Source organism: Mytilus californianus, unplaced genomic scaffold, assembly GCF_021869535.1.
Source record: "Mytilus californianus isolate M0D057914Y unplaced genomic scaffold, xbMytCali1.0.p SCAF_3, whole genome shotgun sequence".
Lineage (NCBI taxonomy): Eukaryota > Metazoa > Mollusca > Bivalvia > Mytilida > Mytilidae > Mytilus > Mytilus californianus.
The window spans coordinates 40,896,500-40,968,588 of record NW_026262679.1 but is presented as its reverse complement, the minus strand read 5'-3'; the positions used below and the strand labels follow the sequence as shown (position 1 = coordinate 40,968,588).

The 72,089-nt window shown below is 31.7% G+C and overlaps 2 protein-coding genes across 2 annotated transcripts in view; one reads left to right on the top strand and one right to left on the bottom strand.

The window, feature by feature from the left end:
* LOC127734582 (temptin-like) overlaps positions 1 to 2,004 on the bottom strand; it is a 3,418-nt gene extending 1,414 nt beyond the window's left edge. Inside the window, exons 1-2 of the mRNA XM_052244531.1 lie at positions 1,807 to 2,004; positions 225 to 375 (exon numbers count right to left, since the gene is read on the bottom strand). Of these exons, the coding sequence (XP_052100491.1) occupies positions 225 to 375; positions 1,807 to 1,989 (334 nt within the window). The 5' untranslated portion in view covers positions 1,990 to 2,004. The remainder of the gene's footprint in view (positions 1 to 224; positions 376 to 1,806) is intronic.
* A 21,486-nt stretch (positions 2,005 to 23,490) lies between these two features.
* On the top strand, positions 23,491 to 36,158 carry LOC127734581 (temptin-like). The gene is made up of 3 exons (XM_052244530.1): positions 23,491 to 23,742; positions 25,916 to 26,063; positions 35,968 to 36,158. The coding sequence occupies exons 1-3, from the start codon at positions 23,554 to 23,556 to the stop codon at positions 36,039 to 36,041; spliced, it is 411 nt and encodes a 136-aa protein (XP_052100490.1). The 5' UTR covers positions 23,491 to 23,553; the 3' UTR covers positions 36,042 to 36,158.
* Positions 36,159 to 72,089: the final 35,931 nt, after the last annotated feature.

Sequence of the window (72,089 nt, the reverse complement as noted above, 5' to 3'; positions counted from 1 at the left end):
TATTTCAATAAAAACATAAAAGATAGAATTATAGCGTCCAAAACTGCTTAATTTTAAAATTGCAATTGAAAGCCTTATCAAAGCAAAATGATTAGAAACATTTTGGAGCTGCCAAATGAAAAATAAAGCTAATTTTTGTTACATGCGCCATGTTAAACTTAATCTCCTTTTATGTGAAGAAAATGGAGCATACGAAGAAAACAAAGAATAATCAAATATAATACCTGGATGACCAATGGCGTTGCCGTCTGGTGTTTGCCCAGGTTGCCAAGTACAATTCGGATCTCCGAGCTCCTCACCATTTGATTTTCCATCTTTATCGGAATCCATCTGACAAAACACTTGATTCCATACATGTCCATTCGCTCTAAATTCCTAAGACAAAATACATTTGTCACTTTAATACCCTAAACTTTGCAGAACAATTTATATGTCATACTATATGCAATTTGAAAAGTGTTTCTGTTTTTTAAATAATTCCTCTCATTTTACTATTCAATAAAAGTGTCTGCATTGATATATATATCCCTAAAGAACATAATCATATAAGTTGATCGGTTTTTGCCCTGGTTTTGCTGATTGCTTTGTGAGACTTATATTTTGCGATGGTACATAACTTAAACGGTACCAATTTTGATGCACCAGATGCGCATTTTGACATATAATGTCTCTTTAATGATGCTCGAGATCAATGTTTATTGGAATATCTAAAATCTACTACAAACTATGAGAAGTTGATTAAACCACAAAGGACCTAAGAATGGACAAATTCGGACAAGGAATCAGAGCTTTGCATGAGGGAGATATATTCCTTAATTCATAACAGCAAATTCTAATCAAACAATATCCGTGTGTTTATGCCAGTACCAAAGTAATGGCTAATGGGATGGTGTCTAGTTCTTTGCTTAAATCTGCAAATTTTGAAACAGATTGGCAATTAATGTGTAAAACTGATTATTTGAATAAAGAAACATAAGTAGTTTATTAAATTAGTTAGACTGAAATTTATGCATACCAAGTATCTGTTTTCGTTTGTATCAATTTTTCAACTTAGCCATTTATGGGGAGATAACTCAAAAATTATAATTTTTATAAAGGAATGTTAAAGAAATATTTACTTGTAGCAAAAAATAAAAACAAGTTCGGTGACGCCATTTTTTCTTTTTATTTTCTTAAAGCATATTATGAAACCTATCTTCTCATATTTTATTTCAAAATTCCAGCTCATATATTTGTTTTTATTCACAATAAAGTGTTTCGTTTATGAATAATCTATGCAAATTTTGACAATTTTGCCCGATTTGTATCTTGAAATATAGCACGGCGACCAATACTTTTTATTATATTTAAAAAAAAACAAAAAAAAAAACATGTTAAAATCTTCATTTTGGTAAAGTATAAGAAAATTCTATCTGAGGAAAATATATATCGATGATTCACCTGAAATAATTACTAAAAAGCATTGTTTTTATTTGCTGATATAATTATTCTGCCTGCTCTTACTGAACTCTGACATATTGGGTTTTATAATGTATTCCATACAGTTGTTTGATTAATAATACACGAAAATATAAGAGCTTTTCAAGGCACACAGCAAATTTATGTAAATAAATAAAAATTGACGAAAATTATGATGGTCCAATTTGAATATCTATTGGAGTTGCAAGTTATTATAAATTTCCTAAATGACACGGCAGGTAGTTAATTGCGTTAATTTATGTTTACTGGCCCGTTTTTGAAATAAGCATGACCTGCATCGATCACGTATTCTAGAAACCTTGAAAATGTATTGTAAATGATACTTACATTACCAAAGATATTTTTCAAGTGTGTGTGGTGAGCTGGATTGAGATGTCCTACAGTATTCCAGTATTGAGATGTTCCACATGGGTTTGGTACGAAGTGACCGTTTGGTATCCTGTCTTGGTAGTAGTTGCGACCAGATATCATACCCACAATAGTAAAGATGATTGCGGATTTAATTATCATCTTTCTGTCGGTCTTTCTTCCTAATTAAAATAATATAACACCATACGTTCATTTTCAAATTATATAGTCCATCAGTTGTACTTTACAACAAATATTGCAAATGAAAAATTTAAAGACGTTAAAACCCATAGATAACACATAAAAAACAGGATAGCAAATTAGATAAAAAAAATATCTTTGTATCGGGAGGATATTAACATTAGAGTTTCCTCCAAAATGTTTCTGTACTGTACTCTATCCAAAGAAAAAAAAGACTGCAAGTACAAAAGTGTCGGTGATACTTGTAGTGGTATCGACTTCGTTATTAGAAGCAATTACACGATAAAAATATTTAATTTCATGCGCATATCCTATGATTATAAAAGAAAATAAATATTTATATAACTACAACAATGCACCTAAAAATGTGAGGATTTTTATGACAAAAATGAACATCAAATAAAAAATAACCAAAACCATCTAAAGTCAACTTTGTCGTAACTTTACATACATGCCTAAGTTTCTGAAATTTTTTTTCTTAAAGTAGTAGCCGAGAATTCAAGAAAACTTTAATTAATTTGTTATAGATTATGTCAATACATTACAGGAGAACTGCCTTCAGATCATAGTTAACGTCTCGTCAGTGGTAATAGAAAAAAAAATACATTCAGAAGTCGCGATTTCGTTACGCAATATTTTTCTTAGTTCTTGTTGTGCAATTACGTCTGGCTAGTATGTTTTCTATGTCATCTGTCATCTGGATTTTAGATCTTTAATTGATGGTTTGTTATTTTCTACCTCCTACTAATACAAACTCAAATGATGCTACAAATTTTTGGAAATACTAAACTTAAGATAAACCTTCGAAAATTAAGAAGTGTTGACCTTATCTTGGTATAATATTATTTCTGCAAAAAATACGTGACACAATTCTATCACAACACATTTATCAAAATTAGTATTCAGCATTCCTCATTCTTTTGATCCCCATCTTAACTGATAAAAACTTCTCAAATAACACGATTCGTGTGCATTCATATTGGTTTGATATATAAGAAATAAGGAGAGTTGATATGATTGTACACGTGAGAACTATCCACCAGAGACCAAAGGAAAAAGATGTAACAATATGTTTATGTTACATCATGACCATCCATACAGTGTGTTAATATATTTCGAGAATTTTATAAAAATCCAATGTCAGATCCCAATGCATTGAATCAAACGGATGTATTAAGGACAAGGGCATAAATTTAACAGCTCAACTTAAATGATATACAATTGTCAGGGAGCATTACATTTACCAATATTTAATCAATTGTATACATTCAATTGTAATCAAATACACCATTTCTTTATCAAGCAAAGGTCAGTTACATTCCTTTGGTACGGTACTACTTGTTATTAACTCGAAGTTAAAAAAATCGCCTTTCTTGATTCACTTTCAGCAGTAAACGCCGTAACTTAAACATTTGGAAGCCATTGATGTGTATATATGTAGAAATGCCAGGAGCTATATTATCAAATGGTTTATACAATAATACCAAATAGTATTAAAGTCACATTGTATGAGGAAGCTGGAATGGTTATTTTGAAAAAGTTTGTTATAAATCATGTAACTATCCAGGCACTGACTACTGAGCTGATGATAGTATTACCCCCCGGAGTCTTTAAGGTAACAAAAACATTTGTATAAAAATAAGGAGAAGTGGTATGATTGCCAATGAGACAACTTTCCACCAAAGTTCAAATGAAGTGGATGTAAGCAATTATATGCAACCGTACGGCCTTCAACAATGAGAAAAACCCATATTTATCTGCAATAAAAGGCACCGACAAGAAAAATATGAAACAATTCAATTGAGAAAACTAACGGCCTAATTTATAACAAAACAATTTACGAAAAACAAATATGACAGACATGAACCAAGTTGAACAACAACCACTGAACTACAGGCTCCTGGCTTGGGACAGGCACATACAGAGTGTGGCGGGGTTAAACATGTTTGTAAGCGCTCAACCCCCCCCCCCCCCCTTTTCCCCCTAACCTGAGACATTGGTGTTACAGCACAACATAAGAACAAACTATACAATTCAGTTGAAAAGGGCTTAACTCATCTGATCGGTACAAAGCAGAAAAAACATCTAACAAAAACAGTCCGGACGTTGCAGGGTTATACATCCCTAACAAAACAGACACAAAGTACAGATCTGAGAGTACTCGCAGATACCGACATCTAGTTCAAAGCCAATAACAACTAATAAAAAAATCATCTTAGACTAAATTTGTAGTTCACTCTATCAACAGCAAATGCTTTGGGGATTTGAATAATTCAAAAAAGAACGTTGTATGATTTAAAGTGCCAAATTGAGTCCATGTGAATATTGTGAGAAACATAAATTAAAACACTGTGGAAGAAAGACTCCTAACATATTAAAATTCAACCACAATAAACAGCTGTGTCTTTAAACTGTTTCGTGTAGATGTGCAACATTTTTCGTGCTGATAAATATTAATACTTTGTTACGTTATTAAATGTACGGACACTTCGGTAACTATCAGTTACTGAAAACATGACAGAATAAATAAATTATGAGCAAACTGAAATGCAAAAAGACAAATATGTGTAATAAAATACCTATATATACTATTTATAAGTAATTTATTTTGAGGACTGTGAAATAAAGTTAAATGTTACGTGTTGGTTTTTCGGACGTGGTATGTCGCAAGAGAATAAACCAATAAAAGACTCAAAGTATTAGAAAGGGCTGTCGTCGTACATCATTTAAATTTGGGTTGGAATGCTTTGTCCCTTTTTTGTGACTTTTGGAAAGGTATGAAACGGAGCAAATCATTTAATAATATATTTTTTCAATATTTTAATTTTTATAAGGTTGCGACAATTTTGTTCTTTCCAATTCTTAAATATGTACAATAATGTATTGTTTTAGGCATGAAAATAGAAAATAGAAATAAACTGTACCTTACGTAACAAGTCTTAATCTCAAAATGAGATGGTTATACAATGGACAGTCGTAATATACCTTTAGTGCCCTAAACTCTCGAGGTAGCACGAAAATCTGATAGTAATAAGTTTAGATAATATTTTATCAGAGGATTTTCTCACAATTGATATTAAAAGGGATAATGTAGGCGTAGTCGTTTTGCCTTTTGATAGTTCATAAAATGCTTTTTTTTTTAATTCTTTTGTACAGAATTTTCAAAACGTCTGTCGGATGCTTATATCAACTGGTATCGAAAACACATTCTATATGAAATCCCTGTTTAGTATAAAGGAATATAATTATTTTTCATGCTGTACGATTGAAATATTTATAATAATTATTATCAAAAAACCTCCATTCTAAATAATTTATGAATATTGTTTTCAATATTGTGAACTATGTTAACACTTGACTTTAAAATGTTTCGAAAGTTAGTGTTAACAATTACACCATAGTATCTGTCATTTTTATCGGGCCATTTTTCGGGTGCAACTACGTACGTTACGATTTACAAACATAATTGAATGTGGATAAACATAATTGTTAGTTTCATAACAGGAAACGCCACAGCTGTCTTATGTGGAACTCTGATATTACTTTATGTTGTTTTATTATTACTTGATGATATCTTGTCTTTACTTAATATGGTTTTGACATTACGTTATGATGTTTTGATATAACTCAATACGTAATAATCATTACTTAATGATATTTCGATATTACACGATATGGTTTCGTATTGACTTGATAAAGTTTTGTCATTACTCAATATAGTTTTGTCATTACTCAATATAGTTTTGTCATTACTCGATGTGGTTTCACCATTATTTAATGTGGTTGTGTCATTAGTCAATGTGGTTTTAACATTACTTGATGTGAATGTGACTTAACGTTATGTAGTTTTTTCATTACATGATGTGGTTTTGTTATTTTGTAATGATGATTTGCCTATTCTTTATATGGTTTTAACATTACGTAATGATGTTTCAAAATTTGACGATTTTACACTACATGATGTGTTTGTTTCATTATTTGATGTGGTCCTGTCATTCTTTGATGTGGTTATCCCATTACTTGATGAGGTAAAATCACGTGACCAATTCGGAAAAACCTGTTCTATTTTTAGATAGATTTCCATGTTGTATGTGCCTTGGATGAGTGTGGCCATCCACTGAATTAGAGTTCAAATTAAAGTTCGGGTTACTGTTTGAGTTAAACTTTGAGTTAGTCTTCGATTTCGAATTCAAGTCATTATTAATATTAAAGTTTTAGTTAGCATTGAGTTTCAAGTTGGACTTCGAGTTTGAGTCACATTTAAAGGTAGAGTTCTAGTTTCAACATTAAATTTGAGTCACTTTTTGAGGTAGAGTGTGAGTAAGATTCGAATTTAAGTCTCATTTAGATTAATTAAGATTTTGAGTTGAAATTCGAGCTATCTTATATGAGTTCGTAATTAAATTTTCTATCGCGGAACACTTGAAGGACTTTTGCTCGGGCTTCCGAAAAGAGGGCTCCGGGGTATGCGTACAAAAGATAAACAATGTTACAGTATACAAAACGCAACATAGAAGTTGAAATAAAGTTAGATGTGGTGTGATTGACAATGAGACAACTATCCACCAGAGTTTAAAATCAGTGGATGTACGAAATCATATATAGGCAACCGTACAGCCTTCAACACACCGTATAGTCAGCTACAAAAGGCCACCATGCACCATGTGAAAAAATTCAAATGAAAAAACAAACGGTCTTATTTATAAATAAACAATCTACATAAAAAAAAGACACACATTTAAACAACGACAACAATTGAACTTCATGCTCCTGACTTGGGGCAGGTACATAAAGAAAGTACACGTGGCGGAGTTTAACATGTATGTGAGCGCTAAATCCTAACCTTACATCGGACTGTTACAGTTGTGTAACAGCACAACACGAGAAAAAAATGTAAACTAGACAAAGTGATGCCCCCGCACTCAACTCATTTAACCGCGTATACCCCAAATTGACAAAAAAAGTTCGATTATCTCCCAAAAGAGCAAAAGATAATAAAAATAAAAACCCTGACCACATGCACACCTTCAATATATGTACAAACAGACAGTAAAGAGAAAACTTCCTAGGATTCAAACTGTAGGAGGAGTTATGCGGAGTAACTATATACCCATAATGGGACGGAGAGACGGACGGACGGACGGACGGACGTACGGACAGGGGTAAAACAATATGCCCCCAACTTTCAGTTGCGGTAGCATACAAAACAGTTTCATTTGGCTGATTCAATAGATCGGTATGACTGGGTAATATAAATCCATCGGGGTGATCACGGATGCTCCAGAAAGGCACCCGTCGTGTTATTCGAGAAAGTACAAACCCAGTGATTTGGTTTTATTTGGTAGTTTACATTAAAGGAGAAGATGACGGTATTATGGTTACGACCACTGGAACATGTCCGTCGTCATATGTGAAACAGATATTCCAAAAGTTTATTTTTCAATTAGTGCGAGGTAGATCAGGGAATTCAATTGATTACAAATAAAAGATTGATATTCGTATAAGTTCAAATGATCATTTACGCTAAAAAAAATTCGGAGAATTCTTATTTTATAGTATTGATGCTTTGTCGCTTAGTCCGAGCCCCCCTCCCCCGTTTCCCTGTAACTTTAGTGTGAGTTGATTTGAAGTGTTTCATTTGTTAACAATAAAGTTCAAGTCTTTTGATTTGTGTCGAGCCTGCGACATCAATGTAGCGGCAGTGAGACACAACAAACCTATATTTCGTCGTCGATAGTGGCGTCGGCGTCTCCATCTCCATTTTTTTAATTTCTATTGAGTTTAACCTTTCATTATACATGTTACTAAACATGTATGCCATCATAATTTTGTACTTTTAGAATATCATACTGTATTTGTTTACCTCGACTATTGTATCTATTTATATTGTATGTTTCTCTGTAAACTTGTCTTTAGTTTTTAGAGAATAAAGTATCTATCTATCTATCTATCTATAGATCGTTAGGTTTCTAGTTTTTTACATTTTTCATTTCGGGACCTTTTATAGCTTACTATAGGGTATGGGTTTTGCTCATTGTTGAAAACCATACAGTTTTGTTTTAGTTAAATAAAACCGATTTAAACTGTTTTGACATGATAAATTTGTAAACCTCCATGAAGTGTTTTAAAACTTGTATAGGAGTTATTCCTCTATTTCAAGAAAAAGCATCTACAGAAAAACATTTTTTTTTAATTTTTTTTTTACCGATAAATGTATAGATAAATGTACAGCCGATCAACATGACGCTTTTACACTTACAGCAGCAATATCAGGCGAGACACAGGGTTCCGTGGAATATTTTACAAATTTATTACAAAAATACTGCTTCCGTTTGAGAACTTAGGATAAAAACAACAGGACCAAGTGGTTTGGGGATATCCCAATGATGTCCGAAATACTGTAAACTTTTTAATACTTTTTTCTTATTATTGTCTGCCGCTCCCCTTTTTCATACCAAATAACTCTGAACAACCACTCGAACTTTAATTTGAACTTTAACTCAATGGATAGCGATACCCATCCAAAGCACATTAAACAAACGATATATTGAAATCTGTTTAAAAATAGAACATATTTTTTTCCGAATTGGTCACGTGGTTTTACCTCATCAAGTAATGGGATAACCACATCAAAGTATGACAGGACCACATCAAATAATGAAACAAACACATCATGTAGTGTAAAATCGTCAAATTTTGAAACATTATTGCGTAATGTTAAAACCATATAAAAATAGGCAAATCATCATTACGAAAATAACAAAACCACATCATGTAATGAAACAACTACATAACGTTAAGTCACATTCACATCAAGTAATGTTAAAACCACATTGACTAATGACACAACCACATTAAATAATGGTGAAACCACATCGAGTAATGACAAAACTATATTGAGTAATGACAAAACTATATCAAGTCAATACGAAACCATATCGTGTAATATCGAAATATCATTAAGTAATGACTATTCCATATTGAGTTATATCAAAACATCATTACGTAATGTCAAAACCATATTAAGTAAAGACAAAATATCATTAAGTAATAATAAAACAACATAAAGTTATATCAGCGTTCCACATAAGACAGCTGTGGCGTTCCATACGTATACCTTGTCGACACACACGGTATCGCTCCGTTTTTAAGAGATTCCATCGGTTTTTTTTTGTATCTTGGTTTTAACATTCGAAACAGACGTTCGAGATTTGAACATAATTAAACTGCGATCGCTTCATATTTACATTGATGCACCAAATGTTAAACAAATGAATATATATCCTCAAAATGTAAATAAAATTGGATAAAACAACTGCACATACGAGCAATCTCTTCGATCTCTCTATTTTGATTTGTATGCAATTACTGTTCCTCCTTTTGCATTCGTTGTTGGTACATTTAAGCGATGGTATCCGTTGTATTAACGTGAATTGCAGCGTATCGTACACTTACAGTCACGCTGTGTATAAGTTATTTACACTCAGATGCAAAATTATTTAGTAGAAAATGGGAATGAAATTACTAGTAGTAAATATGAAAATCAAATGAAAAAAGAAAAATAAATATTAATGAGGAACTATCTACGAAACACCAATGGGTAATGATGTAGACAACTACATGTACATATAACCGTACGGCCTTCAACAATAAAAAAAATTCACACCGTGTATTAAGCTATAAAACATTTTCAACTAATGAATATACCATGTTTTTAAAACTAAAATATCAATCATAACACCTCCTACGGGTTTGTGTAAAGACGTCATAAGCAGTATAAAAAGCATGACATCTTGCGATGAAAAAAACACAAGTGTCGATAGATGCAGGATCATACAAAGTATTAGCTGGAGAGCAATTATTATTTAGTAATGAGATCAAATTTTGAGAATTAATCAATGTTAATACCAATAACCACAATTTTCAAAGATCGAAAAATAGTAAAAAAAATTACTTACCCTTAAGAAAAAGTTTATTTAATACTTGATGGAGCTATTGTTGAATGAAGACTAGATGGGTTTTGGTGTTCTTTACGTTTGGTTGCTGTCTCATTGGCGTAATACCAGTATGTCCTTTTATTACTTAACGCTACCCGATACGCTGTAGACAAACGTCATCACATCTTTTATTAAGCTAGAGACAATACATTCATTTGATAAGGATTTAAAAAGTAGACTGAAGAACTTAAACACTCACCAAACATGTTCAAATTATACTTATAAACATGAATAGTAAGATATTTAGTCCATTTTATATAGACTATTTAGTGGGACAATCTAAATAAGATAATAGTAAGGAAGGAGACCATAGAACTGGGTCAAGCACCGAACTTTCGTGTATATAAATGTTGGTTAAGAATTCGTATGTATTTTAAAGGGGACATTTCAATTACAATTTCTCCTTTCAATTTGATTTTCAAGAGATTATGTTACGTTGGAGGTTAACGTTCTATTCGATAGTACACGAAGTGTAGAAGATAACCAAAAATTACGGTATAGGTTTTTCTCATTGTCGAAGGCCGTACGGTGACCTATAATTGCTAATAATATCTGGTGGATTATTGTCTCATTAGCAATCATACTGTACTATTTTTATAAAGATTAAAAATTTTGAATATTGGTAGGTCACTATTAACATTCAGATATATTCAAAGAAAAAAAGATGATTAATAAGGAAAAACACACCAATAACCTCAAAACTTTGAACAAAGCAATCCAAGAAAATTATCATACAGAAAAATCGAAGGAAACTTTAAGAAAATAGTGATAAACTTATTAAACTATATTCAAGGCCACATAGAGTCAAATAGTAAATAATCATGTTACTTCCACAGCTCAGCTTTAGGTCTCCTCTGAATATCGTCTCCTCTGAATATTTGAAGGTCACTTCTATGTATTTGTTACCTAAACTGCACAAAATAAAAAAAAAAAAACAAACAAAGAAAAAAACAAAAACAAAAAAAGCGTAAAATATCGTTTCATCTCGGCCTCTAGTAAGTGTTCTACTACTCATCTTTCAGTGCTTTTAACGACTGCTGTACCCCTATTTTTGACAGTTTTACCTATTATGTCTGATTGTTTTGTCCACACGTCGTTGTCAATATAATGGAATTTTATGCGACTGTCATACAAGTGAGAGGCTTAGCTAGCTATACAACCAGGTTAAATCCACCATTTTTTACATAAGAAAATGCCTGTACCAAGTTAGGAATATTACAGTTGTTATCGATTCGTTTGATGTGTTTGAGCTTTTGATTTTGCCGTTTGCTTAGAAACTTTCCGTTTAGAATTTTCCTCGGAGTTCGGTATTTTTGTTATTTTACTTTTAACGTGTTCCTTAACTACTATCAAAGAACTTATCATTAATTTTTGTAATAAAACATATGAAAATAGTGGATTTAACTATTTTTGGAGTGAAAAAAAAAATCTATGGCTGTTTTAGATCAATTACGTGCTTTTGGTGGTCCTATTGATTCGGTTGACTGTTTTGACTTTTTCACCCTTTATAATACACTTCCACTTCTTATCAAACAAAAGTTTTCCTATTTAATTAAATGATCGTTTGAAAAATCTGATTGTAAATTAAGTTGCTGCAACTCATATAAGGTTGCACTTTGTAAATACAGCTGATTCACAAACCACGCCTCAAGATATTTAATATTCATAGATATTTTGTTTTGTTTATCTACTGGTTCCCAGATATGATTTCCATGTCTAATATCGTAGGGACACAACTTGGGAATTTTACCAATATAAATACTGTTGGATAGGGGACAAATTGAAATCTCGGAGACTAGTACTAGAGAAGCAAAACGGAAAGTTTAAACTTAATATCATCATAACGAGATGTGGTATGATTGCTAATGAGACAACTATCAACCGAAGTTAAAATGATTTGGATTTAAGCAATTATGGGCAACCATACGGACTTTAACAAAAAACCCATACCGTATAGTCGGCTATAAAAGGCCCCGACATGAAAAATATGAAACAATTCAATTGAGAAGAAAACTAACGGCCTAAGTTTTAACAAAAAAATTTACGAAAAACAAATATGACAGACATGAATCAACGATAACCACTGAACTCCAGGCTCCTGACTTTGGACAGACACATAAAGAATGTGGCGGGGTTAGACATGTTTGAAGGCGCCAACCCTCCCCTTACCTTGGACAGTGGTGTAACAGTACAACATACATACAAACAAACTATAAAGATCAGTTGAAAATTGAAATATAAATCTTCGGTGAATTTCGCTAGAGTGAGTTGACTTTTGTACTTTATGTCTGACTATTTGTTTCATTCGCCCAGTATGCAATTGTAAGTAGTTGACCTTGATACATTGTCAATGTTTATTTTTAATTTCACCAACATTGAGGCTGCAATGCCAAATGTGTTATAGGCTCCTCTCGATTATGAAGGTCTCTCTGAACCTCAAAATCTATGTATTTCCAACATTTGACAATGAACGTTCCTAAAGAAAGTAAAGCAGTAAATCCTTTTCAAATATCTAGTAAAAACAAAAAGTTTTGATTTGATAACAAAACTACTGGAGGACTGATGGAAATGACGTATTCGGCAAAGTAATTTAATAGTAACACTATTTTGTTATTTAGTCGTCAATCTATTTATCAAGGGATAGAACATATGAGTTTGACAACTTCGTATCTTTGTATGTTTAAAGCAAATCTCAAAAGCATTAACTAATATTATACCGTTATAACTTAAACGAATTTTCAAATTAAAAAGAAAACATGGTTTTGAATATGAATGAAGGAATTTCGGGGTACACGCCACGAAGATTTTCATATGACTGAAACATTTTTGACTGTAAAAGAAAGATATAAAATTGAGCTATACATGTACAATATTTTAAATATACTCCATGCAGAAAAATCGTAAAAGATATTTTTTATTCAGTAAAATATAATTTCTAAATTCAACATTCTTCTCTTTATCTAGAAATATGATACAGATTTTTTTATTATCACGGGACAATGCCATTTATCACATTGTGCCAATTGATAAAAAGGAAACAGAACAAGTTAATGGCATGTATGATCAAATTTTGCATTAAGAAACACATTTTAGAAATTGGTCAGTGTAACATTTTGATACATTTTATCATATTCCAAGACACAATAAAATGGTTAATAACCATGCAAGATACAATTTCCCATGTTGGTTTCATTTTCAGTACTAATGTGACATTATTGGACAATACAAATTAGTGGCTTAGATTTCAGGTAAATACGATAGGTGAACATGCACGAAGGAATATTCTTACTCCTCTGGACACTTTAACAATATACCCAGTTTTGAAAGTTTTTCTTTCTTTTATCTCTACTCGACGCATCAGTTCTCGCTCTTTTTAGAGTTCTTGCTATTCCTTCAGATATTGTTCACTTATCTTTTACAAAATATATTTAATTAATTGAACATCAGTATACTATTGTTGTCTCTTAAATGAACGTAATACATTATAAATTAAGTATACTTTACTTAGAATTACATTTGAGAGCAAGAAAATCTCTGTTGTGAATCGGTTAAACCCCGGTTGAACCGGGGGTCGAAGTTCAACATATTAACGGAAATGTTTGCGTTGCTTTACATGCTACAGCTTTTCAACCAATCGGGGAATGTTTAGTTGGGGCATACATCATACATCTATTTTTACTGCAGGTTTTGAAATATTTAAATCGGAATTATAGAAAATGGAATGTTGTTAGTAGATACAAAACAGAAAATGATGAACACTTGATCATTTTTAGCAAAAGATAAATTGGATCGGGGGTTTGTGTATTCACATAATTTGTACAACTCTCCTTATTCTTGTGAAGCGTGTGCATTACATCGAGGCTGGCGTTACTTTACATCGACGCCACATTAGTTCAACCAATCGGGGAATGTTTATTTGGGGCATGTGACCTATTTTAACTGCAGGTTTTAGAATATTTTAATCGAAATTATAGAAAAATGGAATGTTGTTAGTACATACAAAACAGAAAATGATGAATACTTTTAGCAAAAGATAAATTGGATCGGGGTTCTGTGTATTCATATTATTTGTCCAACTCTCCTTACTGAGGCCATATTTTGGAATTTCTGTGACCTAAATGGTTCGCGAAAATCAATATTTTTATATATAGTATAAAACATATTTATAGAACTGGGCACAAATACAACATGCATAGATGTGTCGATTCAAGTTGAAATTTGAAATTTGAAAGCACCCGTTCCGATTTGTGCATATCATTACTTGAATGATTGATTGGTGACCGTTGTCCAGGTAGATGTTACTTGGCCGATCCAATAAGTCAGATGCGTTGCATCCGTTATATGTAACCGATCAGTCAACGATTTGTCATCGATCAGTCAAGAGTTCGTCACGATCTTTTATCGATCAGTCAAATAGTAAAACATACGAGTTCAAGAACGTAAACGATACTATTAAACTGATCGGACGGATCTTTGTTACGTCATGATTGACCTCTGGTGTATTTTTGAATCATAGTTTCATGTATTTCATTTACAATGCATGCCCGAAAAAGTTCGTCCGCAAAGTTGCAAAAATGTATTCGTGAAATTTTCGAAAACAAATTAAACTATCAATCTTATAACGTGATTCCGTTTTGCGCTAAATATAAAGTAATTATTTTTGATAAACAAGATGTGTGCAAAATAAAAACATGCAAAACATGATATCTCGGATGCTTCAACCTCCCTAAAACGCAAAAGTTCCTCTAGAAGTGTAACGAACAATATAAATTGAATTAGAAAATAAAATAAACAAGAAAAACAAACAACAGTAAATTGAAGGAATTATCATTTCTCTGCAAAAATTAATTCAGATACTTACTAAAATCTAAAATGCTGTACATTTTGAAAAATCAAACGGAATTACAAAACAATTAAGACACGAAGAAAATAAATTACATAAAATATTTACAAGGACGATTCAATAGGTCAATGCAAACAACACTTTTGTCTTATATATATATATCATGTATATTATGCAATTCTATTATTAAAAAGATCACAGGCATAAATAAAATATAAAGGTTGAAAAAAAATAACGAATTTAATTAAATACCTTTTTGTCAAACAAGATGATGTGATGAACACTAAAAATTGACAATGTATAACTATTGGTGCTTACAAGTAAAAACATTCAATAGCCCAATCATATTTTTTGAAATGAGAATATGTGTCATTGGTAACAATACACACAACAATATTGAATACGCAGTGATACCACCGTTCACACAAATCATCAATACCTACCACCTTCTCATTCCATGGTTCCGACGTTGAATATTTTGTTGTAGTATTCTTTGCCTTTCCTAGTGCAAAGCTTGAGATAAATCCTCGATTAAGTAAAATTGATCGTCGTAGTACGTGAGAGAGTGCACCTAGTTCCGAATTCGACCAAAGCCTTGCATCAGAAACGACAAAGACTACAACAGCACAAAAGTCAACGTTTGATGCATGGAATAAGAAGAAGATTATCATCGGTGATTCGTGTGAACGGTTATTCTATCGATTTTGGAGATTGTCGTGTTTATTGTAACTACTGACACATATTCGCGTTTTCCAAATAAAAGAAATTGTGACGAGAACTGTCTACTTGTAATCACCCAAAGTTAAACGTACCCAAGACGTCCTCTTGTTTGTAAAAAAAAATAATTTATTGAACTCGTTATTTTTCTTCCACCTTTTTAATTTGTTTATTCCTGTGGTCTGGTCAATAACAAAATGGCCTAATTTATATACTTTCAAGGCCTTAAAGAATTTTATTTGTAGTACCTTTTTGGTTTGTGGGGAAATCAGGGTAGGGCGATGCTTTTTTTCTAGGTTTATATATGAACATGACCAATGAAAGAAGAAGTACTCGCACTCTAATATAAATGAATACGAACAAAAAAAAACTTTATTCTTAAACTTATGAAATTTTATGAAAAAAGTCACCAAATGACGGTATATCATTTTCAATTTTGTAGAAAATACAGTTGCACTCCTCATAAATGCGAACAAAAATTGTATCTGTCCTATATAATCACAATTAATTGAAAACAACCCATCATAAGATACAAAAAAGTACAAATATTTATTGAGTAAAATGATTGCCATTACGTTGGTTCATGTCTGGTATATTTGTTTTTCATAGATTGTTTTGTTGTAAATTAAGCCGTTAGTTTTCTCGTTAAAATTGTTTCACATGTTTCATGTCAGGGGTCTTTTATGGCCGACTATATGATATGGGTTTTTCATAGTTGAAGGCTGTACAGTTGTAAATGAACGTAATATATTATAAATCAGGGTTCGATAAATACTTGATTAGTTGAGAGGATATAAAGAATCCATCTAATGTAAACAAAAAGGGTCGACATAAGACACCTAAAGGATAAGCAAAACTCCGAAGTCGAAGAAAACCCATAATACCATGACAAAAAACGAGAAACGACGAAAACAATCCACAAAACATAACATAAAAGTTTAAAGAATGAACAATTCGAGTACAACCAACAATCGAAGGTGATCTCAGGTCCTATAAGTAAACATATGCAGCCTCGATTTAGAACCCGTCGTGTGGCAAGGACATATTTGGTAAAAAAAGTCTTATTCGGTGATATCTCAATCGAGGGAATAGGATACGCTTTCGGCTAAGACAGTTGAAACATATTCATGGTCAGATATTCAATAATGTTCAACCATATCCTAATAGCGTTCGTAAAACAAACAAATAGAATTGACTTCAACCTTACCACTTGGGACCGTTGGTTTAATGGCTGCGTTGTAATCAGCAATCCTCTTTCAAAGTAATCATGTTAGGAAACACACGCTCTGGAATATCGTATCGACTTTGAGAGGTATACTTCATATGTATGCACTGTTGGAATGTTGCAACAAAGAATGAAAAGTTCGCCAAAAAAAAGCTGCAATAATCTGTTTTGTCGTAATGTTTGAATTTCAACCGATCGTGATGATGTCTTCCTAAAACAAAATATTTGTACACAGTATTTGCATCCTAAGTTGTTAGTGTTTTAGCGATTAGTCAGCAGTTTATCAATCCGTCACCGACTAGTCATGTTCCGGTCCATTTTTACATCTAATGTGTTAAGAAACAATAAAATTTTATAGTAATATGCAGTATATAGAAAGCTGGAATTTCCTTATTTTTAATGAAACTATTTGACTGGTAAAGAACATGTAAATTTTGGAATTCAATAAATGAAAGACGTGTTCTGTGATTTTACTTCTAATGTTATTTGGTATTTGTTTGTCTTTACTCATATAGGAAGTGGATATTTTATTATTGTATTGTAATGAATTGTTAAGTGCAGAAAATGAATAGTTTGCTATCTTTGACTGCTGTTTTGAAAAAAGATCTAACCTTTAATGTTCCGAAAATATAGCTAAATTTTCATCAGAACTCACATAGCAAGCGGAAATTAACTTATTTATTGAAATTAAATAACCGCTAAAAATATTTGCTACCTCTGTAAGCTGTTTTGCATATAGTTACATCTTTTATGTTCTAAGGAAATATTTGTTTTATCCAAAATCATATACATTGAGAAAGATACATATTTACTAAATATATACACATTTTAACATTTGAAAAGATTTTATTTAAATCGTCAAGGAATTACAATTACTTTAAAATCACGCATACTAAACTGAGTTTACCTGATTTTCATTTATATTTGACAAGTAAAGGCAAACTTTTAGAGTGAATATGAAATAGGCTTTTGTACATATTTGTATGATCGGAAATCATTTGAACTGGAATAATATATAAACAACAACAATTAACTGTTTGCTTATCACTGCATACAACGACAACAAAATCATAATCATGTTCATGAAACTTCAGCTCGGTTACAATCGTAGTAAGTTCATGTTTTTCATGTACGGTTTTACATTTTGCATTTTTATTGAGAACTATGCAGAGGCCCAAAAAATTTTATTATAATTATATATTTACGTTTAAACATTTATAGAACTGGGCACAAATACAACATGCATAGATGTGTCGATTCAAGTTGAAATTTGAATTTTGAAAGCACCCGTTCTGTTTCGTGCATATCATTACTTGAATAATTGATTGGTGACCGTTGTCCAGATAGATGTTACTTGGCCGATCCAATAAGTCAGATCCGTTGCACGTAAACGATACTATTTAACTGATCGGACGAATTTTTGTTTCGTCATGATTAACCTCTGGTATATTTTTGAATCATAGTTTCATTTATTTCATTTAGAATGCATGCCCGAAAAAATTCGTCCGCAAAGTTGCAAAAATGTATTCGTGAAATTTTCGAAAACAAATTAAACTATCAATCTTATAATATGATTCCGTTTTGCACTAAATATAAAGTAACTATTTTTGATAAACAAGATGTGTGCAAAATAAAAACTTGCAAAACATGATATCTCGGTTGCTTCAACCTCCCTAAAACGCAAAAGTTCCTCTAGAAAAACAAACAACAGTTAATTGAAGGAATTATCATTTCTCTGCAAAAATTAATCCAGATACTTACTAAAATCTAAAATGCTGTACATTTTGAAAAATCAAACGGAATTACAAAACAATTAAGAAAAGAAGAAAATAAATTACATAAAATATTTACAAGGACGATTCAAAAGGTCAATGCAAACAACACTTTTGTTTTTTTTTCTTCTTATATAATTCGCATTTTCACACACCAAACTATCATAACAAATGATATAATTTATGGTCCAAATATATATATATCATGTATATTATGCAATTATATTATTGAAAAGATCACAAGCATAAATAAAATATAAAGGTTGAAAAAAAATAACGAATTTAATTAAATACCTTTTTGTCAAACAAGATGATGTGATGAACTATTGGTGCTTACAAGTAAAAACATTCAATAGCCCAATCATATTTTTTGAAATGAGAATATGTTTCAGTGGTAACAATAAACACAACACTATTGAATACGCAGTGATACCACCGTTCACACAAATCATCAATACCTACCAACTTCTCGTTCCATGGTTCCAACGTTGAATATTTTGTTGTAGTATTCTTTGCCTTTCCTAGTGCAAAGCTTGAGATAAATCCTCGATTAAGTAAAATTGATCTTCGTAGTACGTGAGAGAGTGCACCTAGTTCCGAATTCGACCAAAGCCTTGCATCAGAAATGGCAAAGACTACAACAGCACAAATGTCAACGTTTGATGCATGGAATAAGAAGAAGATACTCATCGGTGATTCGTGTGAACGGTTATTCTATCGATTTTGGAGATTGTGGTGTTTATTGTAACTACTGACACATATTTGCGTTTTCCAAATAAAAGAAATTGTGATGAGAACTGTCTACATGTTATCACCCTAAGTTAAACGTACCTAAGACGTCCTCTTGTTTGTAAAAAAAAATAATTCATTGAACTCGTTATTTTTCTTCCAACTTTTTAATTTGTTTTTTCCTGTGGTCTGGTCAATTACAAAATGGCCTAATTTATATACTTTCCAGGCCTTAACGAATTTTATTTCATTTGTAGTACCAATTTGGTTTGTGGGGAAATCAGGGTAATGCGATTCTTTTTTTCTATGTGTATATATGAACATAACCAATGAAAAAAGAAGTACTCGCACTCTAATATAAATGAATACGAACAAAAAAAGAATTTATTCTCAAACTTATCACATTTTATGCAAAAAGTCACCAAATATCATTAATTTCAATTTTGTAGGAATACAGTTGTACTCCTCATAAATGCAAACAAAAATTATAGCTGTACTCCTATATAATCGCAATTAATTGAAAACAACCCATCATGAGATACAAAAAAGTACAATTATTTATTGAGTAAAATGATTGCCATTACGTTGGTTCATGTCTGGCTTATTTGTTTTTCGTAGATTGTTTTGTTGTAAATTAAGCCGTTAGTTTTCTCGTTTGAATTGTTTCACATGTTTCATGTCAGGGGTCTTTTATGGCCGACTTTATGATATGGGATTTTCTCATAGTTGAAGGCCGTACAGTTGTCCATGATTTCTTACTAACACTTCATTTTAACTCTGGTGGATAATTGTTTCATTGTCAATCATACCACATTATCTCATTTTTGTAGAAAAGAAGAAATATTGACATTCCTAAATGTCAAAATGCGCATCTGTTGCAGTAAAATTTGTACCGTTATTGTTATTATTAAATAAAATATTTTTTGAAGTACCTGTTCATTTTTGTTCATCTCATTTTATGTAAAAAAACTACCCTCAATTTACATACAGTTCTTATATCCAACGAAGGTACATAATTTTCAATAAGAAAACATGTTTTTATGACTCTAAATCAATATAAGCAAAACAATAAGAATCTTAACTGTTATATTTATCACATGTTAATGAAAACACAATTTATCCTTAGACATGTTAGATACAAAAAGTACGTTTAACCAATGGCGGTTTATTCTTTCAATTATAATGATGAAATAATGGTACACTTAATCAATACGAAAAAAAAAATTATGCATTTTTTATCTTTTATGATTCAACTTTCATGAAATTTAAAATTACTGATTTCGACTAACAGTTCAAATGTTAAAACTGAAAACTAAAAATCAAATAACCCATCCCGAGGTATCGAAATCACAAATGTCAAACTAAGGTAAATTATTTTGTATATAAAAAAGAAATATTGGCACTCATAATCAATGCGAAAAGTTTAGCATTTGTTTTCCTTACATTTATCACATTTAATGAAAATCAACCCATCCCGAGTAACTAAAATTTCTAATATCCAACGGCAGTAAATGATATTATTTAAAAATGAAGATTTATTGAAACTTTTATATCAATGTGAAGAAAAAGTTTAGAATCTGTGCTTTATTTATTATACTAAATATAAACAACCTATCTTTGACGATCATCATTTTCTATATCACGAAAAAATAGTGGCCTTCTTAAGCAATTTAATTAAAATGTATTCTAAAGTAATTAATGAACATAATTTGTACAAGCATAGTATTTTCTTTTCAATGTTTAACGAAAAAACATTTTAGATAAAATAAGAAAGACTGCAAACAAACATGATGAACTCTTCTGTTATTTGAAAAGAGAGAAGGAGCATAAATAGTAATCATTAAAGGCAGAAAGGAAAGTGTATAAACTTCTGACAGGCTGGTCGCTATATGTAAAGAATGGTATATAAATTCGGATAAAAAATAAAAGTACCAATGATAAATATCATACGGAGAACAATTATTTATATTTTTCATATGTCATTGCGATCAAGTTGCATCCACATGATCGGTACAAGTATCTTCGTCGATGTCGGCGTTTTTCTCTTAATAAATATTGTAGGGCTCGTTTGATATATGAATTGTTTTTATCTAATACGTTTTTTCGATACGTGCATATAATAAATGATCTGATTGATCGCAGATTATTATCACGATTACTCTCACATATAATCCGTCAGGTAAGTCATATAAGCTATAGAGCAACGATTACCGGTCATTCGTGGATCATTCAACAATCCTTCACTGATCATTCACCAATTAATCGAACTCACGTCAAATAGTAACGCCTTTTTATGCAAGTACTGTATCTACGTAGCCCGTTATTCTTCCACTATGTCTAATGAAGTTTGAACATTCGCTTCGTAAATTCATCAACGGAGGTGTTATTGAGCATGTCAGTACAGAATCAATGATTACTGAGCTGATGATAACTTTGGGACGAGCCGTCCATCAGCAGTGTTATCGATCGACCCAGTGATAGATAATGAAAATAACACATTGATATACCTTCATTAGGAGGAACGCCCGACCCTAAAAAATGAAAGTAATAGAGGTATGAATACTTGAGGTGCTAAATGACAAAACTGACCTTTAAAAAATAATCATCTAACTTCAACTTCCCAGACGGAGCTTGAACCTTCGATTCTTGATAGTTTCTACATTTATCAAATGAGATTTTAGGAAATGTTTGTCATAAATCATGTCAGTACCAACGCTTTGACTAGTCATCTGACCCGGCCTGGGACTATCATTTTAACAGTAGCAGTATGGATCAAGTGCTAACAAAGAAACATTTTCAAATGATTTTTAAAGTTTGTTCTCGTATTGTACTGTTACACCAATGTCCCAGGTAAGGTGATGGTTTGCGTTTTCAAACATGTTTAACCCTGCCACATTCTATATGCGCCTGTCCCAATTCAGGAGCCTGTAATTGAGTGGTTGTCGTTTTCTGCTGTTTCTCAAATTTGTTTTCTGTTTATTGTTTTGCATAGTTTGTTCTTGTGTTGTGCCGTTACACCATTGTCCCAGGCTAGAGGAGGGTTGTCGCCTTCAAACATGTTTAATCCCGTCACATTCTTTATGTGTCTGTCCCTAGTCTGGAGCCTGTAGTTCAGTGGTTGCCGTTGGTTCATGTCTGTCATATTTGTTTGTCAGTAATTGTGTTTTGTTCTAAATTAGGCCGTTAGTTTTCTCAATTGAATTATTTCATATTTTTCAAGTCAGGGTTTTTTAAAGCCGATTATACGGTATGAGTTTTTTTCATTGTTGAAGGCCGTACAGTTGCCTAAAGTTCCTTACATCCACTTCATTTGAACTTTGGTTGATAATTGTTTCATTGGCAATCATACCACATCTCCTTATTTTTATATAAAACTTTATAAATTTGATGCATTCAAAGCGTGGATGGTGTTAGAACTTCTTGCTTCTCACACAATTCACCAAATGATTACAAATACGCACCCAGTATATAGTGTCAAAGTCCTGAATATGACAAAATCGGTAATAATGCGAATATGGCATTTCATGCAAATTTCTTGATTTCTATTGATCTAAACACTCAAATTTAAAGGCTCGGCTGTTCAAAACAATCAGATTCAAACTTATGGCTGATCCGGATACTCAGCATCAAACGTGTAGCTGATCAGAAAACTTGGATTTAAACATCTGTTTAGGCGGATAATGAATTATACAATAAAAAATAATGAAATGTATTAACCGAAAATGTTTTGTGTATTAATTAAAAAAAACCAACATTATAGACAAAGCTATGTTTAGATTTTCTTTGACACACAGTTCTTCTTGCATTAATGTTAATACAAAGAGTAATACTTCTTGGTCTTAATTAAGAGAAACAGTAACTGATACTTTCTTATCTTTTTTTTATTGAGGTCATTAAAATCGTGATCTTAATTACTGGACAATCGTTATCTCTACTACAAAACTATTTCCGCTGTGGTCATTTCTACACTTTTCCTGTGTGTCACGGTAAGTTTTCGACTAAAGGTAGATTTACGAAGAAAGTTATAAAAAGTCATTCAAATATCTTGAAAATTTATTTTGTAATATTATATTATGCATTTGCATTGTTTGGTAAACAATCTATTGATAAAAGTATTAATATAACAGCATGTTTAAATTAAAACAACGTAATTTGCAATACAAAAAAAAAAAATTAAGATTAAAGTAAGCAGTAATATCAGCGTAAATTTTTACGAGAAGTTTACTAATCATATATTCAGAAATGAAAATGCTAGTACAGATTACTCTAGCATTGTCAGTTGTTGGAACAGTGCTTTGTCGACCCAATTATCGAGACGGAATACCTAATGGTTATAGTGTACCGAATCCGTGTGGAACCTCCGCTGTTTGGGATCCAGTAGGTCATATGAACCCTTTCCATCACACACACAGCAAAAACCCCTTTGGAACTGTGAGTAAACAGTTTGATAATTCGAAAGGAAACATTGCTCTCTTGCAAAAGGAATTGTATGTGCAGATTGTTGGAATGTCACATATCTTTTTTTAACATTTTTGTATTTTTTTTGTACATACAGTATGAATCAAACACTATATATTTTATGTGTCCGAAGCATTTTTCTGGATTTACCTTAATCAGAAACGCTCCAAAGCCAAACAATTGAAAGCCAAGGATTTATTGGTATAGAAACACTATATGACCAAATGGTACCTACAAATAATAGCTAAATTCATCTGTAAACTTTGCATGAGGGAGCTGGAACCTCAGTTCCATAATATAATTTTTGCTATGTATATATTGAATATCTTTTTGATATTATTCCTATTGTGTTAAAATAGATGGACATAATAAATGATATAAATTAGAAGTTTGACGATTTAAGTTAATGGATTGAGTGTTGTTTAACGCCATATCCGTACATCCTTGATCTATCTTGTTGATCAAGTATGTGATAGTCATAACCTTGTCTCAAATGATTTTTTTTCTTTTATATTTCTCAATCTAAATATATTTGAGGGTGAAGCTATTTCCATTATCAAAATAGAAATCACAACATTTTAATACAGCCTATCGAGGTAGTATGTCTCCTTCAAGAAATATTTTAAAGCTCCTATACCAAATATGTCAGGCATCAATAGAAATAAATAAAAAAAAGATGTCTCATAGAAATGTCTTTGAACATCAGAAAGATGTTATTTTGTTTTTGAAATCACAAGGCCTTGTTCAGCAATATTGTTTAACGTTTCCGTAATTTCCATATAATGAAATAAAATATATTTGGAACGGCCGAAGCGCTTTTTTGGATTTATCTTCATCAGTTATGCCCAAACAAATACTTTGAAAGCACAGGATTTACAAATCCTTCAATACTTCACAAGCAATATGTGCAAAAGGAACAGGGGTTTCCACATAAGTTAAACTTTGTCTGAGAGAGAAGATACACTAGTTTTCAGCAGTTTCTGAATTTAACAATAGAGAAAACTGAGCAATAACTACTGAACTTGTTTCATTTTAAAGGCCTAACAGTCAACCAGCTGCTGTATTGACCTAGTGCTAAAAAATAAAAATATGAAGCAACCTTCCAACAATATTTTCTCACGGATGGGTGGTGATTTTAATGTCTAATGACAAATTAAATACACATTCAGGGAAATAAAATATTATTGCGATATAAATATGAACCCTGCATTGTTCGATGACCAATCCCACAACTTCCTGCACTCGAGGTGAGCACGCTACCATGAGACTACATTTGCTAATTAAAATTATATCAAAATCCTTCCTTTTTTAAAGTTTATCGTTATAGAGGTTCGCTGCTTTCAATGAAGCCACTGAACAAATGTTGTTAACAATAAAGTGTGAACGATCTTTTCACAACAGAAGCCCTCTTGATTATTGCAACATTCTTGAATATCTGTGTCACAAATAATAACGAAATAGTTAATTGGTTGTAGGCGTAATTTGTCATCCTTTCTGCAAACAGTTTGAGTTCGTCATTTGAACTCTGGCGGATAGTTGTATCATTGGCAATCATACCACATCTTCTTATTTTTATAAAACATATAAATTGTGTGAAATAATATGACATCTGTAATTTTACTAATAGCAATGTCAATTGTAAGAATAAAGGTAAAAGTTGAAGACCAAAACTGTTTATTACACGAAAAAATGTTTGGTGGAATCTGGGTCTAAAAAAATCATTAAAGATACAAGGCTTATAGTTTGGTACGCGAGACATGTGTTACGATACGTCTGCATAAGACTAATCAGTTGGGTGGTCAAATTAAATATGAAATGAAAGATCACTGAAATTTAAAAAACCAAAAAAAAAAAAAAGGAACTCCGAGTAAATTTAAAAAGGGAGAAGTCCATGAGACCTGACAAAATCAAACTATATCAACTAAATTAACGAATGGAAAACAACTGTCAGAAAATGAACATATCAATGATATTTCATTTCAAAAGAATGTTTGATCTTGATATAAGTTTTACTCCTTTATGTTGTCTATATGTTTATTTCACAATAAAAGGAAGAATGTACCCATCAACATGACTTCATTCTTAAAACATCAAACACCTTTTGAATTGGAAATTATAATTATAACATTAATGCATTAATTTGCAGGCTTATAGTACATTTGGGAGATCATGGTCAACTATTTGTAAGGAGGATACAGACAGAGATGGTAAAACAAATGGCGAGGAATTAGGAGACCCCAACTGTGTTTGGACACCTGGTCAGACACCTGCCGGTAAAGCAATTGGACACCCAGGTATATCTCTTCAAATATAAACAAACTATGTAAATAGGCAAATAATAGGTCGTTATTCATTTTTAGTGTTACTGTTGCCTTTATTTATACAAATAAATTGTTTGTCTTACTTGAACCGCTTTTCAAAATTCACTGTGTCTAAACTGCACCGGCAAAAAATGTTTGGACTCGATGGTATCTAATATCCGGCACGGCGACGGAACATCAATAGACAGAGAAAAGGTAGTTTTCTGTTTATTTATTTGTTATTTTTATGATATAGAAGAATATATATACATATATAACTATTTTCAATTGTGAGATGTGATATTTTCTACAACCGTTCTAGATTATTGGAGAAATAAGAAAAATGCACGTCAAAATGACGAATTGAGTGAACCTTGCCTCGAATTTATTTAATATCTCCTTTAATTGTTCACATGGTACGGAAAGAAAGATATTGACATGGATATTGCAAAACTAGTCACTTTGAGCACATCAATACTTGTATTTCTGTGTATAGAACGAAAGAAATGGGTCATGTCAAAATGAAAGAAACCGGTTTTGTCAATGTTGTTTACTACACAATCACCCGGTTTTGGTTTTTTTTGAAACCACAAATTTATGAAAAGCAACGTTAACACGGATCTAAACATTGTCCATCAAAAGAAATTCACATATATGTTTATTGTAAAACAAAGCCAAAATACTACATATTATTTAGAGTTTGTGTGTTTTTTTAGAATTTCAAATGTGACGTCACTTTGTTCGTTGAGGCTTTGGCTAACTCGGCTGTGTATTTTTATGTGTTGGATTAAGTTGTTTTATGTAATGTATCCGATTTTATTCTGTAGTTAGTCCCCACTTCTGTTTTATCATGTATATCTATTATATAGTCATTTAGAAAAAATTACTGTTTGCAAAATTATAAATTATTCTAAATAATAAGGATGTTCTTGTCCCAGGCAGAAAACCCTGGCCGTGTAAGGCGCAACTTTTTGGAAGTTTTGGTCCTCGGTGCTCTTCAGCTTTGTACTTGATTTGGCTTTTAAACTTTTTTTATCTGAGCGTCACTGGTTGGTCATGTGTGGACGAGACACACGTCTGGCGTATTGAATTTTAAGCCTAGTACCTTTTGTTAGCTATTATTCGTGTGTTTCTTTGTCCTATATGTTCTCCCATTTATTTGTATTGTGGTTCTGTCATGTGATGTTGTTGTTTTGGTGTTGTGTTTGACGTTGCCATTAAAGCGGGAGGTTTGGCATGCCACAAAACTAGGTTCAACCCACCATTTTTTTCTTAAAATGTCCAGTACCAAGTCAGAAAAATGGCCATTGTTATATTATAGTTCGATTTTGTGTGTGTTGCATTTTAATGTTGTGTTTTTGTTGTGTCGTTGTTCTCCTCTTCACTACAAAAGTCAAAAAGTCTGAAAAGACCAGTTTTTGTCTGAATTTGCATGAATTTTTACTCGACATTCTTAATTTGTCTGAATAATTTTTAAAAATTCTTGACATAGTATGAATTTGTCTAAAAAGGTTCTTGATTTTTCTTGACAAGTGTCTTGACAGTATGAACATTGTCTTAAAATTTCTCGACACTTCCTGTATCATCTGATAAGAGTCTGGATTAGTCTCGACCAATTCTTGACTGTCTTAAATTTGTCTCGATCTGTCTTGACATATTCTCGACATTCTTAATAATGTCTGAATATGTCTCGACATATTCTTGACATTCTAAATAATGTCTGAATATGTCTCAACACATTCTTGACAGTCTTAAATATGTCTTGACACTATCTCAACATTATAAATTTCGCCTGAAATGTGAACAGACTTATTCTGCACTGTTTATGACATTCTATTGCTGTTATATACTCCTTTTTTATTATGGCTAAACTAAACTTTGAAGAATCAAGGATTAATTTGGTATAGTAAGATACCCTTTTGGTGCAACTGAGTTGGAATACCCTGAATAATCCCCCATGTAGTTTAATTTTGATTTATTTTTATTAAACATTTAAGTAATTGTTTTCCTTGGAATATAAGTCGAAGGTATTGACAAACAGCATTTAGATTTTTGCCGTTCGCAAAACTGCCAGTCAAATTTGCTTTACTAAAATAGGTGTCTTGTATCTCTTTTGGACCCCGCAATTCATCTTTTGGGTTTGTGTGGCTAAAAAAAGAGGGGGGGGGGGCTTTCGTTTAGGTCAAAGAATTTGTTCCCATCTTGATTCAAAAACCTTATTCATTTTTAAGAACAACCCAAAAACATTTTTTATTCAAATTTGAGTGTTGAATTTTATAATTTTTATCAAAAATAAATATTTGTGATTTATAACTCCTTCCTGAAAAGAATAAAATGTTTAGATCTATATTATGCATGTCTGTTTGAGAACCATTTCATAAGACCGATGATTTCTATAAAAATCATTGATGGGACCCATTATAAATACATTTTTTTTATTATTCCTGGAGTAGATAATAATTTTCTTTTAATCTTTGGGAATTATTCAATTTGTTTTTATGTTAAAATAATTAACTTCATAATTTTGATGAAGAAAATCCATTTCAATTCAATTTTTTTTCATCAAAATGATGATTTTCATTTTCATCTATCAACAAACTTTTTGAATTGTAGTGGCATGGTCGGTCAACTGATAAGTTGTATGGCTGATTACAGGTAAAGCAATAACTTCTATTTGACAGTTGCGTGTACTCTGGGTGTGGAATACCTTAATTTTATGGGAAACATCCTGTCCATGTGTAATACTTAATATATTCCAACAGATGACATTACACAAATTTTTTCTTCTGTTAAATGAATGATTTGTATATCATAATTTTCTATTTATAAAAACCACATTTTGGTATAATAATTATTACCATATCAACATTGAATATTATGAATGTAGAATGAAATATGTCTGTAGTATGATTGGTTTGAATCATTTAATTTATAAGATTTAGGAATCAAAATTTGTAATTATTTAAAAACCCACATTGAAATTGTTTTATATCAACACACCCACATTTGAATTATTTTATACTTTAGATTTCATAGCCATATTTGCATTTGTAAAAATATTTATATACCCAAATTTTCAATTATTTTACATGCCCAACTTTTATTTTTGTTGTAAAGAAGTGTAACTTGAAATAACAGTATATCATACAAAGAGAAATAAAGATTAAAGTTATATTATGAATATTGGTCATGATTTGTAAAACTCAGACCTGTCAAGTAAATTTAAGACACGATTCAAAATGTTCAGAATATGTCAAGCCATACTGAGAAAAAATAAGAATGTCGAGAATATGTCGAGAAATTTCAAGACAGTATTCAAATGTCAAGAATTTGTCAAGAAATTTTAAGACCATATTCAGAATGTCGAGAATATGTCGAGTAAATTTCATACAAATTTAATATAAATGAGAATTTGTCAAGAAAAATTAAGACACAAGTCATACTTTTGGAGAATGTCGAGTAAAAGTTCATGCAAATTAAGACAAAAACTGGTCTTTTCAGACTTTTAGACTTTTGTAGTGCTTATATTTGATGCGTTTCCCTCAGTTTTAGTTTGTAACCCGGATTTGTTTTTATCTCTATCGATTTATGAGTTTCGAACAGCGGTATACTACTGTTGCCTTTATTTACGCTCTGACATGTAACGACTGCTTGAATGATCGTAATTGAATCTATTTTGAAGATCTGTAAGATAAATAATTTAATAAAAGTATCACATAAACTTAACATTGTTCATGGAACCATAAACAAGTCAAGATCTAAAGAAACCTGACAGACGGACATGAACACATTACAATCATTAAAACCAAAAACAAAAATAAATAAAAACTTAACATTTACCAATTAATCAAGAAAATCAGTTCAAGGTCACATAAATAGTCTTGTGGCCATATGAACAAATGCAGTTGACCTATTACTTAGGATATTAGAGAAACGGACTTGAACACGAAATGTTAACCATGATCCTTGATATCAACTATTATCAGTGTGACACTCACAGCTATTCATGTTGTTAGGAAATCGCTGAACTATGAAAATGAGGTCAAGGGCAATGGACAAATGACAGATAGAAACATCGTTAGATAAAAGATCTGTGTGCGACGTATGTTGCAGTCAGGCCTTCTAACCTCGGACATATTAGGCTTCATACAAATAGTTCGAGACGCCACGAATTTGCATCCCTTGGTCTCGCATTTCGACGATTCTAAAATATCAATGTGAAATTTTAGAATAAACATGATCATCCTAGTCACATGCATCCAATTTCGCGGGTGTCCCGGTTTTTTTATAAAAAAATTTACGTTGTTATACGATTTAGTTATATATATATATATATAACATTAGTGGCGAATCCAAGCGGCGTATAGGTCGCACGCCCCTACCCCCACCTTTGATGGCAAAAAAAAAATTGTTCGCCTCGCTACGCTCGGCGGTATGTAAAGCAAAGTTATTATTATTTTTGTTCCAATAAAGTAGGATTTCAAGTGTTTACAGATTCAAATAAATAATAAGTTGTCCTTTGAAAGAAATCGTTTTCCAACGAGCCAACAGACTCCTTTTAAACACTGAAGTTCAATAATATTATGCGATTATGCATTTTTTTCTTTGACAAAACCGGGTTCTGCCTTGTGAAATCTAGGACAAAACCGGTTTGTACACATTGACAAAACCAGGTGCTTCCATTTTGACATGACCCATTTCTTTCGTTCTATACACAGAAATACAAGTATTGATGTGCTCAAAGTGACTAGTTTTGCAATATCCATGTCAATATCTTTCTTTCCGTACCTTTCTTTCCGTACCTTTCTTTCCGTACAATGTGAACAATTTAACGAGATGTTAAACAAATTCGAGGCAAGGTTCACTCAATTCGTCATTTTGAGGTGCATTTTTACTTATTTCTCCGTTAATCTAGAACGGTTGTAGAAAATATTACATCTCACAATAGAAAATAGTTATATATGTATATATATTCTTCGATATCATAAAATAACAAATAAAGAAACAGAAAACTACCTTTTCTCTGTCTATTGATGTTCCGTCACCGTGCCGGACATTAGATACCATAGAGTCCAAACATTTTTTGCCGGTGTAGTTTAGACACAGTGATATTGTTTAACATAAATGAAATAGTGTCAATTGTTACGAATCGACCTGGCTGATAACTGTGTTTTGCTCAATCGTTCAATGAGTCATTTCTATAAATCTTTAAAAAATGTTATCGAGTTCAATGTGATGCTCCATTTGTTCATTTGAAAAATTATTTCTCGCCAATTTATGCCCCTTCACATACACAGATTTTTCTTGCAGGTCCTTACTTATTACCGACTCGTACACAATCGCAAGCATCCTTAAATAACTCGTCATAACTCGTAGTCACTCTTAAGGATCCATGAAAAGAGATGTCAAAAATCTGCTTGCGATTGTGCACGGTTTGATTTTTCCTTAAATAACTCGTACCAATTGCAAACCGCTCGTAAACCGCTTGCAACAACACGTAAACATCTGTAAACTCACAAGAATCCGCAAATGACTCGTAACAATGTTTGTTCACGATTTGTTACGGTTAGTTCACGATTTGTTTACGGATTATTTACGGATTATTACGAGTGCTAACGTGTTCCTCACGATTTCATTCGGGTCTTGCTACGATGGCTTTACGAAACATAATTTAACAAAGGACTACTTATAGTTACTGACATGCCAGCTCCGGACCTCAATTAAACTGATTGAAAGATTATGTCTTCATCATATATATAAAAATCAATTACTATTCCTCCCGTTAGGAGTTTGGTATCATGCCATCATAAATGATACGAGAAGAACATAACCCGTACCATGCCAACAACTGGTTTTGGAATTAATGTGTTTTATTCCGAACCAAAGATTCTATGAATGAATCAATATTAATTCCAAAAAGTGCCATATTTAATGCTTTGACAACGGTATCGTAACTATATTCCTTGTGAATAAGTATGTTTAAAGGTTTGGTTAGTTTTTGAGGTGAATGACGACATATTTGTGCTTTGTATAGAAAATTACCATAAAGATGGAATATGAAATACCTGAACGTATAAGCACGTTGGTCTATATTAAACAATGATGTTCTTGTAGCGATGATAATATTTAGTAAAAGTTTTGACAAGTTTGTGATATCGAAAACCCTGGTGTTGTAATTTTTCAGTAATACAGAGATTTCTTTCATTAAAATCAAATACTTTATTACATACACGAGCGAATTGAACAAGTTGAAATATAAAAACATCATACGATGGTGCCAAAGGAACTTCACCATCTTAAAACGATAACTAACAATAGGAAATAAAAAATCATCTCTTTTATCGTAAATTTTAGTATTAAGCTTCCCGTTAGAGATAAAGATATCAAGATCGAGGACAGGGTAGTGTTCATCGTTTGTATTAGCTTTATTTAAAGTAAATTCAACAAGAAAAATGTTTTTTAAATGTACATACTGAAGTCGTCATTAATGAGAGCCAAAGTATCATCCAAATATCTAAAAGAGTTATTAAATTTTTGTATCAGATTTTTGTTTTCGATGAGTTTTTGCAGATTTTATACATAAAATGTGACCCGTAACAGGTCCGCAATAAGTGGTGCGCAGTAGTCTCCATTGGAATTCCCATAACGTGGCGATAAACGGAACCTCCATAGCGACAAAAAGTTTATCTAGTAAAAGTTCAAGTGCAGTTATCATATCAAAACAGGTCCAATAGACATATTTCTTTTGATTGTTGTTAATAAAATACCTTAAAGAGTTTGAACATATAGTTTCATTCTGACTGTTTAAATGCTTATTTAATTAGGTGTGTGATTTTTTTCTTAATGAAATTATGAGGCAAATTGGTATATAGGGTAAAAAAATCTAAATTTTGAACAGATTCGAAAGCACCAATATGAGCATGCAATTTATCAAGTACTCCAAACAATTTTTTGACACTTCAAAAGTAAATAATTCCTCAATTTTCGTAGACCTTAATCGAAAAATGTATTACCTGGTTTGATTGAACCAAGTGTACTAATAAGTACTGTAGAATAGACTGTTTAGTAATGGAACAATGGCTTGGAGATGAAATAAATCTGTATTTTTAAGGTGTTTTGAGTCAGTTGGAATGTTGGTGAATTTGAAATTTCCTTTTGCAGAACCTCAATATAAAATTTACGTCAGACAATAATGAAAATATATAGGCAGTCTTATCAGATGTGACAAAAACAAATTCCTTGCCGAGTACTTTCAGCTTATGTTTGATACGAGAAAGAGGGCTATTATGGTGTTTACGAGAAATAGGGCTATTATGGTAATAACGAGAAATAGGGCTATAATAGTATTTACGAGAAATAGGGCTATTATGGTATTCTTACGTAAAAGCTTTGATGAAGAGTAAAATTCCGTAATATACTCGTAAAAATGGCCGTAAGTTGCTCGTAGTTATCAATAACAACTTGTAACAAATCATGGAATTTTCCTGTAAATACATCGTAATAACTCGTTATAATCCGTAATAGAGATTTCCAATAAAATGACATACGTACGTAACTCGACGTACGGACCCAATGGGACTGGTTATTGTCAACCAATGAATTTGATTAAATACGTCGCCCAAGTTAAAACACAGTATTAGTCCAAAACTCTTAAAATCTTACTCTGGAATTTTCGTCCATATTTAATAATTTTAACATGATGAAAAATGAAAGAAATCATGCATTTTTATTTATCACGTGGTTTTTTAGATATCCGCCTTAATTTTCACTGACACTTAGATGACGTATAAACACACGTATCCCTTACCTATCATACGATATCATAAGTTAATTTCATTTCGATGCATGCCCGAACAAATGTGTCCGTGAAATGAAGTAAATTATCAATCCTGTAAAATGATTCCGATTGCGCTTAATATAATGGCAACTTTAATAAACAAGATGCGTGCAAAATAGAAACCACCAAACATGGAATCGCTATTGCTTCAATCGCTCTAAAACTCCGAAGTTCCACTTAATTGTGACGAAAAATATAAATTGAGTAAGAAAAAAAACAAAACAAAATAAAAAAAAACAAATCAAAACAAACAATAAATTGAATGGATTATTACTTTTGCACGAAATTTATCCAGATACTTACCAAAATCTGAAATGATATACATTTTGAAAAATTAACATGAATTACGAAACAATTAGAATGAGAAGAAAATAAATTATATAACAGATTTACAAGGACGATTCAACAGATCAATGCAAACAACACTTTTTCTTCTTATATAATTCACATTTCATTAAAAAAAACACAACCATTGTAAAAAAAGTATCCCACCAACTTTATTTTTTTTACAAAACAAACTATTATAACAAAAATATTATTTATAAATAATATTTATTTATAATTTTTTCGGGGATAAAATTTATAAGAAGGATACTTTTCTGACAATTTCAGAAATGTTAAAATCAGTGTTTGTCAGAGTATCGCTTTCATTTAATTTCTAAGTAAAAGTATTTTCCATTTATCATTAGGCGTATTAATAAAAATATTCCCTATATGGTTGTATTTTAAAATGTGTGCTCGATTAAGGATTGTTATGTGTTGTTTTGATAAACGGGATACTATATGAGTCCAAATACAAAAGACATTTCCTGGCAAAATATTTTATTTCCCTTGAAGTATACTAACTTATAGTGTTTTATCCATTTTATTTATAAACAATTTATAGGGGTCACCGATGTTCTTTTAACTGCATAAATCATTGAAGTGAACGTGTTAGGTAAGACACATAGAAAAACCTAAGATACTCATATATATAACTAATAATAAGATTTCGATAACAAATGTGGATCCAGGATTTTGAAAAGGGGGCCACAAACTAGGCATCGTAAGGAGTGGAACATGTAAATTCTATGCATTTACCACATATGTAGCTCCATAAAAAGGGGGGTCGAACCAAAGACCTCCCGCACTCAAACAGTGGCATCGCTTCCATTGAGGCAATGAGGTAACCAGCTCACCAAATTAATGAATATTAAAAAAGGAGAGATCAAGAGAAACTATATACCGTTTATTTCATAGTATAGAGTATAGAGTAACGATGGCTTCCAAACATTTACACCCTTTACTCAATCATTCCTCGTGATTAAAAAAGAGGAACGAAAGATGCCAGAGGGACAGTCAAACTCATAGATCGAAAACAAACTGACAACGCCATGGCCAAAAATAAAAAGACAAACAGACAAATAATAGTACAGATGACACAACATAGAAAACCAAAGACTAAGCAACACGAACCCCACCAAAAACTGGGGGTGATCAGGATTAACTTAACAAAATTGTAAGTCAAACTTTCTTTAATCAAATGTACAAGCTTAAGGAAGATACATGTACAATTATCTTTTTAAAGACAGACAAAGTAAACATTGTAAAAAAACTGAGTAAAACGAGAGGTCATAACTGTGAAACTGACATGGTGCTTGATTATTTCTTGACAACGAACTTATTACTTTAGGTGGACGTCGTTTTCTACAGACACTTGGCATTCCTATGGGACAAACTGTGGTCCACTTTTTACTGACATGCAACTTTGATCAATATAAGCCAGACTTCATAGTTCACCCAGTTATCATAATCCATGCATTTTGGCAAAAGCCCCTAAACGTATAAAGTTAAAAGACATAGTGGATCGTAAACTTTAACATCAACAATATAACAAATCTGAAATCGGTCGCAAAAGTGGCCAAAATCGTACGGATCCGTGAATTTGTGCGATCCGTAAGAACTTGTAAGAAAAAATCCATGTATTTGAAGGGAGAATTTGGCGCTTAAATATACTTTTATAACATAATCTTATTATCGCCAACGTGTTATTAAATTTCATTTCATTTATATCTATTATAGGTATATGTGAACCAGTTGGAAGTGCTGTATGTTCTTGGCAAAACTTTAGATGCGACTGTCTTGAACATTGTTAGTTGAGATTTTCACTGTTAATCTAATGCATGTTGTTAGATTAATGCACAAAGAATTTGTAATATCACATTCTGTTTATATCTAGACCTACATTCAATAAAGAAACATACATATTGTCAGTATCGGTTGATTTTGTTTTCAATTAATTAAAACGCAACTTAATATCTACTGCTATACAACAATGAACACTTATGGTCCAACATCGTGACGGTACTTATTTTGGCATTGCACATCTTGGTCATCTTGTTTATGACGTCCGTACGCTAATTGATATTTTACTCTAAGAAAACAAGTATTGAAATCTTTGTAAGTTTTATTTTTTAATTGAAATTGGCTTTGACCTAGGAATTACGCTTAAATCGGTACTTCCTCTTTTAGCTTTTTGTTATTATGAGTGTTTTGTGCTTTGTTCACATTTGGCGAGTTAAGCCATTTCCAAAAAAGAGATGGAAGATATCGAATGGATATGCAAACCCTTAAGTCGAGATCAACTGACAACTCTATGGCAAAACAAAAAAATGACGACGAAAAGACAAACAGGTTCACAAAACACTACATAGAAAACTAAAGACTGAGTAACAAGAACCCCACAAAAACGGAGGAAGTTCTCAGTTGCCTCGGAAGTGTTAACGGATCCTGCTGCACTTGTTGTACCCGTCTTATTTTACCTCTTTATTCTTATTTGAGGCTCTTACACTATTGTCTCGGGTAAGGCGACTCAACGCTCACACACACATTTTTTTAGCCTGTCCCAAGTCAGAAACTGTGATTCAATGGTTTTCAATGGTTGCTGTCTGTAATATTAGTCCTTCAATATTTTTCTCTCCTTTGAACTGGTTACCATTTTATCATACCGGAACCTTGTATAGCTTACTATACGGTATGGGTTTTGAGCTTTGTTGATGGCTATACGGTGACATATAGATATATACATCCGTGTCCTTTGGTCGCTGGTCGATAGTTTTCTCATTGGCAATCATACCGCATCAAATGTATTGCTATTTATTACTGTTGATATTGGGACTTCCTTCAATGACCACATCGTTTAATACTTAAGCTTAACTTTAAAAACTGTATTCCCAAAAGAAAAATACAGAGCTATAGGACAACCGCTGATGAAAATGTGGAAGACAAAAGGTAATTAAATTAACAAGTCAAATAATGCACGTAGCTACTTAAACCAATTGCCTCTTTGCAATCATTGAACAAGCGAATATGACTAGCTTAACATTGCTCATAGAGTCTAGACTTGTAGAATGCACAAAAAGCAAATATGCTTAACCCGTCAAAGTTCAAGGTCTCTTTTCGTTTCGTGTGTACTTGTAAGATTTGATATAACATCGACACACTACATGAAAACAAAGACATGTGGTGTAATTGTAAATGAAACCATACCCAGTTAGCAAGATATACCAGGGATGACAAACTGAAGTTCTGGAAAAAAAACAACTGTCAGACTTAAACTTAAATAAACTGAACAGTAAAACATTGATCGAAAAACAATTATGACATACTATTGCAAACTTGAACCCCTGGATAATACGTTCTTGGCTTCGGACCGCCACATAAAGAATGTGACAGGGTTAAACATGTTCTTGAACACATATACATGACTCGACTCAATTATCGGTACGTATATAGGCGCATACAACTCATCATAAAATAAGGACATTTGTACCGATACACAAATAGTCGCAGTTACTAAAATTAGTTCATAAACCAATTCAGACCATGTTTTCATAAACTTTTCAGAATAACTATCATGAAACCTTCAAAGTATGTTTAAACATACAATAAAAATCGTCTCCTTATTGTCTGTGGTCGCTTTCTGGATGTACTGAACACAAAAGTGTCTGAAGAATTGAATTACCATGAAATAAGTATATTTTTTAATCACTAATGGTTTATGGTTACAATTACACAATGTATGGTTGTTTTAATTGATAGTTATTCTGTACCTGAAGGATTGTCAAAATTCTGACATAAGATTATAAAAAAAGTCTTTTATAGCATCAGAAATAACCTTTACTACTTGATGCAATTCATTTTCGCTGGCATAATCTAAAGCTTGTTTTCAAAACATCAGTATTATTCAGAATTGATCCCTCTTCTTTAAGCAGAAATTTTACAAAATGTAATCTGTCTTCTTCGCTTATTTGGATATTATTGAGTCTGTATATAGCTATCAACGGAGTTCTTCCAATATTATCTGTACAGTTTACATCAACTTTTCTTTCAATAAGAATTCTGGCCATTCTTAATTTCCCTTCAGCAATTGCGTCAAATACTTGCTGCACATCTTCATTCAAAGCATATTTAGAAGTTAACGCATTCTTTCTCCATCTAATCACCACGGCTTTAAGGCAGTTCGTAGCAGACATGTTTACTATTAAGTTGAAGATTTATATCTGATAGATAATAACATCACTTAGAGTTTAGATACTAAAGTAATACTTTGTCATGTGGTTAACAATAAGAATTCTATTTGAAGAAATTTGGCATTAAATGTATATATCACGCCTTTAATTATAAAGTAAGAAAACCTGTTAATATTTTGCTTGCGTCATTAAGACACTTATTATTGCCAACACTGCATGTTGCATTGTTTGTCCACAACAATTGTATTTAAGTTTTGTTTTCATTCTCCCACTTAAATTTTGATGTAAAGTTCAGACAATGTTTTAGATACTATTAACACAACTTTGAACGATTATGCAAGCTCATTTGATTATCTTAGCAATTGGCCGAATTAAATTCTCTGAAAAAGTAAAAAGTTAATTGTTCATCTATAATCACTCATCAAAGATACAGGGCTAACCACTTGGTACGCTCGAACCAAAAAAGTTATGAGGAAGAACGACTGAAATCGACATTACATAAGTTTTACAGTCATCATCACGAATTAGTTGACTGATACGCTGTAACGGTATGTCAACTCCCTAAAAACATGTTCCCACGGTCTTATTTCTTATATACAAGTATATTTGTTTGATCAGTTATTTTTCCGAGTGTGTCCTATTCCTGATATGATATTTTGAATGAATGTCGATTATTATGGCGGTTTATGCATGCTTAGCAGGAGACGCTTACCATGTTTACGCACCCAGTCTCGCTAAATTTAGAGTTCATGCGATTTCCTAAGTTTGTGTTTGTTACCTTTATGTATATTTTCTTAATCGATTACGAGATTTGAACACCGGTATTCTACTCTCACCTTAATTTATACATATCTACTTATAACAAATCTTCAACACTCTCTAGTTTATCATAACTGAATATCGATTGTTTTACTTTTCCATTTTCAATATAAGATACATTCTTAAATAGTATTTTGAAATGGTAAAAAATAACTTTTATCTATGGTTTTGTCTAATGTTAAATTTAGAAATTATTTATGATTTATAGACGGTTAATTTCTCTATCATGGAAGGTTACGATTAGTTCATTTTTCACACCATTTTGTTTTTATTTAGATCAAATTATATACAAATATTTTTTTGTTACACTCGTCGATTTAAATTTAAAAAGATTACACATTGTGTTGTCGAAGTCATTAATGTCTAATGTCATCTATGTTCCATTTAAGTATTAGATACAATACTAAGGTAACAAAGAAATAGGCCGGTAACAACTGTTGCCGGATAGTTTTTCTGCACGAGTAGTCAGGTCCGAGGCGATAGCCGAGGATCTTGACCTGACTACAAGTGCAGAAGAACTATACGGCAGTTTGTTTCCGGCCTGTTTTTTCGTCACCTTTGTTTTGTATCTGACTTGTACGACGTTTCAAGAAAGAAGTAGTACATTTTGCATTTAGAAGAGGAAGCAAAATTAAACAGATTAGAAACTTAAATTGCCATATACCAGTTAATGTAAGTTACAGTATAAACAAATTTGTTTTCAATTCCCTTCAGCCGAGAGTTTTTTTCTCAAAAATTCAAGAATATAATAATTTTATAAAAAAGAACCATGTCAGAGTAAAAGATGAATGTCGTACACATTTAAGACTTTTTAAAATGCAACTTCGCAAGTAAGTAATGTATGAAAAAGATTTGAAAAAATGCAGGATGTGCCATTCCATCCCCCATTCCCCCTTTAAAAAATAATAAAAATGTACGTTTGCTCCCAAATATATGAATTCAATATATATGAATTCAATAACAATATAAATGTATCAAAAGAATGAATTTCCTATTTCATTAGTGAATGAAATGTTATGCGAAAATGGATTTTGTCTTGTTATTAGATATATATAGGCATATATTTTGGATTTTTTTAAAACATGCTTAAAGGTTTTTATATGTCTCTGATAGTGTTGATCAGGATTAAAAATGGTCATTCCCTTAGTGCGCTGATATGAATAGTAACATACTGGAATTGTTTGAAAAAAATATAGTTACTGATCCCAACGTGAATATTTTAATAAAAAGACGGGAAATATGTCGGTGAAACAAAAAGTTCAAATCTAATTGAAATTTAAAGTGCCCATGAACTTACTGATCATGCACGAATGATTCTATTCATAAAAAGTGTCCGTGTAACACCCGTTAATGTATTGTTTTTCTATAGCTCTGCTGGGGGCATAGTCGTACAAATACCGATAATGATCCAAATGCTTCAATTATAATTATAATTATCTCTTGAAATACTTAATAAAAATAAGGAGATGTGGTATGATTGCCAATGAGACACCTATCCACCAAAATTGAAATGAAGTGGATTTAAGCAATTATAGGCAACCGTACGGCCTTCAACAATGAGAAAACTCCATACCGGATAGTTGGCTATAAAAGGCCCGACATGAAAAATATGAAACAATTTAATTGAAAAAACTAACGGCCTAATTTATAACAAAACAATTTAAAAAAAAAAATATGACAGACATGAACCAACGACAACCACTGAACTACAGGCTCCTGACTTGGGACAGGCGCATAAAGAATATGACAGAGTTAAACATGTTTGTCAGCGCTGAACCCTCCCCCTAACGTGGGACAGTGGTGCAATAGCACAACATAAGAGCAAACTATGAAAATCAGTTGAAAAAGGCTTAACTCTTCAGATCGATACAAAGAAAAACATCAACCAAAAACACAGACAGGACGTGGAAGGGTATATATCCATCCCTCATCCCTAACAACAGATCTGAGAGTACTCGCAGTTAATGACAGCTAGCTATAGTTCAAAGACAATAACAACTAACAAAAATAATCATGCATCTAAGACTAAAATATCAATCAGTACACATTCAACATCCAATAGATTAGTGTAAAGACGATATTAACAGTCAGAAAAAAACCTGACCTTGTGAAATGCCAAAATATAGATATCGACAGATTCTAGTACTGTGAGGTACATATGTGTAAGATTTAGTATGATTTTAATTTACTGATAACAACATCAATATTTATACCAATAAAACAATATTTAAAGATTTACTGTGTTGAATTGGTAACCTATTAGAATAAGTTAATTTAAAGGATTGATAAGTTTACCCGGATCGTATCTAAATTTCCGGGCTCGGTTAACAACATCACCGTAAAATTAAGGGTGTTTTCTATCTGCATTTATTTATATTTTCCAGTGTTCCTACAATTACTTAGAATAAATTTTGATAGCCAAATGTAAAAGAGAAATCGAGTGGAGTAATACATGTTTTCATACCTTCACGTATGGTTTCTCCCGAAAACTTCCGTAAATATGATATTTTATTTTTCAGAATGTCAAGTTTTCTTATATGTAGATAACACTCCTTACGATAGAAAACAAAATAAGAAAAATAGAATAAACAAAGAGATAAGTGTAAAATACTATGAACATGTTTAAATCCAATAATATTAACAAAAATATCCAACGGAAAGGTAAATCGAAAATTGGGAAGTCCATAAAACCTGACAAAAACAAAACCTTGGACTATATATATCATTCAATGGAACGAATGGTTAAACCTGGGTTTTGAAGCTAGCTAAACATCCAACTTGTATCACAGTTGCTTGTAGATCCGTTATATTGACAAAAAAGCAGAAAAACAAGTCAGCAAACAAGTTAAAAAGAATGACGCAAACACTGGTCAAAAGGTGAGAGAAAATATCAATGCCTTAATGTTAGAAAAAAATTGGAAACACCTCACAAGAACTAATATTTATATATTATAAAATTGAGAATGGAAATGGGGAATTTGTCAAAGAGACAACAACCCAACCACAGAGCAGACAACAGCCGAAGGCCACCAATGGGTCTTCAATGCAGCGAGAAACTCCCGCACCAGAAGGCGTCCTTCAGCTGGCCCCTAAACAAATATGTATTCTAGTTCAGTGATAATGGACGTCATACTAAACTCCAAAATATACACAGGAAACTAAAATTAAAAATTACAGACTAACAAAGGTCAGAGGCTCCTGACTTGGGACAGGCGCAAAAATGCGGCGGGGTTAAACATGTTTTTTGAGATCTCAACCCTCCTCCTATACCTCTAGCCAATGTAGAAAAAACAAACGCACAACAGTACGTACAGTAAAACTCAGTATAAGAGAAGTCCGAGTCCGATGTCAGAATAGGAAACAAAAGAAAATAAACAAAATGACGATAATACATAAATAACAACAGACTACTAGCAGTAACTGACATGCCAGCTCAAGACCTCAATTAAACTGATTAAAAGATTATGTCTTCATCATATGAATATCAGGCACACTCCCTCCTGTTAGGGGTTTAGTATTATACCGTCATAAAATATATGAGAAGAACATAACCCGTGTCATGCCAACAACTGGTTTTAGAATAAATGTGTTTAATTCCGATACAAAGACCCTATAAGTGAATTAATATTAAAGCCAAAATATGCAATCCTTAATGACCTGACAACAGTATCGTAACTATATCCCTACTTAATAAGTCTGTTTAAAGGTTTTGTTAGCTTTTGAGGTGAATACTGACATTTTTTGTGCTTTGTAAAGAATATTACCATAAAAGATTGGATGTGAAATACCCGAACGTATAAGATATCTGCATATTGAGTTATAAATACGAATGATGTCCTTATATCAATGATAAAATTTAGTAAATGTTTTGACTAGTTTATGATATCGAAAACCCTGGTGTAATAATTTTTCAGTAATACATACATTTTTCTCGCTAAAATCTAATACGTTGTTACATACACGAGGGAATCGTACAAGTTGAGATATATAAACAACATAAGATGGTGACAAGGGAACGTCACCATCTAAAAATGGATAATTAACGATAGGAAATGAAAAATCATCTCTTTTATCATAAATTTTTGAATTAAGCTTCCCATTAATGATATAGATATTGTATGTTTATAAGTAATCAAAAATACTTTTTTCTGTAAAAAAAAACGTTGTTCTTGATACCAGGGTGATCCTTTTGTTGACAAACTTTAAAATGTCAGTTGTAAAATTGAAAAGCTTATTTGAACAGATAAGAATGATAAGCATGATAAATATATACAAACCAAGTAAAATAAGAGGCTCGAAAGAGCCTGAATCGCACACCTGTCAAAATTTGGAATAATACGTAAAAGGCAAAAGTTAGTAGAAAAATCGTCTTTTAAGTACAATAACTACAATAAGGATTACCCAATGATTTCTGCTATTATTGCATTCTTATCGATCCTTTTAAAAAGATGAAATGTGTTGTTAACAGTTTATACCTATCTATAATATAATTCTTATAAGGAGGCATCTGATAGTTATGTTATATTGACAAATAATGTGACAAATAAATCTGGAAACTGCGATGGATTATGAGTGAGAGACAAATTAATGCCTCAATGTAAGAATAAAATGTTTAACACCGCAACATTTTGTATGTGCCTGTCGCAATTTTAAAGGATATTTAGGCCTATTATTCAGTTGTTGCCATTGATTGCTGTTTGCCATATTTAATTTTTGTTTATTAATTCTAGCCGTTGTTTTCCTTTTTGCATTGTATGACGTGTTGTCAGGCTTGGCGTGTTTTTTACATTGTTGAAGGCTGTACACTATCTATATTTGTTTAAATCTCTGTGTTTTTGGTTTCTAGTGGTTAGAACCACACCTCTTATTTTGATATTATGAATCTTTTGTAACATTACTGTTTTCTCATTTACAATCACGTCGCATCAAATGTACTTTCGTTTATTGCTATTAAAAACAGGATTCCTTTCAATAACCACATCGTTTACTACTTAAGCCTAACTTCTAAAACGATATTACATAAGTGACAAAAGAGTAGGACAAAACTTAAGGATGTTCGCTCCTCTTGTTATTGAATTTTTGCCAGATATTCGAAATCCTCTGGTTTTATCCATGTAGTGCCGTTAAAAATTTTGCCCGCTAACCCCTACTTTTTTTGTCATAATTTTATTACATATAGTTTGAAAAGCCATATTTGAAAATCCTATAAAATCCTTGTTATTTTTTCGTATTTTTTTAAAAAAAAAGGGTGCTAATGTTAAATGTAAGACAAATCTAGAGAAAATTATTTCCCGCCAAATTTTCAATGGCTTATATCTCGAAAACAAGCACACGGACCCTTCATTTTTTTCTGCTTTTTTAGTTTCTTTATTTATATACTATCAATTTATAACAGTCTTTTAAAAAGTTTGTTATTTTGAAACAAAGTAGCGAACATCCTTAAGGATAAGCGCTGATGAGAATGTGGAAGACAAAAGGTGATTTAACTTACAAATCAAACAATGCACATAGCTTGTAAATCTAAGTTCTGATCACGCCTTCTCATGTTTTCATACACTTTACTGTCGTTGATGTCATACAACTTTTGTCTCCTGTGTCTGCATTCTTTGATTTTACTGAATTACATTTTCTATCGTACATCCGTTCACAATGTCATTGACCATTGGTCAAGATTGAACAATGAAATCAAGTTCTATCTTGATTAATTGTCTGCCAATAACAACGATATATATAAGTATATAGTCCTTCGCTCGTAACCACGAACAACCTGTAACTCTTTCTATGAGGCTTTCATTGAGTATTTAGATAAATGATTTTGATTTAAACATGAGGCAGCACCTCATCATTAAAGTTTACAAAAACTGAGGTTTACGGCTTATCATGGTATCAAAACAATCATTGAACAAGCAAATACGACGACCTCTCCTAGTCCAGACATGTTGTATGCGCAAAAAATAAAAAGATGTTAAACCCGTCAACGTTCAAGGTCTCAATTTGTTTTAATTGTGTATGCTTGTGAGATATAATACAACTTTGCACACTACATGAAAAAAGCTATATGGTATAACTGCCAATGAAACCACATCCAGTGTTGACAAACTATATAAATTTTCAAGAGAAAACTTTAACAGAAAGACCTGTACTAATATATTGAACGAATTATCACTATGGCAGTCTGAAACAAACTATAATCCATGGATAATAGGTTCTAGAATTCTGTCTGCCACATAAAGAATGTGACATTATACATTGATCAACATGTTTTAGAACAGATGGACATGCCTTAACTCATTTGTCGGTACTAATGTAAGCACAAACAATAAATAAAAAGACAAAAGACATAAGAACCGATAGACGAATATTCGCAAATACTAAAAAATTAATTTATAACCAAATTTAGACTAATAATTAGACCATGTTTCTAAGAATAGAACAAAGATCATAAAACCTTCAATGTATGTTTAGATATGAAATCATACCTCTTCATTGCCTGTGGTAATCTTCACGTTGTACTGAACAAAACAAAGCAGAAATGAAGGACAAACAAAATCAACATGACATTAGTATTTTTTATCATTCATGGTTTATAACTACAATAACACACTTAATGGTTTTTTAGATGATAGATAATTTATACATGTAGGACTGTCAAAATTCTAACATAAGATTATAAAAAATGTCTTCTATAGCATCAGTTATAACTTTTACCACGTGGTGCAATTCATTTTCGCTGGCATAATCTAAAGCTTGTTTTCCAAACATATCAGTAGTATTCAGAATTGTTTCCTCTTCATTAAGCAGAAATTTCACAAAATGTAATCTGTCTTCTTGGTTTATTCGGGTATTATTAAGTTTGCATACAGCTATCAACGGAGTTCTTCCAACATCATCTATACAGTTTACATTAACCTTTCTTTCAATAAGAATTCTGGCCAGTCTAAATTTTCCTTCAGAAATTGCGGTAAATACTTGCTGCACATCTTCATTCAAAGCATATTTAGAATTTAAAGCTTTCTTTCTCCATCTTTTCATCACGGCTTCAAAACAGTTTTTAGCAGACATGTTTATTATTGAGTCGATAGTTTGTATCTGTTCGATAGTAACATGACTTTGAGATTTAAATAATAAAGCTTAACTATGTCATGTGGTAAGTAAACAAATTTCCATTGGACGAAAAATTGGCATCAAATGTATACATAACGCCTTAAATTATCAAGTGAGAAAACCTTTTAAATGTTGTTTGCGTCATAAAGACACTTATCATTAGCAACACTGCATGTTGCATTATTCGCCCACAACAATTGTATTCACGTTATGTTTACATTCTCCCACTTAACTTGTAAAGTTCGGACAATGTTATAAATACTTATAAACAATGCTGAACGATTAGCAAAGCTCATTATGTAACTGCAAAACATTTTGTAAATGTTGCTTCAAGAAATTTAAATTTGTGAAATGCAATCTGTCTTATTGGCAATTGGCCAAATGAAATTCCCTGAAAATGTATAAAAGTGAATTGTTCATCTATAATAAACATTCATCAAAGATACCAGGCTGTAACTTGGTACGCCAGACCCGTGTGTCGTCTACACAAGACTCCCGAATCAAAACAGTTTGAAGGATTAATCAAGTACGAAGTTGAAGAGCATTTAAATTGAATATTCTGAAAAGTTGTATCAAATACGGCTTATGTTGAGTTTATTTATATGAAATATGTTAATATTTACAAACTCGAAATAGCTTACCGATATGCTGTGTCGGTGTGTCAACTCCTTAGCAACATGTTCTTACGGTCTTAGGTCTTTAGGTACGATTAATTTGATCTGTAATTTGTCCGATTTTGTCTTATTCCCGATGTTTCTTTTTGAAGAAATGTCGATTATTATGGCGGGTGATGAATGCATAGCAGGATACGCTTAACATGTTGACACACCCAGTCTCTTTCATTTTAGAGTTCATGCGATACCCTCTGATTATATTTTTTCACCTTGATTTGTCTCTTTTTAATCGATTTACGAGTTTTGCATATCGTTCTACTGCATCAACCTTAATTTATAAATATTTATGTATAAACAATCTTCAACACTCTATTATTTGTCATAACTAAATATTGCTTGTTTTCTTTTCCATTTTTCACTTTAGGATACATTCTTATTTTGTCTTTTAAAATAGGAAAAATAAATTTTATGTATGGTTTTGTCTGATTTAAAATTGAGAAACTATCTATGATTTATAGACGGTTACTCTCTGTATCATGGTAAGTTACATATAGTTATTTTTTTAATTTTAGATCAAAATATATACAAAAAAAATTTGTTGTCATGCTCGTCCAATTAAATTTTAAAAGATTACACTTTGTGCTGCCGAAGTCATTTGTGCCATCTTTAATCCATTTTCGTTCCGATAATGATTCAAATATTTAAGTTATATGTATATCCCTTGCAATACTTTGAGAAAAAGAAAAGTATCGTTCGTACGTTATCTTTAGTTAGTTAATGTTGCCGAACCTGTTTGCACTATATTTAGCTGTTGTAAGCTGCGAGATTGTAATCTATTATGATGTTATTCAGATGTCATGCATTGTTTTAGGTTTTTCAAGAGTCATTTGACTTTGTTTTATCAATTATTATTAGTTTTTTCTTTTATATCGAGCATAAAGTAGCACTGAGGAATATGATAATTGTTTTCCATTCGTTTCGTTGGTTTATTCAGTCTAACGTTTAATTTTGTCAGGTTTTAATGGACTTCCTTTTTTCTTAATTTACCTTGGAGTTCTGTATTTTTGTCATTACTTTTTTTTTAAAAGTTCAAATAAATTTCATATGAAATGCTTTCATTTGCCTCGAATTGTTCTTCTGCAACATTATTTCACTAAGGAAATTATTTATCAAGCGAACTCTCCACAATCGTCAAAAGGTGAGAGACAAATTAATGCCTTAATGCCATGATAACCTTGGGCAGACCTCACAAGAACTAATATCTATATATTGTATGTTTATAGGTAATCAAAATACATTTTTCAATGAAAAATATTGTTCTAGAAACCAGGATGCCCCTTTTGTAGACACGCTTCAAAATGTCAAATATTAAATTGAAAACTGATTGGAACAAGTAAGAATAAAAGAAGCAACTGATGTTTAAACCTCGTACATTTATTTTAAATACTGTGTAGTTTCGAGATATAAGACAATTTATGCATTTCACCATTATGTTCTAATTAAGCCATGACGGCAAATTTTGTTGACTGACTGTAAAAAACCACAAACTTTAAAATACATAATCTAAGGATCATTCACCCAAAGTCTGGCTGAAATTGGTTAAATAGGTTCAGAGGGGAAGATCTTAGAAAAAGGTAAAGACGACGACGACGGACTACGACGGACGCCGAGTAATGGCAATAGCGTAAAATGTTCTTCCGGCCAAGTCAGCTAAAAATAAAGGAATCTCATGAGCGAGATCGATTGTGTCAACAGAGTAATGTCTCCTGTTATACATTCATTTACCCGCTATGTTAGTTTAGACTCGGTGAACCTTTTATGATAGTGAATAGGACATAATCTGTGAATAAACAATCTAAGTGTTTAGGTAACAACGCTTTTCCATTGTGTCTCGTACTTAAACTAATGATTAGATGACTCTTTATTGTTGCAGTTTCTTTCTTAATTAGACGCTATTATTTGTGAGCTTCAAATACACGTATTCCTTACAATACTATTAAATTTAATCTATGATTTTGATAGTTAATAAAAATTAACACACAATCATATGAACTTACAGTATACGGAATATGATTCAGAAATTCGCACAGTATTTACTAAATTATGCATAGTCTAATTTTCCATTAAAACATAATATTACTGAAAGAAAAATGACTATATCCACGGCTCGATTTACAATTTTTATATTTTACGAATATGTCAAAATGTACAGTGAAACAGAAGAAATTGCTATAAACATTAAAACAGCAATGTTCTAATTTTCTAATGAGTTACATGAAATGGTCGATAGTTATCAAATAAAAACAAATAATGATTTTTTAATTGCTAAAATATCAATAATAACACAAAATCGAAAAAAATAAGCAAACAACTAGAGTGTTACTAACAACGTTAACTCTTCAGTCATTCTTACTTTTCGGCTACCAACTTACACTATGCAAACGACGTCATTTTAGATTATATAAAGGCGCAAGCCCGATAAATATATTGTACCGTATCATTTAAATATACGTAAATTCAACATTTGAATATCATCTGATTGGTAGTCGAGAGGTTACGTCGATGTGTTATGGAAATGTGACACATGATTTACTTCAAGTTGGTAGTTCGGACCTCATTCACGGCAAATCAAAATTTTGCAAAATTCAAAAAAAAAGTTACCAAACTTATTTCAGTTCTGAACAGAAGTCAGTTAACTAGCTAATTCAAACTAATAACTAATGACTTCATTTTATCAGTGGTAGTAAAAAGAAGCGTTGATTCTAGGAAAAGAAATCACAGTCCATAAAATGCTGACGTCACAGCAATTGTTTAAGTCAGACACCTATTCTGGTCTGATTAGATCTTATACCGCGAAAATATGAGTTGAGAACTTGAGACATAAACAAATGGTATAGATCAAAGTTAAAATGATGTTCAGTCCAGTTCTTCTGTGGTTGATATTGATTTCTGTTTGCCATATTTGATTTTTGTATATTAATTTGAGAAGAAATCTGGCCGTTGTTTTCTTTTTTGCATTGTTTCACATTTTTCAGGCTTGGCGCTTTTACACATTGTTGAAAACTGTACAAACATATTGTTTGCGCAAAAATCAAAAGCTGCTTAATCTGTAAACGTTCTCAAGGTCTCAATTCGTTTCACATGGGTACGTAGACTTGTGAGTTTGAGATTTTATATTACTTAGGCACACTACATGGAAATAAAGAGGTGTGGTATCATTGACAATGAAACCATACCAAGTGAGCTAGATAGACCAGGGATGACAAACTGAAAAAAGAACTAAAGACAACAACCGAACAGTCAGACTTATACTAAAACATTCACTGAAAACAATTATGGCAACTGTAACAAACTATAACCCATGGATGATATGTTATTGACTTCAGACTGTCACATTTAGAATGTGACAGGGTTAAAAAATAATTTGATCTAATGGACCTAACTCGATTCATTATATCGATACAAATGTAAGCACATACGACTAGTAGAAAAACAAAAGACATAAGTACCGATCGACGAATAATCGAATTTACTAAAAATTAGTGCATCACCCAATTAGACTAAATCTAGAACATGTTTCCAAGCTGGAATAAAAATTATAAAACCTTCAAAATATGTTAAGATTTAAAATCTAATCTCTTCATTGTCTGTGGTAATCTTCTTGATGTACTGAAAAGAAAGTGTCTGGAGAAATGAGTGACAAAGACAATTAACATGACATTAGTTTTTTTTATCACTCGTGGTTAATATATACAATTACACAATTTATGGATGTTTTAGATGATAGTTATTCTATTCATGTAGGACTGTCAAAATTCTAGCATAAGGTTATAAAAAAAGTATTCCATGGCATGAGAAATAATCTTTACCAATTAATGCAATTTATTTTCGCTGGCATAATATATAGCTTGCTTTCCAAACATATCAGTAGTATTTAGAATTGATCCCTCTTCATAAGCAGAAATTTTACAAAACGTAATCTGTCTTCTTTGTTTATTATGGTATTATTAAGTCTGCATATAGCTATCAACTGAGTTCTTCCAACATTGTTTGGGCAGTTTACATTGATCTTTCTTTCAATTATAATTTTGGCCAGTCCTAATTTTCCTTCAGAAATTGCGATAAATACTTGCTGCATATCTTCATTCAAAGCATACTTAGAAGATAAAGCTTTCTTTCTCCATCTTTTCACCACGGCTTCAAAGAAGTTCGTAGCAGACATGTTTACTATTGAGTTGAAGATATATATCTGTTAGATGATAATATCACGTAGTGATTTAAATAATAAAGTTATACTATGTCATGTGGTTAGTAATGAAAAATTCCATTGGACGAAAAATTGGCATTAAATGTATATATCATGCCTTTAACTATAAAGGAAGAAAACCTGTTAATATTTTGCTTTCGTCAAAAAGACACTTATTATTTGCAGCACTGCATGTTGTATATTTGTCAATTACACTTGTATTTGTCCACAACACTTGTATGTGTCTACAACGCTTGTATTTGTCCACAACACTTGTTTTTGTCCACAACACTTGTATTTACATTCTGTTTTCATGCTGCCACTTAACTTATGTTGTTAAGTTATGATAATGTTGTAAATAGAATCAACTAAAAGTTGAATGATTATCAAAGCTCATTATATATCTGCAAAGTATTTTGTAAATTTTGCTTCAAAAAGTTTTCATTTCGTGAAATGCAATCTGATTTTTTAAGCATTCGCCAAATAAATCTTTCTGAAAATGTAAAATGTTAATCTTTCATAAACACACATCAAAGATACCAGGCTTATAATTTGGTACGCAAGACCTGCGTTTCGCCTACATAAGACGCATCAGTTGCGCTCATATAAAACAGTTTGCAGGTCGAATGAAATACGAAGTTGAAGAGCATGAAAAATTGAAAATTCCGAAACGTGGTGCCACATATCTATAAACTCGGTATATAGAGACTTCATTTAAACTCCATCAGACAACACCGCTTCATATAAATATAAACTAAACTGAAAAGTAAGGATTACCATTTCCTGTAAACAATAATTGAACAACTGCATACGAACAGCCTATTATTAACCCAGACATGTAGTGTACACAATAACCAAATTATGCAATCTACTTAAAAATGAAAATATGTGATATAATTGCCAATGAAGCCACCCATACCCAGTGAGAAAATTAGCCCAAGGAGGACAAATCAGACGCGCGTTTGGTCTATAACAGAACCACTCATTAAGGAATCTTGAATCAAATATTTAAAAAGCTTGATAAAGTACAAAGATGGACAGCATTGAGGACCAATCATTCCGAAAGGTTGTACCAAATACAGCTAAGATAATCTATTCCTTAAGGTACAACTAAAAGAAAGACAAAACATATAAGTCCCGATTGACGAATATTCGCAGTTATTAGAATTAGTTCATAACCCAATCACAACTTATAATTAGACAATATGTTCAGATATAAAATCAAATCTCTTCATTGACTGTGATAATCTACTTTTTGTACTGAACAAAAAGTGTTTAGAGAAATGATTGACAAACACAATCAACATAATTATCAGTCGTGGTTTTTAATTACAATTTCACAATTGATGATTGTTTTAAATGATAGTTAATTTATACCTGTAGAAATGTCAAGATTATGAAAAAAAAAGTCTTAACTTCTATGTCATTTGGTATCTTGTGGAGAGTTGTCTCATTGACAATCATACCACATCTTCTTATTATTATATTCCATGGCGTCAGAAATAAACTTTACTACCTGATGCAATTCATTTTATCTGGCATAATCTAAAACTTGTTTTCCAAACACATCAATAGTATTCAAATGGTTCTTATTCATTCAGCAGAAATTTTACAAAACGTAATCTGTCATGTTCGTTGATTTGATTATTATTCAGTTTGCATAAAGTTATCAATGAAGTTTTTCAAACATTATCTGTACAGTTTACACTAACTTTTCTTTCATTAGGAATTCTGGCCAGTCTCAGTTTCACTTCAGAGATTGCGGTAAATATTTGCTGCACATCTTCATTCAAAGCATATTTAGTAAATAAGGCTTTCTTTTGCCATCTTTTTATCACAGCTTTAACGCAATTGTTGTTATAAATGTTTATTATTGAGTTGAATATTTGTATCTGTTTGATAGTAACATGACTTAGTGATTTACCTTAACCGTATTTGGCACAATTTTTTTGGGAATTTTGGTCCTCAATGCTCTTCAACTTTATACTTGTTTGGCTTTCTAACTATTTTGACCTGGTACCTTTGATAACTATTTACACCACCGGGTCGATGCCAATGCTGATGGACGTTTCGTCCCCGAGGGTATCACCAGCCCAGTAGTCAGCACTTCGATGTTTTCATGAATATCAATTATGTGGTCATTTTTATAAATTTACTGTTGCAAAAGTATGAATTATTCGAAATACTAAGGATTTTCTTATCACAGGCATAGATTACCTTAACCGTATTTGGCACAATTTTTTTGGAATTTTGGTCCTCAATGCTCTTCAACTTTATACTTGTTTGGCCTTCTAACTATTTTGATCTGAGCGTCACTGATGAGTCTTATGTAGACGAAACGCGCGTCTGGCGTATCAAATTATAAGCCTGGTACCTTTGCTAACTAACTAGATAATAAAGTTATACTATGTCATGTAGTAAGTAAACAAATTTCCAATGGACGAAAAATTGGCATTTAAAGATTATATCACGCCTTCAATTATCAAGAAAATGTAAGAAAATCTGTTTATATTTGGTTCGCGCCATAACGACATTTATCATTAGCAACACTGCATGTTGTAATTTTTGCCCACAACAATTGTATTTATGTTCTGTTTTCATTCTCCCACTTAACTTTTGATGTAAAGTTTAGACAATGTTTTAGATACTTTCAACACAACTTTGAACGATTATCAAAGCTCATTATGTAACTGCAAAATATTTTGTAAATTTTGCTTCCAGGAGTTATGATTGTGTGAAATGCACTTGTTTTGTTAGCAATTGGCCGAATTAAGTTCCCTGAAAAAAGTAAAGATTAAATTGTTTATCTATAATAAACACTCATCAAAGATACCAGGCTTATACATTTTGTAATTTGGTTCACCCGACCCGCGTTGAACCTACATAAGTCGATCGCATCAAAACAGTTTCAGGGCCAAATCAAATGCAAAGTCAAAGAGCAGTAAAAATAAACAAATCCCAAAAGTTGTGCCAAATACGGCTTATGATGAGTTTATTTATATGTAATATGTTAACATCTATAAACTCGTATACTTTTTATTTCTGATATTATTAGTTACATAGTGTGCTAGTAACCTAATACGATATATATGGGGTCAGTAAATTCCATATGGGGTAAGAGCGAAGTTACATATTGTGCTAGTGACCTAATTCGATATATATGGGGTCAATAAATTCCATATGGAATTTACTGACCCCATATATATCGTATTAGGTCACTAGCACACTACGTAACGCATTTATCTTACCGACTATCTTAACATGTGGTATTGAGACTAGTGGCCTATCAAAGTGTTGTAGTCTTCAATACCGTTAGTATTAAGAACTTACTTCCATTGGTCTATACAAAACCAAATGCCAACAATAACAACTTGTTAGCTTTAAATGTGTTTTATGAATTTATTTCAATCGTTCATCATCCGTTTCTTCGTCTGTTCAAACCTTAAAGATTTTTCCTCACCACCGAGTTGTTTTTATAATGGCACCACTACTAACCGTGTATTGAAAAAAGCCCAGCCTACTAACCCAATATGGAACCCTACTAACCCAATATGGAATATACACGGTCTCCACGCGGTTGCTTTTAACCAATCATATTCCTAGAAATATATTGGAGGTAAGATAATAAATGGTCTGCTCTTGAAAGTATTTGTGAATATTTTAGTCTGCAATTTTATGGATATTTTATCAAGCCTTTAACCATATCAACGTGATATTCTGACAATTTCTTTGTATTTGGAATACTTTTTAAACTATCTTGATATTTATTTTGTTATCAATGCTGCTATTACAAATATCATTGTTTGTGTGCTCCTTACACATAAACTGCTCCAACAGAGTTATGAGGAAGAACGACGGCAATCGACATTACATAAATTTTGCAGTCACCATCACGAATTAGTTGAATGTCGATTATAATGGCGGGTGATGCATGCATTTCAGGAGACGCTTACAATGTTTACGCACCAGTCCCGCTAATCTTAATCAAAATCCATACACTTGTTTTAATAATTTGTCAAAATCTACAAAATGTAGTTTTTATCAAGTATTTTCCATAATATCACAAAAAGTATGGGTCACCGGACTTTTTTCCACGCTACAGGTTGTGCAAAATTTTTAGATTTTGTATAGATTGTGCATGGAAAATCGAATTTTGCGTGATAAAAAGAAAACTTCACCATAGAATTTTAAGATAAAATTGAGCAAATAGCTCTTATAACATGCTTTCAGATAAGAAAAAGAAAAAATGTGGTCACCGGACTTTTTTTCTTGCTACATATTAAAATATGTAAATTCACAACACTTTCTATTATAAAAATTACTTTATCGGAGTTATCTTCCCTAGTATATGAGTTACCTCCCCTTATGTGGCAAAAAAGTTGAAAAAAAATGCATCAAACAAAAATATAGTTTTTTTTTTAGAAAATACAGCCGTAAATATGATAAAACACATAATTTTTCTATATTAACATGAGAAGTCTTACACATGAATTATATACTACTCTCAAAATTTGCATATTTTATTATAGATGTAGACAAATTGTTATCTGCTACTTCAAAATCCAAGATGGAGGAAGACTACCCAGCCACCTTAAATCCCGATAATCATCCTAATGCTTCAATCATAATTATATCTCTTGAAAAACTTTAAGCTTCCTTACTTAATGTAGACGAACCTGTTCTTACTGTGTTTGGCTGTTGTAAGCTACTTTACTTTAATCTTTTATGACGTCGTATTCTTTTGTTTATTTAGCGGTCAGGCCTCACTTTTCTTTCGAATTGTTCTTTTGCAGCACTATTTCATGAAATGAAAGAAATAAAGTTTCAAACAAACTCTTCACAATGCATTATACATTTTTCAACACCTTCGGAAATAAATGTTTCCGCTACCTTTATCATGTCTATTGTGAATATCATTTGAGAAGCATTGTATATTTTGAAAGTAAATCTTACGAAGTGATCAGTATAAAAGAAAACTATCATTTTGCTTTTTAAGTCAGCTACTTTATTTTAATCTTTTAGGACGTCGTATTTTTCGGTTTATTCAGCGGTCAGGCCTCACTAATATTTCGAATTGTTCTTTTGCAGCAAATAAATATTTTATATAATAAATTATCAAACAAACTCTTCACAATGCATTATATATTTTTTCTTTTTCGGAAATAAATCATGTCTATTGTGAATATCATTTGAGAAGTATTTTATGTTTTGAAAGTTAATCTTACCAAGTGATCAATATAAAAGAAAACTATCATTTTGCTTTCTAATGACTAGGTTGCTTCCTACGATTATTCATATTATGCCATAGTCTTTTCGCATTTATTTATATTTCATACCTTCAATTTGATTCCAGTGTTCCTACAATTATTTAGAATAAATTTTGAGAGTATAATGTAAAAGAGAAATGGAGTGGTGTAATAAATGTTTTCATACCTTCGCGTATATTTTCTCCCGAAAACTTCCGTAAATATGATATTTTATTTTTCAGAATGTCAAGTTTTCTGATATGTAGATAACACTCCTTACGATAGAAAACAAAACATAAAAAATAAAATAAACAAAGAGATAAGTGTAAAATACTATGGACATGTTTAAATCCAATAATATTAACAAAAATATCCAACGGAAAGGTAAATCGAAAATTGGGAAGTCCATAAAACCTGACAAAAACAAAACCTTGGACTATATCATATAATATCATATAATGGAACGAATGGAAAACAACCGTCACTGGCATGGTACAGACATTTTCCGAAATTGTGGGTTAAACCTGGGTTTTGTAGCTAGGTAAACATCCAACTTGTATCACAGTTGCTTATAGATCCGTTATATTGACAAAACAGCAGAAAAACAAGTCAGCAAACAAGTTAAAAATAATGACGCAAACACTGGTCAAAAGGTGAGAGAAAAAATCAATGCCTTAATGTTAGAAAAAAATTGGAAAGACCTCACAAGAACTAATATTTATATATTGTATGTTTATTAGGAATCAATAATACTTTGTTCTGTAAAAAATTGTTGTTCTTGAAACCAGGGTGACCCTTTTGTTGACAAACTTTTAAATGTCAGTTGTAAAATTGAAAAGCTTATTTGAACAGATAAGAACAATAAGCATGATAAATATATACTAACCAAGTAAAATAAGAGGCTCGAAAGAGCCTGAATCGCACACCTGTCAAAAATTGGAATAATACTTAAAATGCAAAAGTTAGTAGAAAAATCGTCTTTTAAGTACAATAACTACAATAAGGGTCACCCAATGATTTCTGCTTTTATTGTAATCTCATTGATCCTTTTAAAAAGATAAAATGTGCTGTTAACAGTTTATACCTATCTATAATATAATTCTTATAAGGAGGCATCTGATAGTTTTGTTATATTGACAAATAATTAAACAAATAAAATCTGGAAACTGTGATGGATTATGAGTGAGAGACAAATTAATGCCTCAATGTAAGAATAAAAAGTTTAACACCGCAACATTTTGTATGTGCCTGTCGCAAGTTTAAAGGATATTTAGGCATATTTTCAGTTGTTGCCATTGATTACTGTTTGCCATATTTAATTTTTGTTTATTAATTCTAGCCGTTGTTTTCCTTTTTGCATTGTTTGACGTGTTGTCAGGCTTGGCGTGTTTTTTACATTGTTGAAGGCTGTACACTATCTATATTTGTTTAGATCTCTCTGTTTTTGGTTTCTAGTGGTTAAAACCACACCTCTTATTTTGATATTATGAATCTTCTGCATCATTACTGTTTTCTCATTTACAATCACGTCGCATCAAATGTACTTTCATTTATTGCTATTAAAACAGGATTCCTTTCAATAACCACATCGTTTACTACGTAAGCCTAACTTCTAAAACGATATTACATAAGTGACAAAAGAGTAGGACAAAACTTAAGGATGTTCGTTCCTCTTGTTATTGAATTTTTGCCAGATATTCGAAATCTCTGGTTTTATCCATGTAGTGCCGTTAAAAATTTTTCCCGCTAACCCCTACTTTTCTTGTCATAATTTTATTACATACAGTTTAAAAAGCCATATTTGAAAATCCTATAAAATCCTTGTTATTTTTTCGTATTTTTTAAAAGAAAAAGGGTGCCAATGTTAAATGTATGAACAATCTAGAGAAAATTATTTCCCGCCAAATTTTCAATGGTTTATCTCGAAAACAAGCACACGAACCCTTTATTTTTTTCTGCTTTTTTAGTTCCTTTATTTATATACTATCAATTTATAACAGTCTTTTTAAATTTTGTTATTTTGAAACAGAGTAGCGAACATCCTTAAGTACAAGCGCTGATGAGAAAGTGGAAGACAAAAGGTGATTTAACTTACAAATCAAACAATGCACATAGCTAGTAAAACCAAGTTCTGATCACGCCTTCCCATGCTTTCATACACTTTACTGTCGTTGATGTCATACAACTTTTGTCTTCTGTGTCTGCATTCTTTGATTTTACTGAATTACATTTTCTATCGTACATCCGTTCACAATGTCATTGACAATTGTTCAAGATTGAACAATGAAATCAAGTTCTATCTTGATTAATTGTCTGCCAATAACAACGATATATATAAGTATATAGTCCTTCGCTCGTAACCACGAACAACCTGTAACTCTGTCTATGAGGCTTTCATTGAGTATTTGGATAATTAAATTTGATTTAAACATGAGGCAGCACCTCAACATAAAAGTTTACAAAAACTGAGGTTTACGGCTTATCATTGTATCAAAACAATCATTGAACAAGCGAATACGACGACCTCTCCTAGTCCAGACATGTTGTATGCGCAAAAAGCAAAAGATGTTAAACCGGTCAACGTTCAAGGTCTATCATATCTATTGATGTGTAATTTCTTATTCGATTTACTAAATTTGAACATCGGTATACTACTGTCGCCTTAATTTATACGTACATTGTATTTACTTATAAACAATCTTCAACACTCTAATTTGTTATAACTAAATATCGATTGTTTTACTTTTCCATTTTTCAATATAAGATACATTCTTAAATAATGTTTTAAAATGGTAAAAATAAATCTTTATCTATGGTTTTGTCTGATGTTAAACTTAGAAATTGTTTATGATTTATAGACTGTTACTCTCTGTATCATGGTAGTGTACGGTTATAAAGATAAGAAGACGTGGTATAATTGCCAATAAGACAACTCTCCACCAGAGACCAAATGACATAGAAATTAACAAGTATACGATTTGTTCATTTTTCACAATTTTTTTTATGCGGATCAAATTATATACAAATATTATGTTGTTACACTCGTCGAATTAAATTTGAAAAGGTTACACCTTATGTTGCCGAAGTCATTACTCTCTATTGCCATCTATGTTCCTTTTAAATCTCGATAATCATCCAAATACTTCAATTATTATTGTTTTCAAATAAAGAAAAGTATCGTAAGTAAGCTACCTTATTAAATGTAGACGAACCAGTTCTAACTATATTTGGCTGTTGTCAGCTTATTTATTTTAATCTTTTATGACGTCGTATTCTTCGGTTTATTCAGCGGTCAGGCCTCACTAATATTTCGAATTGTTCTTTTGCAGCAAATAAATATTTTATATAATAAATTATCAAACAAACTCTTCACAATGCATTATATATTTTTTTCTTTTTCGGAAATAAATCATGTCTATTGTGAATATCGTTTGAGAAGTATTTTATGTTTTGAAAGTTAATCTTACCAAGTGATCAATATAAAAGAAAACTATCATTTTGCTTTCTAATGACTAGGTTGCTTCCTACGATTATTCATATTATGCCATAGTCTTTTCCGCATTTATTTATATTTCATACCTTTAATTTGATTCCAGTGTTCCTACAATTATTTAGAATAAATTTTGAGAGTATAATGTAAAAGAGAAATGGAGTGGTGTAATACATATTTTCATACCTTCGCGTATATTTTCTCCCGAAAACTTCCGCAAATTTGGTATTGTATTTTTTAGAATGTCATGTCATGTAGATAACATTCCTTACGATAGAAAACAAAACATAAAAAATAGAATAAACATAGAGATGAGTGCTAGATACTATGAACATGTTTAAGTCCAACAATATTTACAAAAATATCGAACGGAAAGGTTAACAAACAAAAATTGTGAAGTCCATAGAACCTGACAAAACTAAACCTTTGACTATATCATTCAATGGAACGAATGGAAAACAACCGTGAATGACTTGGTACAGACATTTTCCAAAGAAAATTGTGGGTTACACTTAACTGCGGCCAAGCTTAGCGAGTGGCCATGCAACATAATTAGTCAATCACACTTTATTAGATAAACTCGTTAAGGAACGATCGTTGTCATTGGTCAATTCAAACCTTCGAACTCAAATAAACTTTCAAGCCCCGCCCAAACACGCCTGCCAAAAAAGAACACGCGTACTATAAACGATCGAAAGTTGACCAACATTTTCTATATAGGGAAATGCCTGTAACAAGTCAGGAACATGACAGTTGTTTTCCATTCGTTTGATGTGTTTAAGCTTTTGATTTTGCCATTTGAGAAGGGACCTTCCGTTTTGAATTTTCCTTGGAGTTCGGTATTTTTGTTATTTTACTTTGAATGAAATGTTCACGTATAGGATTGTTCACTTGATTATCTCATGGCAAATCTAGCTCTACATGTGCATGTGAAATTTATTTGTACTATAGTTTTGTGCAATAGTTCTAATAAGATCCTTTTTTCCATAGTTTTGGACTCTTAACAGTTTTCACGGAGAAATATTGAATCCAAATGTCTACTCTTAGATAGCTCTGGGCTAATCCTTTGCACTTTTTTTATCTTTTAAGTTGTGTGTTTGCAATGATACCAAATTAAGAAATATGAATGAAATGACTGGAGGATGTTGGATAAACGTAAATGAGACCGTAATTGACTACAAAAATAACCAAATTACATAATAAAGATATTGCACGATTTTACAGTAAAAAGGTTTGTGAAATAAATTGTTCACTATTTATATTCTAATGTCAGTATATCATAGCCTCCTCATTGACCCTTAAACTAGGCTCACTTATACTAAACCTTTTTTTATGAATATGAAACTACATAGAAATAGAAAAATGGAATCCCAATGACTAGTTATCAATGACAACTAAAAGTTCATGGCATAATCCAGTAAATTTTAAAAGCAAGGAAGCTAGGGGGTTCAGGGATTCGACTTGGGATAGTGTTGTTTTTTTTCTGATCAAGTTTACTTGATTTTGAAAAAATCCTGAAATTCTAAGTAACATCAGAGCAGGTAACCATGCTTTGTTTGGAGGAAAATGGAGATGGCAAAACATTGGCCGCAGTGAAAGGAAATGTACTTTATGTACTCCGGCGATATAGGCGATGAATTCATAATTATTTGTTTTGCTGTTTTCAGTTGAAAAACGAACGTAAATTATATATTGTAAATTTTTACACAGATGACCAAGTATTATGTCAATTACCTCACTGTTTTGGTAATGAAAAACAATCAGTTTAAAAAAAAGTGTGTTTATTCATTAAATAAAATAAAAAGGTGAGTCCCTCCTTGTACATGTATTTTGTCATCCTTAATTTCTTTATTTTTTTTCACTAAATTTCGAGCATTTGCTTCTAATCTTGACAAGTTTTATAGATAGATATAAACTATTAAGAGCACATTTGATTGGTTAACAGGATCGATAAGAATGCAAATATGTCTATAACCATTGTGTGAACCTTATAGTAGCTATTGAACTTAAAAGATGATTTTTCTACTAACTTTTGACTTTTTGCGTATTATTTCAATTTTTGACAGGTGACCGATTCAGACTCTGTCGAGACTCTTGTTTTATTTGGTGTGTATACTAGTACTTTAAATGAATGTACGAGAATTAAAAATCGAGTTAGAAGAAAAATCGTCTTTTCAGATCAATAACTACTATAAAGTTCACCCTATGGTTTTTGTCATATATGTATTCTTATCGAACCTGTCAACCGATTAAATGTGCAGTTAACAGTTTATACCTATCTATAAAAAAAATTAAGATCAGAAGCAAATACTCGAAATTTAGCTAAAAATATCGTCTTTAAAGAGCAATAACATTTATAAGGAGTCATCTGGTAGCTATGTTATATTGACAAAAAAGTAGACAAACAAATCTGGAAACTGTAATGGATTATGAGTGAGAAACAAATTCATGTCTTAATGTAAGAATAACATGTTTAACACTGCACCATTTTGTATGTGCCTGTTGCAAGGTAAAAGAATGCTCAGAATTATTATTCAGTGGTCGCCATTGATTGTTGTTTGCCATACTTGATTTTTGTTTTATTAATTTGAGGACAATTCTAGCCGTTGTTTTCCTTTTTGCATTGTTTCACGTGTTGTCAGGCTTGGCTCTTTTATATATTGTTGAAGGCTATACAATATGTACTATATTTGTTTAAATCTCTATGTTTTGGTTTCTAGTGATTAGTACCACACCTCTTATTATAATATTATGAATCTTTTGTCTCATTACTCATTTACAATCACGTCAAATCAAATGTATTTTCATTTATTGCTGCTGATATCAGGCTTCCTTTAAATAACCACATCGTTTACTATTTAAGCATTCTTCGAAAACGATATTCAATAAATTACAAAAGAGTACGAAAAAACTTGAGGACAATCGCTGATGAGAATTTTGAAGACAAAAGGTAATTAAACTTACAAATCATACAATGCACATAGCTACTAAAACCAAGTACTGATCATGCATTCCCATTTTGTCATATACTTTACTGTCATTGGTGTTAAACAACAACTGTTGTCTGCTGTGTCTGTTTTTTACTTTGATTTTACTGAATGAATTACATTTTCTAACGTACACCCGTTGACAATGTCGCTGACGTTTGGTCATGATTGAACAATGAAATCAAGTTTTGTCTTGATTTATTGTCTGCCAGTAACGACAACGATATATATAAGTATATGGTCCTTCGGTCGTAAGCACGAACAACCTGTAACTCTGTCAATGAGGCTTTCATAGAGTATTAAGGTAAATGAATTTGATTTAAACATGAGGCAGCACTTCAAGAAATAAGTTTACAAAGCATTGAGATTAACGGCTTATCATTGTATCAAAACAATCATTGAACAAGCGAATACGACGAGCTTAACATCACTCTCCGAGTCTAGACATGTTGTTTGCGTAAAAGATGTTAAACCTGTCAACGTTTAAGGTCTCAATTTGTATTATATGTGTATGCTTTTGAGATTTGATATAACTTCTCACACTATATGAAAAAAAGCAATGTGGTGTAATTTCAAGTGAACCAACATCCAGTTATAAAAGACTGTGAAAAAATCCAAGAGAAAACCCCAGCAGAAAGAATGTTACTAATATATTGAATGAAATGTCATTATGGCAGACTGAATCAAACTATAATTCCTGGACTACAGGTTCTCGGCTTCTGTCTGCCACATAAAGAATGTGACAGGATATAATGTACAACATGTTTGAGAACAGATGGACATGACTTAACTCATTTGTCGGTACTAATGTAAGCACAAACAACAAATAAAAAGACAAAAGAAATAAGAACCGATAGACGAATATTCGCAAAAGATTACTAAAAAATTAATGCATAACCCAATTTAAACTAATAATTAGACCATGTTTCTAAGAACAGAATAACGACCATACTATCTTTAATGTATGTTTAGATATGAAATCATACCTCTTCATTGTCTGTGGCAATCTTCACGTTGTACTGAATAAAAAGGCAGAAATGAAAGACAAACAAAATCAACATGACATCAGTATTTTTTTATCATTCGTGGTTTATAATTACAATAACACAATTAATGGTTTTTTTTAGATGAAAGACAATTTATACATGTAGGACTGTCAAAATTCTAACATAAGATTATAAAAAAAGTCTTCTATAGCATCAGTAATAACTTTTACCACGTGGTGCAATTCATTTTCGCTGGCATAATCTAAAGCTTGTTTTCCGAACATATCAGTAGTATTTAGAATTGTTTCCTCTTCATTATGCAGAAATTTCACAAAATGTAATCTGTCTTCTTGGTTTATTCGGGTATTATTAAGTTTGCATACAGCTATCAACGGAGTTCTTCCAACATCATCTGTACAGTTTACATCAACTTTTCTTTCAATAAGAATTCTGGCTAGTCTAAATTTTCCTTCAGAAATTGCGGTAAATACTTGCTGCACATCTTCATTCGAAGCATATTTAGAAATTAAAGCTTTCTTTCTCCATCTTTTTGTCATGGCTTCAAAACAGTTTTTAACAGACATGTTTATTATTGAGTCTAAGATTTGTATCTGTTCGATAGTAACATGACTTTGAGATTCAAATAATAAAACTTAACTATGTCATGTGGTAAGTAAACAAATTTCAATTGGACGAAAAATTGGCATCAAATGTTTATATAACGCCTTAAATTATCAAGTGAGAAAGAGAAAACCTTTTGATAGTTTGCTTGCGTCATAAAGACACTTATCATTAGCAACACTGCATGTTGCATTATTTGCCCACAGCAATTGTATTTACGTTTTATTTTCATTCTCCCACTTAACTTGTAAAGTTCGGACAATGTTATAAATACTTTCAACACAATGCTGAACGATTATCAAAGCCCATTATGTAACTGCAAATTATTTTGCAAATGTTGCTTCAAAGTTAAAATTTGTGAAATGCAATTTGTTTTTTTGGCAATTGGCCAAATAAAATTCCCTGAAAATGTATAAAAGTGAATTGTTCATCTATAATAAACATTCATCAAAGATACCAGGCTGTAACTTGGTACGCAAGACCCGTGTCTCGTCTTTACAAGAATCTCGAATCAAAATAATTCGAAGTTAATCAAATACGAAGTTGAAGAGCATTAAAATTGAATATTCTGAAAAGTGTATCAAATACGGCTTATGTTGAGTTTATTTATATGAAATATGTTAATATTTACAAACTCGGATATTTTTAATTCTGAAATTAAATGGTTTGCTCTTGAAAATATTTGTGAATATTTTTCCATGAACTTTTATGGCTATTGTATTGTGATATTTTGTCTTTAACCATATCAAGGTGAAATTTTGACATCATCTACCTTGTATTTGGAATACCGTTTATTACATACTGGTTTTAATTTTATATATGTAAAATATATTCAAACTTGTATACATAAACATTTTGTACACATTAATGCTGCTATTTCAAATATCATTGTCTGTGTGCTCCTTACTCAAACACTGCTTAAACAGAGTTATGAGGAAGAGCTACTGCAACCGACACTACATATGTTTTACGGAGACCGTTACGAAGTAGTTTACCGATACGCTGTGTCGGTGTGTCAGCTCCTTAGCAACATGTTCTTGCGGTCTTATGTCTTTAGATACGAGTAATTCGATCTGCAATTTGTCCGATTGTGTGTTATCCCCGATGTTGCATTTTGAATGAATATCGATTATTATGGCGGGTGATGGATGCATATGTTGACGCACCCAGTATTTCTCATTTAAGAGTTCATGTGATACCCTCTGTTTGTATTCTTTTACCTTGATTTGTCTCTTCTGAATCGATTTACGAGATTTGAATATCGTTATACTGCTGAAACCTTAATCTATAAATAAATATTTATGTATAAACAATCTTCAACACTCTATTATTTGTCATAACTAAATATTGCTTGTTTTTCTTTTTCATTTATTCACTATAGGATACATTCTTGTATTGTCTTTTTAAATAGGAAAAATAACTTTTATGTATGGTGTTGTCTGATTTAAAATTGAGAAACTATTTGTGATTTATAGACGGTTACTCTCTGTATCATGGTATGTTACATATACTAGTAGTTAATTATTTTATTTGGATCAAAATTTATACAAATATTTTGTTGTTATACTCGTCCAATTAAACTTTTTTAAAAGTCATTAGTGCCATCTATGACCCATTTTCGTCCCGATAATGATTCAAATGTGTCAATTATATGTAGACCTCTTGAAATACTTTGACAGAAAGAAAAATATCGTTCGCAAGTTACCTTTATTTAGTTAATGTTGACGAACCTGTTCGCGCTATAATTGGCTGTTGGCTACATGATTTTAATCTTTTACGATGTCCTATTCGTCGTTTTATTTAGATGTCATGCATTGTTTTAGGTTTTCCAGAGTCATCTGACTGTTTTGATCAATTATATTACCGAGCTGTAAAATTTATATTCGAAATGTATTTTTCTTTTATAGCGAGGCATAAATTCGCATTGAGGAATATGATAATTGTTTTCGATTCGCTTCGTTGGTTTATATAGTGTAATGTTTAATTTTGTCAGGTTTTAATGGACTTTCCCTTTTTTGAATTTACGTTGAATTACTTAAAATAGATTTTGACAGAAAAATGTAAAAGAAAAACGAGGGGAGATAAGCATCACAAGTTTTCCTACCTTCACGTATGTTTTCTCCCTAAGACAACCGTACAAGTGGTTTTTTTCTTTTTTAGAATGTCAAGTTTTACGATAGATTGTATAACATATAAAAACGGAACAAACAAACATAAGGATTAGTGTAAAATACTAAGGACACTTTTTATCAAATAATATTTACAAAAAAACGAACTGAAAGGTACATTAAAAAAAAAGCAAAGGTCCATCAAAACTGGGATTGTTAGTATGTAAACATCCCACTTGTATGACAGTTGCTTACAGTTCCGTTATATTGACAAAAAAGCAGACAAACAAATCAGAAATCTGAAATAATATGAAGCTAACACTACTCAAAAGGTGAGAGACAAATCAATGCCTTAATGCCATAATAACCTTGGGCAGACCTCACAAGAACTAATATTTATATATAGTATGTTTACAAGTAATCAAAATACATTTTTCTATAAAAAGTGTTGGTTTACAAATCAGGATGTCCCTTTTGTAGACACGCTTCAAAATGTCAGATGTTGAAATTGAAAACTTATTGAAACAGGTAAGAATAATAAGACGCAACTGTAGTTTAACCGATGTTTAAACCTCGTTCATTTATTTCAAATACTATATAGTTCCAATTCAGCCATGGCGGCAATTTCTGTTGACTGACTGGGAAATAAACACAAACTTTAAAGTACATTATCTAAAGATCATTTATCTGACTTTCAGAGTTTGCCTGAAATTGGTTCAGTAATTTCAGACGGGAACATCTTTGAAAAAATTAAAGATGACGACAAACGACTACAACGGACGCAAAGTAATGGCAATAGCGCACATTGTTCTTCCGGCCAAGTCAGCTAAAAATGAGGGAATTGAGAATTTTGAAGACAAAAGGTAATTAAACTTACAAATCATACAATGCACATAGCTACTAAAACCAAGTACTGATCATGCATTCCCATTTTGTCATATACTTTACTTTCGTTGATGTTAAACAACAACTGTTGTCTGCTGTGTCTGTTTACTTTGATTTTACTGAATGAATTACATTTTCTAACGTACATCCGTTGACAATGTCGCTGACGTTTTGTCAAGATTGAACAATGAAATCAAGTTTTGTCTTGATTTATTGTCTGCCAGTAACGACAACGATATATATAAGTATATGGTCCTTCGGTCGTAACCACGAACAACCTGTAAATCTGTCAATGATTAAACATCACTCTCCAAGTCTAGACATGTTGTTTGCGTAAAAGATGTTAAACCTGTCAACGTTTAAGGTCTCAATTTGTATTTTATGTGTATGCTTGTGAGATTTGATATAACTTCTCACACTATATGAAAAAAAGCAATGTGGTGTAATTTCAAGTGAAACAACATCCAGTTATAAAAGACTGTGAAAAAATCCAAGAGAAAACCCCAGCAGAAAGAATGTTACTAATATATTGAATGAAATGTCATTATGGCAGACTGAATCAAACTATAATTCCTGGACTACAGGTTCTCGGCTTCTATCTGCCACATAAAGAATGTGACAGGATACAATGTACAACATGTTTGAGAACAGATGGACATGACTTAACTCATTTGTCGGTACTAATGTAAGCACAAACAACAAATAAAAAGACAAAAGAAATAAGAACCGATAGACGAATATTCGCAAAAGATTACTAAAAAATTAATGCATAACCCAATTTAAACTAATAATTAGACCATGTTTCTAAGAACAGAATAAAGACCATACTATCTTTAATGTATGTTTAGATATGAAATCATACCTCTTCATTGTCTGTGGCAATCTTCACGTTGTACTGAATAAAAAGGCAGAAATGAAGGACAAACTAAATCAACATGACATCAGTAGTTTTTTTATCATTCGTGGTTTATAATTACAATAACACAATTAATGGTTTTTTTAGATGAAAGACAATTTATACATGTAGCACTGTCAAAATTCTAACATAAGATTATAAAAAAAGTCTTCTATAGCATCAGTAATAACTTTTACCACGTGGTGCAATTCATTTTCGCTGGCATAATCTAAAGCTTGTTTTCCGAACATATCAGTAGTATTTAGAATTGTTTCCTCTTCATTAAGCAGAAATTTCACAAAATGTAATCTGTCTTCTTGGTTTATTCGGGTATTATTAAGTTTGCATACAGCTATCAACGGAGTTCTTCCAACATCATCTGTACAGTTTACATCAACTTTTCTTTCAATAAGAATTCTGGCTAGTCTAAATTTTCCTTCAGAAATTGCGATAAATACTTGCTGCACCTCTTCATTCGAAGCATATTTAGAAATTAAAGCTTTCTTTCTCCATCTTTTTGTCATGGCTTCAAAACAGTTTTTAACAGACATGTTTATTATTGAGACTAAGATTTGTAACTGTTCGATAGTAACATGACTTTGAGATTCAAATAATAAAACTTAACTATGTCATGTGGTAAGTAAACAAATTTCAATTGGACGAAAAATTGGCATCAAATGTTTATATAACGCCTTAAATTATCAAGTGAGAAAGAGAAAACCTTTTGATAGTTTGCTTGCGTCATAAAGACACTTATCATTAGCAATAAAATTGAGAATGGAAATGGGGAATGTGTCAAGGAGACAACAACCCGACCATAGAACAGACAACAGCAGAAGGTCACCAACAGGTCTTCAATGCAGCGAGAAATTCCCGCACCCGGAGGCGTCCTTCAGCTGGCCCCTAAACTAATATATATACTAGTTCAGTGATAATGAACGCCATACTAAACTCCAAATTGTACCCAAGAAACTAAAATTAAAAATAATACAAGACTGACAAAGGCTAGAGGCTCCTGACTTGGGACAGGCGCAAAAAATGCGGCGAGGTTAAACATGTTTATGAGATCTCAACCCTCCCCCTATACCTCTAGCCAATGTAGAAAAGTAGAACGCATAACAATACGCACGTTAAAATTCAGTTCAAGAGAAGTCCGAGTCTGATGTCAGAAGATGTAACCAAAGAAAATAAACAAAATGACAATAATACATAAATAACAACAGACTACTAGCAGTTAACTGACATGCCAGCTCCAGACTTCAATTAAACTGATTGAAAGATTATGTCTTCATCATATGAATATCAGGCAAAATCCTTCCCGTTAAGGGTTTAGTATCATACCATCATAACATATATGAGAAGAACATAACCCGTGTCATGCCAACAACTGGTTTTTAAATAAATGTGTTTAGTGCCGATGCAAAGACCCTATAAGTGAATCAATATTACCGCCAAAATATGCAATCTTTAATGACCTGACAACAGTATCGTAACTATATCCCTTCTTAATAAGTCTATTTAAAGGTTTTGTTAGCTTCAGAGGTGAATACTGACATTTTTGTGCTTTATAAAGAATATTTCCATAAAAAATTGGATGTGAAATACCTGAACGTATAAGAAGTCTGCATGTTGAGCTATATTTACGAATGATGTCCTTATACCGATGATAAAATTTAGTAAATGTTTTGACTAGTTTGTGATATCGAAAACCCTGGTGTAATAATTTTTCAGTAATACATAAATTTCTCTCGTTAAAATCTAAAACATTGTTACATACACGAGCGAATCGTACAAGTTGAGATATATAAACACCGTAAGATGGTGACAAGGGAACGTCACCATCTAAAAATGGATAATTAACGATAGGAAATGAAAAATCATCTCTTTTATCATATAATTTAGTATTAAGCTTTCCGTTAATGATATAGATATCAAGATCGAGGAAAGGGCAGTGGTCATTGTTAGTATTAGCTTTATTTAAAGTAAGTTCAACAGGATAAATTTCTTTAGTATACATACTGAAGTCGTCATTATTGAGAGCCAAAATATCATCCAAATATCTAAAAGTATTATTAAATTTGTGTATCAGATGTTATTTCGATGGGTCTTTGCTGATTTTTGTCATAAATTGTAACTCATAGCAATACAAAAAAAGGTCCTCAATAAGTGGTGAACAGTTAGTCCCCATTGGAATTCCGATAACCTGACGATATACGGAATCTCCAAAGCGAACAAAAATGTTATCTAGTAAAAATTCAAGGGCATATATAGTATCGAAGCATGTCCAATTGACATAGTTTTTTTGTTTATTGCTACTAAAAAATGACCTAAAAGAGTTTGAACATATATATTCACATTCTGACTTTTTAAATGCCCATTTAATTAGGTGTGTGAATTTTTTCTTAATGAGAATGTGAGGCAACACTGCATGTTGCATTATTTGCCCACAGCAAATGTATTTACGTTTTATTTTCATTCTCCCACTTAACTTGTAAAGTTCGGACAATGTTATAAATACTTTCAACACAATGCTGAACGATTATCAAAGCCCATTATGTAACTGCAAATTATTTTGCAAATGTTGCTTCAAAGTTAAAATTTGTGAAATGCAATTTGTTTTTTTGGCAATTGGCCAAATAAAATTCCCTGAAAATGTATAAAAGTGAATTGTTCATCTATAATAAACATTCATCAAAGATACCAGGCTGTAACTTGGTACGCAAGACCCGTGTCTCGTCTATACAAGAATCTCGAATCAAAACAATTCGAAGTTAATCAAATACGAAGTTAAAGAGCATTAAAATTGAATATTCTGAAAAGTGTATCAAATACGGCTTATGTTGAGTTTATTTATATGAAATATGTTAATATTTACAAACTCGGATATTTTTAATTCTGAAATTAAATGGTTTGCTCTTGAAAATATTTGTGAATATTTTTCCATGAACTTTTATGGCTATTTTATTGTGATATTTTGTCTTTAACCATATCAAGGTGAAATTTTGACATCATCTACCTTGTATTTGGAATACCGTTCATTACATACTGGTTTTAATTCTATATATGTAAAATATATTTAAACTTGTATACATAAACATTTTGTACACATTAATGCTGCTATTTCAAATATCATTGTCTGTGTGCTCCTTACTCAAACACTGCTTAAACAGAGTTATGAGGAAGAGCTACTGCAACCGACACTACATATGTTTTACGGAGACCGTTACGAAGTAGTTTACCGATACGCTGTGTCGGTGTGTCAGCTCCTTAGCAACATGTTCTTGCGGTCTTAGGTCTTTAGATACGAGTAATTCGATCTGCAGTTTGTCCGATTGTGTGTTATTCCCGATGTTGCATTTTGAATGAATATCGATTATTATGGCGAGTGATGGATGCATATGTTGACGCACCCAGTATTTCTCATTTAAGAGTTCATGTGATACCCTCTGTTTGTATTCTTTTACCTTGATTTGTCTCTTCTGAATCTATTTACGAGATTTGAATATCGTTATACTGCTGCAACCTTAATCTAAATATTTATGTATAAACAATCTTCAACACTCTATTATTTGTCATAACTAAATATTGCTTGTTTTTCTTTTTCATTTATTCACTATAGGATACATTCTTGTATTGTCTTTTTAAATAGGAAAAATAACTTTTATGTATGG

Excerpts from the sequence above, each read along its gene's own strand:
- LOC127734581 (XM_052244530.1), top strand. The coding sequence starts at position 23,554 with ATGAAAATGCTAGTACAGATTACTCTAGCATTGTCAGTTGTTGGAACA. Across the intron at positions 23,743-25,915 it reads GCAAAAACCCCTTTGGAACT|GCTTATAGTACATTTGGGAG; the intron begins GTGAGTAAACAG and ends ATTAATTTGCAG. Across the intron at positions 26,064-35,967 it reads TAAAGCAATTGGACACCCAG|GTATATGTGAACCAGTTGGA; the intron begins GTATATCTCTTC and ends TATCTATTATAG.